Below are 70,490 nucleotides of genomic sequence, written 5' to 3'. Positions count from 1 at the left end.
GGTAGGTAACACCAGAAAAACAGGTAATTGTAACCCCGCAAGTTATGTTAGAACTTGCGAAAGAAAAACATGCACAGACACATTGGGGTGTAGATGCTATGGTCTCGAGCCTAAAATCATCTGTGGTGTGTGTAGGGATGACAGGAGTAATTAAATCCATAGTAACGAAGTGTCCAATTTGTCTCAAAAATAATTCTTTAAATCGGAAAAGGGCACCCCTAGGAGTAACAAAACAGGGTAACATTCCAGGAGATCACTGGCAAGTTGATTTTTCTGAACTCCCCAGGCAGAATGGATTCAGGTATCTATTAGTATTCATTGATACTTTTTCTGGATGGCCGGAAGCCTTTCCTTGTTGCACCAGCAAAGCGAGAGAAGTAGTTAAAATATTGTTGAAAGAAATCATACCAAGGTTTGGGGTACCAATTGGCATGTCTTCCGATAGGGGACCACATTTTGTAGCAGAAACAGTTCAGCAAGTAAGTAAAATTTTAGGGATAAATTGGGATTTACATACCCCCTGGAGGCCACAATCAAGTGGGAGAATTGAAAGAATGAACCAAACATTAAAGCGACAAATAAGTAAAATTTGTCAAGAGGTGTCTTTGAAATGGCCACAAGCTTTACCATTAGCACTTCTGAGAGTCAGAGTTCAACCTAGATCTAAAGATGGTGTAAGTCCATACGAAATTCTGTATGGCAAACCTTATCAGACTCCTTTAATCCCAGGGGATACGAAAATAACAGGGGAAACAGATTTAAAGATGTATTTGATTTCTTTAGGAAAAACACTTGAAGCACTCCGAAAATACGTTGTGCTGACCAGGTCGCTTGCTTTGGATACACCTGTGCATCAATATCCACCAGGTGATTTCGTGTGCATAAAGACTTGGAACTCTGAACCACTGCAGGTGAAGTGGAAAGGACCTTTTCAGGTACTGTTAACAACTTACACTGCAATCAAAGTAGAAGGGGTGGAACCGTGGATACACTACACCCGAGTGAAGAAGGCCCCTTCGTGGAGAGTCATCAATAGAGATCCAGAGACTGCAAAACTGACTTTGAAATATATCTAAAAAGAGTAGCTATTGCTGTAAAATGTGGGGAGACTGTATCTCGATCTGGAAACTGATGATAATAGGAGCACTGTTCAGTGTATTGGAAGTAAGAACAAAAGACATTACTACGCTGCCAATAAAAGCAGAACAATTAATATACCTCCCAAGGAGGACTCCAGAAGAAAATTTGATGATCGGGCTTATAAAAGAATTTGCAAATTTACAAAACGTGACCCAAATAACTGCGTGTCTTCCAATCGCAAGGGCAGTAGGAGAATCAGTTCCGTGGGGAATCTTGACAACAAATCGAAGTAACAAAGAACCCAACAAGAACGGTACTCATTGTGAACAAGTTCCCGTTGCTGAGTGGCAGGAACGAATAGATTATGTTAGAAAACAATGGAAAACCCCTGGAAGTAAAGCAAATTGTGAGAAGTTACTAAATTATGTTTTTGTCCAAATAGTTTTTCCCAATATAGGTTGGTGTGCTTATGATGAACCCGTTAAGAAAAATGTTACTCGAACAATCATGAAATGGGAATGCAAAGAGCCCAATCAAACTAAACAAGAGATAACTTTGTGGGATTCAGTATGGTCAATGGCCATCACATCTCAGTTCCAGTACATGGCTAGTGCCCCCTGGTGTTTCACCTGGGATGGGATGATTTTTGCAGCTTTCCCATCGGTCGATGACAAAGGAAGTACTTCCCGGGAAAAGGAAATTGTAGTACCCTGGTGGAATTGTACAAAAATGTATCATTGCAGTACAGTTAGTAAAGCAATCCAAAGTGTTCCACCTTTAGCAGCTGCCTTGAAATATGGATGCCAGTGTAGGGGACTTAGAAATGATTTACAGTTGACTGATACCTATAAGCCCCAAAGAGGAACATTCTTTAGTTGTAGAAAATCTACAATTCAAAGTCCAGGACACTTAGTTTGGGCAATGAGTGATGGAACCTGGTCCACTCACCTACCGGTTGATGGTAAGGTAAAACAAATTACTTTAGGAATGCCAACATTATGTCCAATTTGGAAAAAGACTCCCTTTAAGGGGAACTCTGAGAATTTGAAATTATTACGAATAAAAAGATCAGAAGTTGAAGAAGATGAAAACTGGAATGAGCCTTCAACAGGAGATAAAATCGGATGGGCCTTAGAATCTTTATTGACTCCCTTATCGACTTACAGGAATAAAGCCTGGTTATATAAACTAACTGGTCAAGTAGAAAAATTAGCAAATGTAACAAGGAGAGGATTCAGACAGTTAAACCTACAGTTGCAAGCAACCTCAAGAATGACGCTGCAAAATAAAATGGCCTTAGACATGCTCCTGTTAAAAGAACATGGAGTATGTGAGTACCTAAAAGGTAGGAGAGATCATTGCTGTCTACATATCCCCAACGTCACTCAGGATGTTGAACATGACTTAAACTTACTAAAACAAATAGAAAAAGACACTCAGGAAATCCAACAGGACATGCAAGAAAATTGGCTTGATAAAATTTTTAACGGATTAGGGTGGAATATTAGTTCTCGGGTCAAATCTTTAATCGGTACCGGACTGCTTTTACTGGTAGTAGTTTTAATAATACTGCTCATATATTATTGTCTGAAAAAGGAACTCACCAGCAGAACAGCTTTTAATCGAATGATTATTCAGGCTATTGCAAGAAGACAAAACCTTAGTGAGTCGGTTGTTACACTTCCACCACCCTATAGCGAAACAAGTGGACTATAAGTGTAGTGTTGTGATTCTGAAAAAAATATTATAATAATATTTAATCATTATATGATTAAGAAAAATTTAATTATGGAAGTATTGAAAAGAGAATTATTTCAAAACTTCCAAAGGGGGGAAATGTAACCAAGGTGATGGAATCAGTTAATCATAAAACACGAACAATGCTGCTATATCCCTTGTACAGCCCTGCCCATCTGGACATTAGGTCTGGGAACAGAGGGTTTAGTCCCTAGGTAGTCATTAATGTTAAACAATAATGGTGAAGGGGATTTTTAATAGAAATAGTGTTATTAAATGATTGCAGGTGTATTTGTGGTACCTATCTATTGTGTGAATTAATTGAAGCAAAAAGTCATACATCTCCCCCCAAAGAAGTTAGTTTCAATTAAAACCAGCAGGTGCCTAGAACTGGTCAAGACGACCCGTGCCGCAGGGACAAGGGCCAGAAGAGGACTGAGTTTGCGCAGAAACTGTGACGAAGAGGATAAGCCTTCATCTTGGGACCCCCGACGACCACCACTAGGAGGCACTGCGCAAGCGCGGGTGGGAGGAGTGTATGAAAATGGACTGATTTGACTATGAAAGAAAGGGCTTATGTAATCAGATGAATATGTATATTTTGATCTGTATAAACTGCACGAAAAGGGTATGGGGTATGCACGCTTGGTGGAATTATCCCCCGTGCATCCAGCGCTGCAATAAAGAATGCTGCCTTTTAACACTACATTGGTGTTATGAGGTGTTATTCCCGGATTTTCAGTGACACCCTCATCATCTTCGTAACCCTTCACTGGACTCTCCAGTAGTTCCTCATCTTTCTTGAACTGGGGAACCCAGACCTTGAACACAGCACTCAAGATGGGGCCTCCCCAGGGCAGAGCAGAGGAGGAGGATAATCTCCCTCAACCTCCTGGCCACACTTCTCTTGATGCACCCCAGGATCCCCTTGGCTTTCTTGGCAGCCAGGGCACGCTGCTGGCTCATGGTCAGCCTGTCGTCCACCAGGACACCCAGGTCCCTCTCCCAGAGTTGCTCTCCAGCACGGCTGCCCCAGCCTGTACTGGTGCCTGGGGTTGTTCCTCCCCAGGTGCAGGACCCTGCATTTGCCTTTGTTGAACCAGCAGGGGGGAAAGAAAAGAAATAATTAAAACAATCACCGCACCAGACACCAAGTGCAGGGAAACTTCATCTCTCCTTACTGCCCATTTCCCAGGCAAACCTCCAAACCCTGGGGCCAGCCAAGACAAAGGCGGCTTTGGGAAGCGGCATCTCCCCTCAGGCTCTGGCCACAAGCTCTCTGACCAAGGCAATGCCTTCTGCAGGAGCACTTGAGGAGCACTGCAGAGCTCTCCGGCCTCCACCCCTGCACAGCCAGGGCCAGCAGCCGTAAGAAATCGCAGGCAGACATCTTGCAAATGATCCCCGCACTTTGGAGCTCCCACTGGGTTTTCCTCCTCGGTGCTAGGTGACACTGCTGACAGTTGTTTCTTCTCAAAGGCTGAAAGGAAAGAAGAATTTAGAAGGAGAAAAGGAATTCTAATCTAGGTGGGGCAATGTTTTCAGAGCTTTTTTGGATGCTGCAATGAAAACTGATGTGAAAAAAATTCATTACAAAAAAAGAAAAAACAGAGAGAAACCACAATCCTGAAAGTTTTCCTTTTCTTCTTCAGAGCACAGCCTTTGTGCATCAGTCATTCACCAGCTCTCCTCTTCCTGGCAAAGGTTCATATTTTCTCTAACCAGACGAGGCAGGCACCCGCCTCGCCACTCGACGCAGGGTACTGACGACGCTCTGGGGCTCTCCCTTTCCTTTCCCACGCTCCAAGGGATTTTTTTTTTTGTAAGCTAAACTGAGGACTGCATCAGCCTGCTCCTGGCTAGACGTGCACACCCTGTCAATGTCTGTGAGCATCTGCTCTGAAAGAGATGCAGAACAATACAATGAATCCCGTTCACACTGGTAACCTTTGTGAGATGTGTCCTTGTGAGTACTTTGGAGCTGAAAACTCCCTGGCGTTTCAGGCAAATAACAGCCTCATCCTTATTTGATTCATCGGGAGGGAAGGGAAAAGGAAGGGTGGAGAGTGGAAGGGAAATCACAAGATTCTTTGACCAATTCTGGTGTTAGTGAAATGGAGGGGAGGGGAAGGGAGGGAAGGAAAAGGTGAAAAGGGGAACGGACAAAGGGGAAGGAGACACAGAAGAAGAGAAAAGAAAAAAGGAATTGTTAAAGCAAGAAGACAGTCAAGTACCACCCATACTTCCAAAAAAATCATCCATCTCCATTGGCTAAAAAGAAAGGAGATGGCCTAGTGGGTGTCTACTACTGATCGCCCAGCTGCAAAGGAAGCACCCACGAGTTCTTCCTTAGGCCACCAGGAGAAAGATCTAGACCTCATCCTTACGGGAGATTTCAACCTCCCACACATCAGCTGGCAACATCCCACTGCTCTGACGCCACCAGCGCTGCTCCTCAGGGCTCAGCTCCAGGGCCAGCTCCGTCATGTTTCGTTACCAGCCATCTGGAAGCAGGGGTTCAACGCACCAGGAGCCACCTTGCTGACGGTACCAAACTGGGAGGTGCTGTTGACTCTCTGGGGGGACAAGAGGCCTTGCTGAGGGATCGAGACAGATGGCAGCGCTGGGCTAGGATTAATGGGATGGCGCTGAGAGACTCCAAATGCCGCATTCTGCGCCTCGGACGGAGCCCTGCCAGGCACAAGTCTGAACTGGGAGACGAGTGGCTGGAGAGCAGCCCTGCAGAAAGGCATCTGGGGCTGCTGCGCGACACCAGGCTCAGCGTCACTCAGCAGTGTGCCCTGGCCGCAGAGAGGGCAAACCGCACCCGGGCTGCATCCAGCACAGCATCACCAGCCGCTCAAAAGCGGTGAGCATCCCGCGGGATGCAGCGCTCCTGCAGCCTCAGCAGGTCCAGTCAAGAAACAAACGACAACTGGCCTGAAGCAGCCATCGTCAGGGGTTTCTCTGCTTCCTACGTACCGGCTGACTTGTCACGGGAACCCTCTGCAGCGCGTCATCAAGTCCCACATGGCCTGAAATGGGCAGCAGAGCTCGGGGGTACTACTCACTCGATCGTGACCTTCATTCATCTGAAACAAATGACGAAAACTTCAGCAGTATTCCCAACAAAACTGCTTTTCTGGATACCTCTTTGCTACTGAGAAGAGGGGTGGCCTAAGGAGAAAGGGACAACAAACACAGCTCCCCATCATACGTACTTGCTCATGCTCTTGTCCATTCACGGCCAACACCGGGTTTCCTTGCAGCAGGCGTTTCTACACGCTCCTCAGGTTCTACACGACACCAGGGAATTCAGACCTGTCAGGGAAATTCCCTTCCCCAACTCTGCTCTCGGTCAGGCTGTACAGCAGGAAAGTCTCTTACCTTGGGAGACACCTCTCAGGTCCCATCACACCCTGCAAAGTAACGAGCTCGTGGAACTTCCCTGGCGACTCTGCTGTCGAGAGGCAGCGAGGTGGAAGCAGGCCGTCCTGAACACACCCAGGCAGGAGCAGGGCTGCTCTTCCCACCCAGTCCCTCTGCAGACAAGGGCAGCCCCACCTCAAAACTGCCCTTCTCCAGGCTTGGAGGAGAAAAAGGGGATCCATTTGCTCTCCCTCATCATGCAATGCGCATCACTCAGCACTGTATTCTTCCCACTGACTGCAGCCTTTGGTGCCTTTGCATTGACTGAAAAGGCCCTAAAAGCTGCTCTGACCAATTCCCCATCTCACCGGAGGTTCCGAGGGTGCCTCTGTATCACCCGCAAATTTGGCCTAACTCCTGCTCCCTTCGGACACGATCAGCAGCACCTGACACAACTTCCATCCCAGTCGGGCAGTCTGGAGCAGGTCTGCAGACACCCAGGGCCTGACTCCTTCCAGATGTGCCTTCAGCAAGCACTGCAACTCACAGCTGCAGTCTCCATCCAGCACAGCAGACTGGGGACATGTTCACAGGAGCCACTGGAGCACGTGACTCACCAGGGAGGAGCCTCCAGCTCTGGCCTCCAGCTCGGGCAGCCACACCGCTGGGGCAATGCAGGGACTGCAGAAAGGCAGACCCCATGCACAAAGGGACGTTCCTGAGCACGAGCAGCTCTGCGGTTGGTGACATGGGCCTGAGAGACACAGCAAACACAAAGACACTGCAAACTGCCTGAAGGCTGCCTCACTTTCTGCTTCTTCTCAGTAACGTAAATGAGGGCTGTCAGAAAACCAGAACAGAGAGTTCTCACGTTAACATGGAAGTCGCGCGGCAGAATAAAATACAAGGGTACGGAATAACAACTGCTCCATCCAGCTAGGAACTGTCACCCCGACGCATCTCTTCACCATCACTGCACCATCAGCTGGCCACCTCTGACACTCGGCGCTCAGCCTGCCTCCAAAACCTGCTTGCTGGTTTGTGTCTCACTGCTCACACACCTCTCCCTTCTCAGAAATATGCCAGGTTCCTGCTGCCTATTTTCCACCTTTCCTACAGCACAGTTTGGCAGGGAAGATGGCTTTTTCTTTAGCGTACAGCTTAACAACAACAAAAATCCATTGCTCTGCAAAGACAGACAGATGCCACCTGTCCTCGTTTAACCCATCGGCCAGCAACCAAGCACCAGGCAGCCGCTCGCTCACCCCTCTCCTTCCCTCACAGGGCGATGGGCAGGAGAAACGGACACCAGGGAAAGCTCCCGGGTTGAGACAAAGACACGTTAATACGACAACACTGGAAACACTCGTACCAATACTACTGCTGCTAACAACCAACACGCCAAACAAACGCTACACAAGACCGTTTTCTCACTGCCCGATGACTGACTCGCAGCCAGTTCCTGAGCAGCGACAGCGGAACCCGCGGGCTTCCCCGAGCTCACGAATTTCACCCATTTCCCCAAACTCACAAAATCCATAGAGTTTGCCAAACTCTGGGAAAATGACCAACCTCCCGGAAATGTTCAAACCCCCATGTTTTGGTTTCAGCTGCCGCTGGCAACAAAAGCGCCACGCGGCCGCCCCTCCCCCCGCCGGCGTGCGGAGGAGAATGGAAAGAAAGAGGCAGAAACTGGTGGGTCGGGATAAGGGCAGTTTAACAGAACAGCAAACAGAGGGAAAACAGGAACAACAACGATACAAATAAGGAGAAAACACAACCACGAACTGTACAACAGCCGCTCTCCCGAAACCGGACCGGCGCTGCGCCCGTCCAAGCCGTGAGTGCGTTCCCGCCGCGCCGCCCCCCCCCACCGGAACCCAGCGTGACGTCACATGGTATGGAATACCCGGCTCTGTATGGCCAGGTGGGGTCAGCCCCCACCCCCCGGCTGTGCCCCTTCCTGGAGTCCAGTGAAAATTAACCCTGTCCTGGCCAAACCCAGGACATTATCCACCCCTTATTCCATACCATCTACGTCATGCCCAGGTCCCCCATTGTCCGGTTGATCACCACCACTTCTCCTGTCTCCAGATATCATTCCTTTAATCTATGGATCATCACTCTAAAGTGTCCGTTGAGTTCATTTAATCCATGACTTCAGGCTCCATCTGTCGTAATGGTCTTCCATGGCGGGAGAGGTGATGTGTGGTGATGGGCGGTCACTTGCTGTATCCGGAGCTCACGGCTGATGTATCTGGTGCAGCCCGTGCCCACAGTCTGCAGGAGATGTTGATCTTGATGAAGTCGCTGGATGCCAGTTGTTGAAAACCAGGTCCAGATCCATCATCACCGTGCTCTGCTAGGTTTTCATTGAAAAAGTCCATCCTTCTTTAATCTGGACGATTCCTACTATGCTACTACTGGTACAACATATAACAATTATAACAGTGATAACAGACAGTGACAGGGTTATTTAACAACTAACTTTATACAATTTATTTATGGACTATTCTCGCCCAAAATTAAATCCCCATGAGGTACACATCGGACTTCCCCATCCTTCCGCATTACCCACCAGGTACACCCAGGTCCTTGAGCAAAGGCAATCCCGCGGACGGGCTTGCCTTTGCCCGAGGCAGGACTAACCCAAACCGTCTTCCCTAACATGTTCCGCATGTGCACTACAGGGACTTTATCCCCTTCTACTGGGCGCTGAGGTTTTGACTGGGCAGGACCAGCCCGGTTGGTGGACCCTCTGGTGTTAACCAACCAGGTGGCCTTTGCTAAATGGGTATCCCAATTTTTGAAAGTCCCACCCCCCATTGCCCTCAAAGTGGTTTTTAGCAGCCCATTGTAACGTTCAATCTTTCCAGAGGCTGGTGCATGGTAGGGGATGTGATACACCCACTCAATACCGTGTTCTTTGGCCCAGGTGTCTATGAGGCTGTTGCGAAAATGAGTCCCGTTGTCCGACTCAATTCTTTCAGGAGTGCCATGTCGCCACAGGACTTGTTTTTCCAGGCCCAGGATGGTATTCCGGGCAGTGGCATGGGGCACAGGGTAGGTTTCCAGCCACCCGGTGGTGGCCTCCACCATTGTGAGCACATAGCGCTTGCCTTGGCGGGTTTGTGGCAGTGTGATGTAGTCAATCTGCCAAGCCTCCCCGTATTTATATTTTAGCCATCGTCCTCCATACCACTGAGGCTTTACCCGCTTGGCTTGCTTGATTGCAGCGCATGTCTCACATTCATGGATAACCTGTGCGATAGTGTCCATGGTCAAGTCCACCCCTCGGTCACGAGCCCATCGGTATGTCGCGTCTCTTCCTTGGTGGCCCGAGGTGTCATGGGCCCACCGAGCTATAAAGAGTTCACCCTTATGTTGCCAGTCCAGATCCACCTGAGCCACTTCAATCTTAGCAGCCTGATCTACCTGGTGGTTGTTTTGATGTTCTTCAGTGGCCCGACTCTTAGGGACGTGGGCGTCCACGTGACGGACTTTTACAGCCAACTGCTCTAGCCGGGCAGCAATATCTTGCCACAATGGGGCAGCCCAGATAGGTTTGCCTCTGCGCTGCCAGTTGTTCTTCTTCCATTGCTGCAGCCACCCCCACAAGGCATTGGCCACCATCCAAGAGTCAGTGTAAAGATAGAGCACTGGCCACTTCTCTCGACTGGCAATGTCTAAAGCCAGCTGGATGGCTTTCACCTCTGCAAACTGGCTGGACTCACCTTCTCCCTCGGCAGTTTCCGCGACTTGTCGTGTAGGGCTCCATACAGCAGCCTTCCACCTCCGCTGCTTCCCCACAATGCGACAGGACCCATCCGTGAACAAGGCATACTGTTTCTTATTTTCTGGCAGCTGGTTATACAGTGGGGCCTCTTCAGCACGTGTCACCTCCTCCTCTGGCGATGCTCCAAAATCTTTGCCTTCTGGCCAGTCCATGATTACCTCCAGAATTCCTGGGCGACTGGGGTTTCCCATTCGGGCACGCTGGGTGATCAGAGCGACCCACTTACTCCACGTAGCATCGGTGGCATGATGCGTAGAGGGGACCCTCTCTTTGAACATCCAGCCCAGGACCGGCAATCGTGGTGCTAGGAGGAGCTGTGCTTCAGTGCCCACCACTTCTGAAGCAGCTCGAACGCCTTCATATGCTGCCAGAATCTCTTTTTCAGTGGGAGTATAGCGGGCCTCGGATCCTTTGTATCCCCGGCTCCAGAACCCCAGGGGTCGACCTCGAGTCTCCCCTGGTGCTTTCTGCCAGAGACTCCAGGTTGGGCCATTCTCCCCGGCTGCGGTGTAGAGCACGTTTTTAACATCTTGACCTGACCAGACTGGACCAAGGGCTACGGCATGAACTATCTCCCGTTTAATCTGTTCAAATGCCTGTCGTTGCTCAGGGCCCCATTCAAAATCATTCTTCTTCCGGGTCACGTGGTACAGAGGACTTACAATCTGGCTGTAATTTGGGATGTGCATCCTCCAAAAACCCACAACACCCAGGAAGGCCTGTGCTTCCTTTTTGCTGGTTGGTGGAGACATAGCTGCTATTTTGTTGATGACATCCATTGGGATTTGACGGCGCCCATACTGCCATTTTATTCCCAAAAACTGAATCTCTTGCGCAGGTCCCTTGACTTTACTTCGCTTAATGGCGAAACCGGCTTTCAGAAGGATTTGAACTATTTTCTCCCCTTTCTCAAAAACTTCCTCCGCTGTGTCGCCCCATATAATGATGTCATCGATGTACTGCAGATGTTCTGGGGCTTCACCCTTTTCCAGTGCAGTCTGGATTAGTCCATGGCAAATGGTGGGACTGTGTTTCCACCCCTGGGGCAGTCGATTCCAGGTGTACTGGATGCCCCTCCAGGTGAAAGCAAACTGTGGCCTGCACTCTGCTGCCAAAGGGATGGAGAAGAATGCATTAGCGATGTCAATTGTAGCATACCACTTGGCTGCCTTTGACTCCAGCTGATACTGAAGTTCTAGCATGTCTGGCACGGCAGCACTCAGTGGTGGTGTGACTTCATTCAGGCCACGGTAGTCTATTGTCAGTCTCCACTCTCCAGTAGATTTTCTCACTGGCCATATGGGACTATTAAAGGGTGAGTGAGTTTTGCTGATCACTCCTTGACTCTCCAGCTGGCGGACCAGCTGATGAATGGGGAGAAGGGAGTCTCGGTTGGTACGATACTGTCGCCGGTGCACCGTTGTGGTCGCGATGGGTACCTGTTGTTCTTCAACCCTCAGCAACCCCACAACGGAAGGATCCTCCGAGAGACCAGGCAAAATGCACAGCTGTTTAATTTCTTCCGTCTCCACAGCAGCTATGCCAAAAGCCCACCGATACCCCTTTGGGTCCTTGAAATAGCCTCTCCTAAGATAGTCTATCCCAAGGATGCACGGAGCCTCGGGGCCAGTTACAATGGGGTGCTTCTGCCAGTCCTGCCCAGTGAGGCTCACTTCAGCCTCCAGTACACTCAGTTCTTGGGACCCCCCTGTCACTCCCGAAATGCAAATGGGCTCTGACCCTTTGAACTCTGATGGCATTAAAGTACACTGTGCACCAGTGTCCACTAGAGCTTTATACTCTTGTGGATCTGACGTGCCAGGCCACCGAATCCACACCGTCCAATAGACACGGTTGTCCCTTTCCTCCACCTGGCTGGAGGCAGGGCCCCTCTAATCCTCGTCAGAGAAATTGCTGCTCACCTGCTGTAAAAATGACTTGGAGGTCCCCTCCAGAGGATCGGAATCAAGGTCAAACTGTCTACCTGGTCTGGAGAGCTGGCTTTTAGAAACTGGAGCGGCATTTTTCCTAACAGAGTCCCCTTTTGTGATTGTTTTACCTCGCAACTCACGTACTCGTGCCTCTAGACTTGAGGTGGGTTTTCCATCCCACTTCCTCATGTCCTCTCCAGGTAGAGAGGTTCTCTGCAGGTAGAACCACAGGGTGCCCCGGGGTGTATAGCCTCTGTATTCCCTCTCCTGAGCAGAGAAACGCCTGCCCCTAATAGCTGAGACACTGGCCCGTACAGGTGGGGAGCAGGACATATTCCTGTCAAGTCGCTTGACCAGTTTCTCCACGGCTGAGACAAGGGAGGAAGAGAGACTTTCCTCATATTGGCGGAGTCTGACAGCCACCTCGTCTACTGTTGGTGCGTCTTCACCTTTCCAGTTTACAACTGCCAGTGAGTTGGCATGCGAGGAGGGTGCGCTCCGCACAAACTTCCTCCACATGGATTGTGAGCACTGGAGTTCATCTGGGTCTGTGGGTACCTGCTCATCGTCTGTGTCACAGTAAACCAGCTCCCGCACAGCTAATTCCCTCAAGTACTGAATACCCCTTTCCATATTGGTCCACTTGCCAGGATAGCATACAAAATCGTCACTGAAGGGGTACCTCTCCCTCACGCCCGACAGAAGTCTCCTCCAGAGGCTGAGGACTTGTTCCTTTTTCCCAATGGCCTTGTCAATGCCCCCATCCCTGGCCAGGGATCCCAGCTGCTTGGCTTCCTTGCCCTCTAATTCCAAGCTGCTGGCCCCATTATCCCAGCACCGCAGCAGCCAGGTGGCAATGTGCTCGCCTGGGTGGCGGCTGAAATCTTTCCGCATGTCTCGCAGCTCACCCAGGGACAGGGACCGGGTGATGATCTCTGTCTCTATCTCCCGTGATGACCCTGGCTCATCGTCATCCCTCCCGGAGCGATCTGCTCTCTTTGCGTCTTTCTTTAGTTTTACAGGGGCGACTGCTACGGGCACAGATTGGTCACTGGGCTCAGCCACGCTGCCTGCAGCTGGAGCTGGGGCTGGAGCAGCTGCTGTTCCTGCCAGGGAAACCGAGGCAGACCCTGCAGCTGTGGCAGCGGCGGTGCCAGTCGGGGGGGCTGTGACTGCCTGCTGGGCTGGAGGGGCTGCAGGGCCGGCTGGGGGGGCAGTGCCAGTCGCAGCGCCTGCCGCTTTGCTTCCCCCCCTTTCCCCTTTAAGGCACTGAACAGTGTTGAACAGGGCTCGGTAGGCATGGGCCAGACCCCAGCACATTGTGGTGATCTGTGTCTCTCTGGAATTCCCAGGGTGGCAGCACACTTTTTTCAGATATTTTACCAGATTGTCCGGATTCTGTATTTGTTCAGGGGTGAGTTTAAAACACACCGCAGGTGCCCACTGCTCTAGACATCTGCCCATGCTGTCCCACACACCCAGCCACTCACAGCTATCCAGCCCCGGGGCAGGTCTCTGCACGATGTTCTTAACGACTTGCTTAACCCTAAACAAAACCTGCAACCCATTCAGGAGGCAGAACAAAAGGAGAGTGCTGCCCTGAGCATCCCACGGGTACTCGAAATTCTCAAAAGCAGTTAGGACCAGCCTGAGGGAGAGGGGGGGGGCGAAAGAGTGGGGGAAGGTATCCCCTTCGGCTTTCCCCACAGACTGGGTTTGATTATTAACAAAATCTAAGACATAGGATCCGAGGTACGGAAATGACCGCAGTGCCGCATGCAAATACAAGACTAATTTCATGCACAGTGATGTTATCATATCATAAGTCGATATCGTACAGTACAGCAAAATCATCATCCTGATCTTTTTTCCCGAGGTAACAAACAGCACGGCCACAAACACATACAGGAAGTAAGGATTTACGTAGCAGAGATATTTGATCAAAGTCAGAAACATTTTTGCCGGCGACTTTAACTAACACAGTAAATGCGTATAACAAAATTTAAGCAAATCTAAGAAAACAGTTTTAACACCCGCTGCTCAGCCCTGCCGTTATCCCCGCCCCACATTTGGGCGCCAATTTAATGTTTTGGTTTCGGCTGCCGCCGGCAACAAAAGCGCCACGCGGCCGCCCCTCCCCCCGCCGGCGTGCGGAGGAGAATGGAAAGAAAGAGGCAGAAACTGGTGGGTCGGGATAAGGGCAGTTTAACAGAACAGCAAACAGAGGGAAAACAGGAACAACAACGATACAAATAAGGAGAAAACACAACCACGAACCGTACAACAGCCGCTCTCCTGAAACCGGACCGGCGCTGCGCCCGCCCCAAGCCGCGAGTGCGTTCCCGCCGCGCCGCTCCCCCCACCGGAACCCAGCGTGACGTCACATGGTATGGAATACCGGGCTCTGTTTGGCCAGGTGGGGTCAGCCCCCACCCCCCGGCTGTGCCCCTTCCTGGTGTCTGGTGAAAATTAACCCTGTCCTGGCCAAACCCAGGACACAGCTCTACTTGGCTACAGCAGAAATAACTACTCCATAGCACTGCCCATGGCCGACAGCAGCCTGCTGCAAACTCCTTCCCGTAATTCCGCCCACTGAATGCAGCCGTGTGTGCACACAGACAGGACCCAGGAAGGAGTGGCACAGCCGGGAACGGGATTTTTGCCAAACTTGACAAAGACACCCTGTGAAAATGACAGCCCTTCTGTCTGAAAGAGCAACAGCAGCTTTAGTAGCGGGGTGGGGAGGAGGGGAAGCTGAAAGAGGTTCTGTAGCATTTTTCAGTACTTTCCCTTGGAACAGCTTGAATGAAATCAAGGTGCAATCATGCCTTGTGACTTTGGCCAATGAAATCCACTAAAACTTTGAGGAAATAGTTTATACTCTAAAAAAAAGCAACAACCAAACCAAACACCACAGTTGCATTTCTAGCAATTACTGGAACTCTGCTGACATAAATGTTGCACATTGCAAAGCTAAAGCACAGCCACACAGAGCTGTTTGGTGGTTGGAATAACCACCAAATAACACAAGAAGAGGAGAATATTTTGCAGCTTCCAGCACTACAGCTGATTTTGATGGAGTCAAGAACTAAAGCAGCCACAACAGATGAAGGACATCATGTAACATCCATCATGTAACACATGCAAAAACTTTAGTTACTGCGACGCTGGTTCAAAACCGGGTGCAGGCATGACACATCCCTCCATTGCTGCTGAAACCAGAGCTCCATCACTGCTCCAGGGTTTCCACCGTGTTCCTACACACGTGCTCCTGCACCTACCCAGCTGATAAACGATCCAGGACCATAAACCCAAACAGAACGAACAAAGAAAAGCGTGAATTTTAGTGGAAGATTTCTGATTTCTCTTTCAGCTGAACATCAGATGCTTCTGAAAAGGAAACGCTGGGGCAGACAGCCCTGTCACAAGAAACTCACCTCCACAAGCAGGAACAGTGACGGCTGCTGGCAAGCTTCCGTCGGATGAGTCGCATCAGACTGGCGATTACTGGAGGAAACCTGGAACAGGGAGAGGGGGGAAAAACACCTCTGGGTTACTCCGACATCATCCTCTGAAGGAATTGTGTCACACGGGACGCACTCGTTAACTGTCACAGCACATGTCACTAGCAGTCACATGCCAGCTCCTCGTTTTATTTCATGTTCCTGATTTCTGCGCTGCGTTCCTGTGCACTGCGCGGTGTGCAGCGTGTGCTGCGCTGTGGGATTCACTGCCCTGTCTGCTCTCTGTCGCGTTCCCTGTGCTGTGCTGCTGCGTTCTGTGGTACCGACTGCCCTGTGCCCACGGTCTGTGTGACACTGTCGGTGCTGTGCTGGCTGCTGTGCTGTGTGGGGCCCAGGGGGCGGGCCCCCAGCCCCGGGCCCAGGCCGCGGATTGGCTGAGCCAGCACTGGGTGGAGCCACCAATGGGAACCGCCCACAGCGGGCGGAGCCACCAACGCCCACCAATGGCTACCAGCGGGCACTGGCCACACCCGTCGGCACGGCGATGCCCAGGGACGCGGCAGCGCAGGCGCCGGCAGCGGGCGGAACGCGGCGTCCTCGGCTTCCCCGGGGCTGCCTGCGCCCGGCAGAGCCCCCGCAGCCGCCCGGCCCCAGCGCCTGTCCCCGCAGGCAACCGCCCGCCCGGGGTCCGGCAGAGGGGTGCGCGGGGCTGTTCCCGGAGGGGTGACAGCCAGCCGGCCAGCCGGGGTGCCACAGGCAGACGCAGGGCTCTGCCCGGGGGCCGAGCTGCGGGAGGGGGTGGGCAGGCGGAGGGGTGTCCGGGAGGGACCCCAAGCCACGGAGCTGGGCTCTGCCGTCTGCGGCATGCACAGCCCAGCTCGGCGTGGGCACGGCCAGCGCGGAAGGGCCAGGGGCCGTCTGTGTGCCGGGAGCAAGGCTCAGGGGAGGGCTGGGCAGGGGCGGCAGCAGGGCACTGCTCGGGGCTGTCGGCGGAACCCTCCTCACCCTCCCAGGGACCTCGGTGGGATCGGGAGGAGGCCGCGGGCGTGTGGGTACGGCCCTGGTCAGCCGGCGGGACGGACGGAGAGGGCTTTAAGTGGGAATGGAGGGGTCGGAGGACACCCACGGGAGAGCTGGAGGTGAGCTCAGGGCTGCCACGGCGCTGTTTGGGACGGTGTGTGTTGTGTCCTGTCTTCTGTGGTGTGCGCTGTACCCTCTGCTGCGTGTTGGGTCTGCTGCATGGTGTGGAGTTTAGTGCATGATAAGGTATTTGTGGTGTGGATGGCATTTTGGATGGTGTGGATGGCATTTTGAACGGTACAGGACGCTATAGGATGGTAAGCCTTGTATGGTGCAGTGTGTGCTCCATGGCATGTATTGTGTGGTATGTATCATGTGTTATTGTATTTTGTATGGTATGGTTTCGTATCTGGTATAGTACGGTTTTTTATTTGGTATGGTAGGGTACTTTGTCTGGTAGGGACGGTATGGTCTGTACTGTAAGAATTGTATTCAGTTTTGTACTGCCCGTGTGGCACAGCGCTGGGCATGGTATGGGGTATGGTGCTGTGCTGTCTGCGTTACATTCTGTGTGGCATCAGATTTTGCATTGCGTTCAATGTATGCACGGAGTGCTGTGTACGGCGTTTCTGTGCTGTGTATTTTGTACAGTGTGGTGTATTTTGTGGTTTTGGTATTGGGGGTATGGTCTTGGGGATGTGGCATTGGGGTGTATGGTGTTTGGCATGAACAGTGTGCTATATATCGAAAGGCAAGTTTTGTTATGGTGTCGTATTGTCTGTGCTGTGTGGTGTGTATCTATTGTACTGTATGTGTTGTATATGTTGTGTGGTATGTATTGTGTCATAGAGTGTGTATCGTATTGTGTGCATTGTACTGTACCGTATTTATTTTATTTTTTGTATTACATCCTATCATGTATTTTCTGCTGTATTGTTTATTGTTTTGTGTAGTGTATTGTGTGTATTGTGTGGTATGGTAGGCATGGTACGGTACTGTGGGTATTGTTTTGTGTTTTGTGTATTGTAGGGCATTGTCTGCATCATGTTGTATGTTTCTAATTTGTATTTTATTTTTCTATTGCAATTGCACTGTATTTATTGTGTAGTATGCTGTTGTGCTCTATGCAGTGTGTTGTCTAACTGTTTCTATTGTATTTATTTTGGATGCTGTGCTTCGTTTTGCATTGTATTTCATATTGTATTATATGTATGGTGTGTAGAATACAGAATGGTACGGAATGTATGGTATGCGGTGTATTACACTGGGTTTTGTGTTGTACTGGGTTTGGTCTGTTCTGTGTGTTGTGTTGTGTGTATTGTGTGGGGTTTGATTCTCTTTTGTATTGCATTGTACTGTTTGTATTGTAAGTCTGGTGTTCTATTTTATGGTATGGCATTTATTTTATTATATGCAATGTATTGTAAGGTGTGGTATTTATTTTTTGTAAGTATTGTCTGTATTGTATGGTTTGTTTTTTATTGTATTTTATGTATTTTTTTGTATTATATTGTAACATACGGTATGTAATGTATGGTATGGTAGTGTATGGTATGGTAATTTATGGTCTGGCATTGTATGGTATGGCATTGTACTGTATTTTGCATTGAATTTTATGTATTTGATGTACTATACTGTATTTTATGTGTTTTCTTTAATGTATGTTACGGTATTTATTTTATTGTATGTATTCTATGTATTATTTTGGGTGTAGTACATGGCATGGTATTTATTGTATTGTATTTTCTAGTCCAGTGGGAATTGTGTTGTATGGTACGCATTGTATGGTATGGTATGTATGGTATGGTGTGCATTGTATTTTATGTTGTGCATTGTATCGATTGTATTCTATTTTATGGTATGTATTGTATTTTGCCTGCTGTAGGTGACCCTGCTTCGGCAGGTGGGTTGGACTAGATGACCCACAGAGGTCCCTTCCAACCCCTACTATTCTGTGATTCTGTGATTCTGTGATTGTATAGGTTGTACAGCCTGTAGGTACTGTATGTACTGTATGTTGTGTACACATTGTATTGCATTGCGCGGTGTGTATTGTCTTCTCTCTGTTGTGTGTTTTGTGCTGTAGGTACTGTAATTTCTTTTCTACTGTATTTTGTATTGTATTGTGTGCATTTGATAGTATGTAACATATATAGTGTGTGCTATAGTAGGTGTTGTGTTGCTTGTGTTGTATTTTCTATTGAATGTATGTGCTCTGTGGTTTTTGCGTTGCGTTGCATTGCATGTACTGTACGTCATGCTATGGCATCATTGTAATGCACGTGTTCCATGGTGTGCATTGTGTGTGTGGTGTTGTATGGTATGTACTGTAGGGCATGGTGTTGTATTTATTGCATTGTGCGTACTGTATTTTGAATTGTATTGAATTCTGTATTGTATTGTGGGGGTTTTGTATCGTATTTTATATACTGTATTCTACTGTACGATATTTATTGTATTGTACGTATTGTAATGCATTTTGCGTTGCAATGTATTTTGCAGTGTGTTTTATGTGTGGCGTGGCTTGTACCGTACAGCCTGTAGTGTATGGCTTGCACTGGACTTTGGTTTGTGTTGTATGGCCCTGCAGTATTGCAGGCTGTCTTGTACAAGAGTGCACACAACGTGTGCTGTATTCCATCACAGATCCACTGGGATAAGCGAGACACGGCGGAATGAGTCCCACAGCTGGAGTTCTGAGATGGAGGGCTATAGGCTCCATTGTACGTGTTCTATTTTGTATTGTATCGTATTTTTTTGTATCGTCGTGTTTCTATTGCATTGTGTGTAGCGTGTTTCATACAGTATTTTGTGTTATTCTGTATGGTATGGCATTTACAGTGTTGCATTTTGTAATGTGCTGTATTTTGTACAGTGAGGGTAGGTAGGATTGTCTGGTATGCACTGCATGTGTGGTGCGGTTTCCGTGGCACGGTTTGTAGGTATGGTAGGCATGGTCTGGTACTGTATGTTCTACTGTTTGTCTGGTACATACGGTATGGTATGGTATTTTGGTTGTGGGTATGGTATGGCATTGGGTACGGTACGGTATTGTTTTGAACGTCTTGCGTTACATTTTGCATTGTATTCCATTCTGCGTTGCATTTGTTGTATGTGTGAGGCATGGTATGGTACATACAGTGTTTTGTTTTGTAAGGTGTGGTGTCTTTTGTACTATGCAGTGGGTACGGTGTGATGCTGTGGGTATGGTATGGTACGGTATGCCATTGTATGGTCCTCAGGGTAAGCTACGGCATTGAGGTGTCTATGGTATGTATGGCTTTGTTTGGCGTGTATGGTATTGTATGCATGGTAGGTATGGTATTGACACAGGAGAAGAGTCAGAGATCACTCAGATCTGAGCTAGCAGTTAATTCATTCAGTTCTAATCACTACATTTCGGTATGCAAAATATTTAATAAAATACAGAAGGACTGGTGGTCAATACTCTGCTATCATCTGCTACACTGGAAGTCAGTACGGGAAACAACGACTATTGCGTAAGCTTACTAAGTGTATCTTAAATGTCACATGCATGCACAAAATGTCACTTACCAAGCCACCGGTGTGTGGGGTCAGGTCAGGGACCTCTCAGCCCCGAGGGGTGACCTTGGGAGATCCAGGGGAGGTCACGGCCATGCAGCCAGCTGCTGTGGAGGGAGAGCTCAGCGGACCCTGATGACTGCAGATACTTAACAGCATAAAGTGGTTGATTTGTGGTCAGATTTTCTGCTGCGTTCATGCAGTTTCGGTCCCTTCTCAGGCAAGTCTCCAGCCAAACCACTTTTTTTGGTTTGGGTGCTGAGCTCCCACTGACCGCTCACACAACAGGAGTAACTTTGGCCAGGCCGACTTGCTGAGCATCTGCGTGGACCAGAGTTCAGTTAGGTCAGACAGGAGGAGGGCATCCGTCACAGGTAGGGATGGTGTGGTCTGGTGTGGTGTGGTAGGGTACGGTATGGCACTGTATGGTACAGCATGGAAATGTATGGTACAGCATGGTATGGTACAATATGGCATGGCACTGTATGGTATTTTGCTTTGTGTTATACGCATTGCATTATAGTTTGCATTGGGTTGTATGTATTGTATGATATTTTGCACTGTATGGTACGGTATTAATTGTATTTCATGCATTGTGTGTGTTGTGTTGTACACACTGTATTGTATGGTGTGGCAGTTATTGTTTTGTATTGTGTTCTGTGGCATATTGAATGTCTTTGTGTTGTATTTTGTACCGTATGGTACGTATTCTACAGAGTGTATTGCACTGTGTATCGTATGTATCATATGACGTTATCGTATTTATTGTATGTATTGTATTGTATTGCACTGTTTGTGCTCTTGGATTGTATCTACTGTACTGTATGCGTTGTATTTTATGAACCGTGTGGTATTGTAGGGTATGGTATGTACGTAGCTTACTCTATGCAGTGAATTGTATGTACTGCACTGCATTGTCCTGTATGGTATGTATTTCATGATATGTATTGTATGGTACGGAATGTTGTGCTATGTACCGTGTGCTACATATGGTATGGTGTGTCTTGTATGGCATGTATGGTACGTATAGTGTTCTGTATTGTATGTAATGCATTTTGTGTTGTTTGCACTGCACTGTATATTTTGTGTTGTTTAGTGAATGACATGGAATGTATGGTATGTGTTGTGTTGTAAGGGATGGTATTTATTGTACCGTATCTGTGCATTTTCATGTCCTGTGTGGTATTTTGTTATTTTACGTATTGTATTATCATACAGTATTTTTTAAATTTGATGTATTCCACTGTGCATTCTATAGTATTCTGTGCATTGTATTTTGCATTGCTTTGGTATTGTATTGAAAAAACGGTACTGTGTTTTGTATTGTTTTGTATTGTCTTGTATGTACTGTATACCATATTGTAGGTATTGTATTGCATGTATTGTATTTTTTCTTGCATTGCCTTGTGTGTATTGTATGTGTCCTGTCCTAATGTATGGTATAGTATTTATAACAGTTTATTCATTCTAGAGTATTTAGTTTTCTAAGGTATTTTGTTTTATAATATGTTGCATGTAGTTTACTCTATGTAGAGTATGCATTGCACTGTACAGTATGTATTGTATAGTATTTATTGTTTTGCAGCTATTGTGGGTATTGTGGGTATGGTAGGTATGGGACTGCGCTATACAGTTTATTATTGTCTGTATTGTATTGTACCCTGAACGGGATGAACCTTTTCCAGAACCACCCAACGCTCCTGCAGACCCTGCAGCCCTGGGTCCATCAGGAGCTGGAGCAGATCTTTGACAACAGGGGGTTGGAGGCAGCCATGGTGGAAGACACCATCATGGCCACGTTGACCAAGATGCCCCCGGCCCCGCTGCCTCCTGAGGAGGGTCTCTGCCTCCCCCGGCAGCCCTGCGATATCCGGCACAGACGAGCTCCTCGGCACCTCATCCACCGCTGTTGGTGGGCACCCGCCAGCCACCCCGCTGCTCCTGCTGCCATCCCCACGGAGCAAGAAGAGCCCCAGGAGGAGTCCAGGGAGGCTGTGCCCAGGCTCTCCACTTCCAACCGGGACAGGGAACTCTCCTGGGGGGCCACGGCCACCCTGAAAGATGAGCACCAGCAGCTCTGAGGACTCTCCAGCCAACAAGAGGCCAGCACCACACCAGGGACACTGGAGGGGCCCTCACCAGACGACCAAACCGGGACTGGGCCATCAGCTGCGGCACGCGCTGGCCCTCAAGGGCTCCCAGCCCCCCAGATGCAATTATCCGAATAAAAAAATTTCATTAAAACGACAGAAAAAGCCTCAGTGTTACCAACAGTGCAGATGGCATTGCTGTCTTCACCCTTTTTAGCTTTCTTTTACAGGGAGGGGTGGGATGTGAATACTGAGGGGTCCTTCTCTGTGTGCCAGGCAGTGTTTTGTTGTTCTCCCCCAAGGCAAATGCTGCCCAGCTCCGGGCCTGCAGCTCTCGGCTGGTCCCTGGGCCAGTGTCTCCAGCCCAGGGGTCTCCAGGGCCAGCCTGTGCCTCATCGCTCACCACCCAGCCCATCCCCCTCTTCCCCACACCCTCTGCCCCCACATCTCGGGGCACTGCTCCCCAACCAGCCTGCACTGCTGGGTGCAGCCTCGCGACGGTGGCACCCAAACCCCAGCTCCTGCACGGAGTCATGACGTGGTGCTGCTCTCTGCACCAGCCCAGGGTCACACCCTGCCCCAACAGAGCCCCAACAAGTGCAGCCCAGGAAGCGCAGAGTCCTGCCCCTGGGGAGGGACAACACCAGGCACCAGCACACGCAGCAGGCTGCCCGGTGGGGAAAAGCCAGGGAGAGGTGCCCGTGCTGCTGCCCTCCAGCCAGCCTTGGTGCCACCAGCATTGCTTCTCCTCTGTGGAGAAAGGGCCCGGCATGGGCAGATGCTCGGCAGATGGATGCTGGGCAGCTGAGTGCACTGCAATAGTCTGGTTTGGAGAAAAAGAGCCTGAGGGGCCACCTCACCACTCTCCACAGCTTCCCGAGGAGAGGATGTGCAGAGGGAGGTGCTGAGCTCTTCTCCTGGGGATCCAGCGACAGGATGCGTGGGAATGAGACGGAGGAAGAGGAAGGCAGAGGAGGAGGGAAGAGGAACAGGAGAAAAAGGAGGAATGAGAGAAAGAGGAGGAAAAACAAGGCAAAGAAGAACAGGAGAAGTAGCAGGATGTGGAAGAACAGGAGAAAGAGGAAGAGGATGATGAAGAACCAGAGGAGGAGGAGCAGGAGGAGGAAAAGCAGAAGGAAGAACAGAGAAGAGAAAGAGGAGGAGAAGGAGGTCAAAACATCTTCAGATTCACTCTAGAGTGGCAGCACATCAAAATCCTTGGAGGAAACACATTCTGCATTTGTTTGTCCATGGGCATTCGCTAACCCCAAGCCTACTGGGGAAGCCATTACTCACGGGAGTCATTCAGCGCCATGGCCATCGCTCCTCTGGGCACAGACAGGAAAGCTCTGGGTGACAAAGGCTCTCAGGTCGCGCTCCAGAAACAGCAGAGCAGCACCAGAAGATCCCCAGCACCTGATCACACAGACACAATTCCAACTCAGTGACACCATTACTGAAAACAAAACACCCAGAGCAGCACCTGCCATTACAACTCCTTCAGGGCAGCTTCAGCTGCTGCAGAGCTGCAGGCTGACGACCTTCCCACCGCTGCCACAGGCCCCCACAGCAATAACGACCAGCAAAAAGCACCTCTGCCCGCGGCCCACACCCACCCGGCCTCCAGCGGCAGCACAGCTCAGCCCGCAGCTCTGAGGCACCGACCAGCCTGTGCTCACAGCCCGTGCCACCCACGGGACGGTGTGTGCAGAGTCAGCTCACCATGGCCTGTGAGGGGGGGGGGGGGGGGGGGGGGCGGGGGAGAAAACTCTGGGGAAAAGGGAAGGTGTGGGCAGGAAACCAGAAATCCCTGACAGGGCTGGGAGGAGAGGCCCGGGCCGCCTGTGCCTGCCCACTGGCCACAGCTGAGCCAATCAGCGGAGCTGTGAGGACAGGCCCGGACTGCCTGTGCCCGCCCACTAGCCATGGCTGAGCCAATCAGCGGAGCTGTGAGGACAGGCCTGGGGCTGCCTTTGCCCGCCCACTGGCCATGGCTGAGCCAATCAGCGGAGCTGTGAGGAGAGGCCTGGGCTGTCTGTGCCCGCCCACCAGCCACAGCTGAGCCAATCAGTGGAGCCGGAGGCGGTCTGTCAGTCCCAGCCGGGCTGGGGCAGGGCCGGGGGGGGGGGGCAGAGGCCGAGGGGCCTGAGGAGAAAGAGGTGAGAGATGGGGGGGGCAGCCGGGGCAAGGGAGAGCAGGGCTGGGGCAGGGCCGGGCTGGGGGAGCAGCAGCAGCAGCAGCAGCAGCAGCAGCAGCAGGGATCTCCCCGTGCGGAGGGGCCGGGGGAGGGAGCTGGAGCCCTTCTCCCCCCAGGCCCGGCCATGGCCCCGTTCCCAGCCCTGCGCCCCAGGGCTCAGCTGGTGGTGACAGACCGGGGCCTCTGCTGTCCCCAGGCTGTCGTGTGGGGCTCGTGCTCGTGGAGCACCCCTCTCTGCTGACAGCCTGTCATAAACGGGGATTTCCAGACATGGGAGTGGTTTCTCCCTCCTGGTGGGAGCACGCCCCAGGGCTGAGCTGTCAGAGAAGCCAGTGGGGAGCGCTCCTGGCTGGATGCGGCTCCCTTGGCAGATGTTTGTGCCTGAGTCTCGGCCCCGAGGTCTGATTTGTGCCTTTCCCCCCACCCAAGCTGTGCTGCCGGCTCTTGGGAAATGGGGGTACCGAGGGTGGGTGGATTTATAACAGCCGGGATGCTCCAGTCAGCCTGTCAGGGATTTTTTACTTCCTGGTTCCTGCAATAACAGTGAGATTTCACCCAGGAAAGTACGGTGTTTAGCTTTGGTTACTCCTTGTGTGGATTGTGTCAGTCCTCAGCCAGGTGCACAGTGGCTGTCAGAGGAGGAATGAGACTGTTCCAGGGTGAAATGAGCAATGGGGATCTCAAGCCTGTTTTGTTTAAGGCAATCAGGTGAAAAACTGCGGTTAGAGCTGTCTGCGTTGCTTACCCTTCTGATTGCAGTGCTGCCCTCTACTTCTCTGTAATACTCACTTCTACTACTCAGTTCCGTCAAGTTTAAATTTCTGTAAATTGGTACTACACTTTGCCATTGCTTCTACTTGATTCATCATCCATTTGAAAATTCCCTGTTCAGGTCTCTCTGCTTTCTTCTCTCGCCTGTCCCCCAGAACGGTATTTGACTGCAGGGCCTGCAGAGTCTGTGTTTCCTCCTCATGGTGAGGAAAATATGGACATGAAAAACAAAGAGGTAGTGATTGTGAGAAGACGCCTGCCTTTGTGCTCATTTTCACATTCAAGTCCCTGTTGTGTGTTCTTAAATGATGTGGGTTACTCTAAGTGTTAGCAGCCCCTTGTCTGCATCCCTGTGCTCAGGAGGTGCATCAGAAGCTCTGTCTGGGCATTGCTGGTGTCAGACAAGTAACCGTAGCCCTTTCTGAAAAATAGCTGCTGGGTGAGTTATTTCCTAGGCCGTAACAGAAGGGTTTCTGGTTACATCTGCAGGAACTCAGGAGCAAACCCTGCTGACAGAAACCCTCAGAAGAAAGGGAAGACAGGAGAGAGAAGAGCAGGTCAGTAGAGTTGCGCTGCTTTACCCCAGATGGTGTCACACCTGCTGGCACAGTGACTGTGGGTATGGGTGCTCTCAGGGTGTTTTCTGATCTTTTCCAGTGTTCACCACCAGAGAGGACCTATGGCCCTAGGGGAAGGACGGCTCCCCCTTCTTTGTGCACCCCAGGATCTCATTGTGATGCATAACCTCCTGTGCAAACAGAAGTGGCCGATAGTCGAGTTCTTTAGGGAGGCTGTTGTGGGCAGGAGGAAGATCCCGGGAGCAGACTTCATTCAAGTGGTCAAAGGGGTATGGAGGGAGCAGAACGGGAGTGAACTGCTGCCACTGCCCGATGTCCTTGTGTGCAGACCTGGGGTGGTTCCAGTGGGGGAAATGGTGGCGGTTCAGCAAGGGGCACTTTCTCTTGTCTTACCCTTAGAGGACAACTCCCACAGTCTGGAAAGCTGGAGGGGAAAGGGAGAGCAGGGATATGAGAAGTGGGATGTCATTGAGGGCCAGTTGTGGGAGTGAGGGTCCCCATTGCCTTATGGTCTCCAAAGAGAGTCACTGCTAAGTTCTGCAGCTGCCTGGATCCTGCTGCAGACACTGAACTGGCATCATGTTTCCCAGTGTCGATACTCGACCTTTTCCCCACCAATCTCATATATATATTCCCATTGTGCTGCCATCAGCCCGTATCTGTGCAGCACTGTTTACTCTGAGCCTCCCTTCCCACAGGGTGCAGGGGACAGAGCTGTGAGGAGCACACTCAGGTCAGCGAGGGTTCAGCAGTGCAGGTGTTAACTGATAGCCTAGTCCAAGCCAAAACAAGCCATCTCACATCCTAGGGGGCTGGGAAGTTTGGCGTGTTAACAGCCAAGAGGTCTGCAGAAGGCAGCAGAAGCCTGTTAAAGCCCAGTAAAGTTGTAAATGCTTAAACCTCACCAGGTTTCTTTGTGCTGTGCTTCCCTGCAGAACACCAGAAAATCTCACCCTGCCTACCTCTGGGGCAAGCCTTGATGCTTTTGTGATCACACTGCCATTTTCTGTATTGGCTGTCCGACTGAAGTTCCCATGAGAGACAAGGACCTGGAGAATGTGGTCATTTTGTTGACTTCCTTGAAGCGAGGGACTGTTATGAGCAGTGTGAATCTGAGGGAAGGTCAGAACCTGTGGCAGGAGATCAGAAACGGACAATGCAGAGAGACCAGAAGAGGTGAGAAGAGCACAGTGTGCTGGGAGAGCATCTCAGTAACGTTCTTGATGGGAGATGCCAGAGTGGGTCCTGAATATGGGTCCCTGAGACCCTATGGCAGCCTGTAGCAGAGTGGCCAGGAGGGGACTGCTGGGGAAGAGCTTGAGAAGCCAGGGCATGTGCAATGCTGCAGTCAGCCCGATGGCCAGAGACAGGTCACTCAGTCCTTCAGGCTGGGCTCAGAGTCTGCAGCCTGAGGTGTAATGTCCTCTTCTGGAGTTTGGCAGTGAGCATCGATCCTCCAGCTGATCAGCACCAGACCCTTTCTGCAGCTGTTGGCAGCAGCTGGAAAACAGAGGTGCAGAAGACTTTGCTTTTTAAAACCTGACTCAGACCAGAAGACTGGTCATGGTACCTGTGCTGTCTTTACCTGCACTTTTCACATCTTGGAGAGAAGAGGCGTTTGGCTGCCCGTTTGTAGTGTTGTTTTGCAGGTTAAACATACTCTGTTAGCGTGGAAGAGAACTGGGCGTAGACAACCAAAAGCTTCAGGCAACTGCAAAGTTGAGATGGGGGCAGTCTGTGATATTTCTGTCCGGATCAAAAGCTCAGGGGTGTTTCCATTCAAACAGTGGAGTCTGCTGGGAGCTCCAGTCTCCTGACTTCCAAACCCTGTGTCGTAAACAGTGACCAGCCACGATGTTTCTTTCTGCCACTCTCTAACGCAGTGTCTCTGGGCTTTTCCTTTGGTTGGTTTTTAATCTCTGGTAGGTGTACAAGCTCAGTTCTATCCAACCTCTTGCAGACCTGCAGCCTGCCTGCCTTCTGCTGGGGGCCAAGCCAAAGGGGTGAAGTCTCGTGCTCGTACCAAGTCCGAAGCAAAGTTCAAGCACTGAGAAGTTCCCCAGTCAGCCCTGAGCCAGAGTGCAGCTACCTGAGCTGCGACGGGATGGAAGAGCCTGGAAAACAATTCATCTGCGCGAGGCGATGGAAGAAGGTGCGGTGAATGTGGCACTTGGGATGAAGTGACACGCTGGGGTTCGTGTCTGGGTTAGTACTGTACCTGCACACTGACTAAGGCCTTGGTGTCTCGAGTTTGGGTATGGACTCTTGCAGAGTACCAAGTTAATCTGTCTGTGAATAACCACGTTGTCTCAGGGTCGGCAGGGCCTGATAAACTCCATCCAGGAAGAAATCGACGGCGAGATGGCTTATCACAATAGGTTTTGTGTAAGGGCTTCTGGAGCATCTCCCTTCCACGTTCAGTGGATCTGGGGCATAGCAAGGTTTTGGAAAAATCTGTGGAGGAGTACCCGTTGCCGTTAGGCGTAGGAACAGATCTGTGGAACATGCCAGGCATAAGATTCCCCTTTTCATCTGTGTGCTCCTAAGACCAGAACTGTACCTTTCCATCCATTCTATTAATTTTAAGGGTCTGTTGGCATTTGCAATTCGCAGCCCTGCAGAGCGGGTAAGCTGGTCCATAGGTTGGCTCTCCAGGCAAATGCAGGTGTCTCCTTTCAGACTACAGACAAACCCCTCCTGGCATAAGGACGGTATGCTTGCTTTCTTCAGTGAAGATTCGTAATGCAGTACCTGTCCTGGTCCCACTGAGACTTTAAGGGGACAGATAGCAAGGAGAGGTGGTTTCTGGTAGAGGGTGGGCTTTGGTGCATATCCAACAGCCAGGCTTGTTTGCCTCTGCTGCTGGAGTTTGGACTGTGGCTATGGCCGACTTCTGGAATGAATACGTATAATCCGTATTCCGCCACAGGCTTATAAGCCAGGCTACCATGTGAAAACCTAGGCTTCCAAATCCCCATTAACAGGAGAAACAAACAGACACAAAGAGCAAAAACCTCTATCCCTTGGTTAAAGAGGAAATGCGGAGGGTTTCCGGACTCTGGCAGCCCAAAAGGCATTGAAAGATGTAAACCCAGCAGTCGTGGAAGCTCCCTCGTTAGCCCTGCCAGACTACAACAAGCCTTTTTTATTATATTTAGGTAATATGGCTCTCAGAGGTGTTAGGAGGAAGAGGGCGGGACTCCCCGCCCGCGTGACGGGGCCTTTTGTCACAATGTGCTGGGTCACATGAGGCGCGGGGGGGTGGTTGCCGTGTGCCATTGTGTGCACAGTGACGTGCTTGCGGCTGTCGGCCGGGAAACCCCTCACTGGAACCCTGAGGCAGGGGTTCTGTTGGTGCCGTCGCCAGCGGTCGTGCCTGGCAGCGCTGGGTGCACGAGAGGGAGCCAAGGCTGAGCCGGGGCCGCGGAGGCCTCTCCCCATCGTCCTCCCGCCCACCAGCAGACGCCGTCGCGGAGCAGGCACCGCCTGGCCCCAGCCATGCCTGGCGTGCACTACAAGTTCTCTGCCAAACTGGACTTTGATACCATCAGCTTCCACGGCCTCCACATCTCCCTGCATGACCTCAAGTGCCAGATCATGGGCCGCGAGCAGCTGAAGGCATCCAACTGCGACCTGCAGATCACCGACGCCCAGAGCAAAGAAGGTGAGTGGGGCGGCGGGCACGGGGCCTCGGGGACCGCCCGGCTGGTGGAGTTGCAGACCACCGCATGGGGCTGCAGCCTGCGGGAGCCCCGCTCTGCTCTTTGCAGCTCAACTCAGCGTAGCGTGAGTCAGCCTGGGGCTCGTCCCGCCAGCGTGCGGGGGATCAGGAGGGCCAGCGGCACCGGGGATACGCGGGGTGGGCAGCGGTAATGCCATTCAGCCACGACCGGTAGCTGTGACTTGTGTTGAGGCCTCACAGAGCTGTTTGTTTGGGGCTGCTGTTCTGACGACGGCCTTCGGATCCGTGCTTTAGAGCAGAGCTAGGCATGGAGGAATATGTAGTTGATGGGCGACATTTAGCGCTCACAGAAGCTTTGGTGTCCTGGAATTCTTCTAGGTAAAATGCTAAAAAGGTTTGGGAGGATATCTGTGGGGATAGTCAGGACCTGTTTTAAAAAGGGGGGTGTGGGGGGGTGGCGTGCCCTCTTCCCTGCTTCCTATAGACGCGTGTTCTGTAAAGGCAGAATTCCCTTCCAAAAGCCTGTTCTCAGGAATGATGCATTTTAACTTGCCTCTATTAAATTTGATGTGAATTTCATGACCTGTCTTTTATAACAGATGTTTTCACATTATTGTGGAAGAACTGCAAACTCCGTGACTCAGGTTTCTGTAACATTCTGACTCAGAACACTTGGAGAATGTGCTGTTCTGCTTATCAGGCAAAATCAACAAACTGTAACACCAAAATGGGCGTCTGAACTGGCCTTAGATGAATAGTTTTAGGGAAGAACAGTGCTCTTGGCAGACTGTCTCTTGAAGTCAGCCGTTGCTGGAGTTCAGTGTTGCAGCACGCACTTGAGAGCTGTAGTAGTGCCACGATGTGATGTCTTCAGAAAACCTCAGGCTAACTCTGAGTGAAACCATTTGGCCTCACAGCTGCTGTCTTCAAGACTGCGCAAACTGAGCATTTCAGAGCAGACACTTCAGCAGCTTTTAAGGCTTGCCCTTCCCCGTGCCGTTTTGTTGATGTGCTAGTGTGGGGGATTTCTTTGGTTACGCCTCAGCGTGCAATTAATTCCTGGGCTGCCAGGCAGCATTGCTGTGTGGAGCCTTCCTAAAGGGTTTGGAGTTCCCCGCTTCCCTGGGTGAGTGGAGCCCATGCAAGGTCTGTCTGGGAAGGAGCTGCTCGGGCTCTGTCCCCAGCAGGGCTGGGACCTCTCGGGGCTGTGCGGTCAGCGAGGTCAGTGTCCCTTGGCCAGGGGCTTAGGGCAGGTGTCTTTTAGTTCATTACCACAGGGTGTCCAGCTCGGCTTTCGCTTTCCCAGTCACACGCTGAAGTGGCAAGCCGTGCCAATAAGGCATTAAGGCATCAGGCAGTCTGTGTAATCAGATTAATGACTGAAAGTATGTTAGATTTTATTGACTCATCCTTTCAAAGCGATGCAGGTGCTCTTTTGGAGCACAGTACTGTATAATCATAATGCAAATCAAAGTTCCATGAAGCATCTGGCCTACTGCACTAGCTAATTCAAGCAAGGATGAGATACCAACTGTGGTTGGGATCCTCTTTTGGTGGAAGCTGAAAATGCAGAAATAGCAGTCCAGTCTATTAATCAGGATGTTTCGAGGCAGTGCCAGCGACACAGAGGACTGGTTTGTCACAAAGTGTGCAAGTGGTGCTGATTAGAACAGAGTTGAAAAATGAGATGAGGAGAAAGCATATTTTTAAGCAGCAGGGAGAAAATGTGTTCTTGGGAAGTACCCTGTTTTCTGGTCGAGGCAGTCTGGCATGTCAGCAGTCATTTTGATCTCTTACTCTGCAGATCGCTTCCCCAGTCACGTAACAGCTGGTGAGCAAGACATCCAAGCCTAATAAAGGCTTTTCTTTGTCGTTTCGCATGTAGGCTTGCCTTCTGATGACTTCTGCTGAGCTTCTGTCCTTTATCGGAGTGAAAATACTTCTCTAGACAGTGCTCAGAGAGATGCCTTTGCAATGCTGTCAGCATCAAAATGGTGGATTAAAGCAGGCCATAAAAGAAAGTAGGAACTTTTTTCAGTAACCTGTTTATACCGTATATATGACCCAAATTATTAAAACTAGCAGATTTTTAGAATTATAGGTGAATTGAAAAATGGAATTTTTAAGTGGTGCATTAAATGTGAAGCAGTATAAATTTCAGAGCGTGGCTTGAGTTGTTTGTACTTTTTTGCAGGAAGAAGGTTGTGGATACTAATGCAGTTGTTAATTTAAGCTTTCTAAGTCATCATGAGGCAGCAGTCAAAGTAGCTGTTAACTTGCCTGCCTCCACTCGTTCCTTGAAATACTTCTTTCCTGACTGTTCTGTCTCTTCTGCTCCTGACTTTACTATAACATCCAAATCTTCCTTTGCTTTTGCAAGCTTGCTGAATTAATTGAATCCTTAGTTTTAATCTCAGGTCAGATTGACAAAAGCCCAGTAGCCACTCACTGTCCGTCACTGGCAGTAAAACAAGTTTTGTGCTCAAAGGGAGTAGGAATCACCCATGTTGTTACCTCCAGCTTGCTGAGTATTTCTGTTGGAGCTCTGCTTGGACACGTGTGAAAAGTCGCCTTGTTGCGCAGGAGGTCACTGCTCACTTTGCAGAGGTTGAGGTGTGTGGTGAGGCCGAGGGACGCTACTTTGTAGGTCCTGGGAGTTGCCAAGTCTCTGCCAGGGGATGCTGCTGCCCTCGGGGAACAGGTTCCTGCTGGGAGATGCCAGTAGGCAGATTACAAGGAATGGCTGCTGACAGTGCTTTAAAATATTTAGTCATATCCAGCTATCCTCATATATTCAGTCTCTTTCTCGGAGAGGTGCTACCCTTTGTAGTCATCCGCAGAACAACCACCATCCTCAGTCCGGCACAGGCACAGCAAACTCCTGTCTTTTTGTGGAGCTGCTGTTGCTTATCCTCCGTCTCTGGAATCTCAGTCCAGTGGTTTGTGGTGTGGACCAAAAGGAGTGCTCTGTGTGACTCCGTTCAGCAGGTAGAAGCAGCTGCTTTGGGCTTTGAGAACTGCAGCTGGCACTATCTCCTGGCAGTGGTTTGTCTGGGCCCGACAGCTGTTTGAGCTCCTGCTCCATCACACAGCCCCAGGGCAGGCCTTTCTTGACAGTGGCTGTGTGGTGGTGAGATTTTCCTTTTGAGAAGAGCTCCAGCTGTTGGCTTCAGGCTAGCACTTCTGTAAAAGCTTCTGTTTTTGTCATTAGTAGTCCTTTCTCCTATGATTTGAAACTGCTCCAAAGTCCCGAGGAAGCTTGCTGTTCGGCTCCGTAGGGGTTAAGATCGGAAATTAGTTTTGTCTCAAAGATTTCCCAGTTTTCTGAAGAAGGATTCCATCATTTGGAAATAGAAGTAAAATTTTCATTTCGTTGTTGAAATACTGTCTTCTGATAGGTATGTTTTGGTCTGAGAGAGGTTCCTGCCTGTAGGAATAATATGCTGAAAAATGGAGTGTAAATTGTGAAATATTCCTGTTCTGTGTGTGATCACTGAGTAAAACCACCCTGACGGAGCTTGACTAGACATACATCATCTTTGGTTTTCAGAGTATCGTTCCGATTCGTCTGTCAAGGTAAGGGCTTTTGATATTGAAGACCGTCGGCAGATTACAGGGAATGGCTGCTGACAGTGCTTTAGAAGATTTAATCTTATCCAGCTTGTGTAAGAACAAGATAAACACTGTTCTCGTGGAGAGGCCTTTGCATTTTAAGCTTATTCAGTCGAAGTGTCACAGGTAGTGTTTTTTTTTGTTTGGGCTTTATATAAAAGGTCACAAGGCTTCCCTCCTCTGCAGAAGACTAGCGTGGTGAAAGCCAAGGCAAAGCATGGAGAGCTTCAGGCACACTCTGTTTTCGAAAGGCTGTTAAAGCCTGTCTTTGTAAGTGATTTAGTTTGAGTGTCTCTGCTCTGCGAAAAGTGAATCGAAAGAATTCACATCCCTTTGGTTAATTCAAACTAGACGATTAGCTTAAGAGGGGAGAGACAGCTTTACTTTGAGCCAATTCTGCCTTCCTTGTGAAAGCAAGCTGAAAAAAGCCCCAACATTTCTGTGATTCAAATCCTAGCACTGCAGTTTCATTACTGTCCTGGTTTTAGCTTGGATAGAGTTAATCTTCCTCCCAGTAGCTGCTGTGCTTTGGATTTAGTAGGAGAACAGTGCTGACAATGCGGATGTTTTCAGTCATTGCTATGAAGTCAGGGACTTTTCCAGTCTCCCATGCTCAGCTGACGAGCAGGTGCGCAGGAGCTGGGAGGGAGCACAGCCAGCCCAAGCTGGGCAGCGGAAATATTCCATGCCAGGGATGGCACGCTCAATTTGTAAGGGTGGCTAGCAGGGGGGTAGGCATCCTTTTTCTTTAATTCGCTTTTCTATGAGTTGGCATTCTCTCCTGTCTGGGAGTTCGAACTTTTGCAGGAGTTTGGTCTTCAGCAGGAATTTTGCAAAATTCATGAAATCTGCAAGTTCCAGGTTCTGTGATCGCTGCTGGGGAACTGGCTGGGAATCGGTCATTAGGTGGTGGGAACATTGTATTGTATAGAGTTTGTTTTGCATATTCAGTAGCAGTAGTAGCTGTAGTATTTCCTTTGTTGTCTTATTAAACTGTCTTTATCTCAGCCCCTGAGTTTCCCCTTCTGTCCATTTCTGCTCCCCATCACACTGGGGGGGAAGGGGAGGAGTGAGCGAGCGGCTGTCGGGACCTCGTTGCTGGCTGCTGCGTTAAACCCCAACAGTTTCCGCTGAAATGTGAAGCACTGCCCAGCTGATAAGTGTGGCTGTTGACGGATTAAGCTCGCAGAAGCAGAGTTGGCAGGCTCTCCTCTCTGTTCTGTCAGTCCTGAGCACTGGCAGCAGAAGGAAATCACTTTTAGTGAACACCTTGGAAGGCAATGGCACAGAGCTTCATGCTTTAGCCAAGCGCCTGTTTTGTTGCAGGGCAAGCCAGTCAGATGTTACAATCTGGTTTCTGCAGGGGAGACCTTGTTTTTCTCCAAAGATCTACTGGTTTTGTAGCCTACCAGAAGCAAAAGCAACTGAATCTCCATCAGGAAAGAACTTCATGCATTAGCAGACTCTCTTTTTGTGACCTCTGAGACCCTTTTGTTGTTGGCATTGAAACTACTTTTAAAAAAAAGAAAAAGATTTTGCTGCTTGTGTTTGATGATCAAACCCAAAGATTACTTGAAATGTACTGTTAGTGTGTTTGAGACAACAAAAGCGTGATGTTACATATAAAATGTTGCTTTCATAGCTGTAAAGGTATTCTCTGAAGTGCTATGTAATTACATACGAATATACATTCCTATGAATTCACAAAGGTTTTTTTTCTGAATTCATGTTTTTTTCAGAATACACTGACGATAATGCCCTGATTCCGAAGAACTCATCAGTTATTGTCAGAAGAATCCCTGCCAGAGGACTCAGAGCTATCAGCAAAACACATGCTGCGTAGGTATCTGTAAAGCATTGCCTGCTCGGTTAGGGGTTTCAGGGTGTTAACTTGGTTTATGGACGTCAGTTCACAGAGGCGTTCAGGTTGTACCTCTCCTGCTAAAGCTGCTGTTAGGTTTTGGTGGAATGAGGTGGATTTTAACCTGTGTCCACCAAAGCAGACAGACATTTTTAGGCCTGCTGGGACATGGGGTTCAAACTCCAACAATGGTAACTTTTAAGATGATGCTGTTGGGTTTGTTCTTGGGCTTGATTGTTCTGAGACCCAAGCTGTAGATCCCGTTTCCTCTGTGTGGAGAGATTCCTTATTCTCTGTGTTTGCTTTTACTGCTTTTGTAGTAGAGAGAGAGAGGCATTTGCATTGTAGTGTAAACTTACCATCTGCTCCATCCTCCAAAGAGTCTGATTCTCAGTGTTTGACTAGTTCTTGCATTTGGGGGAGGGGGGTGGGATATGGCAAGTGTTCTTACGCCCCAAATCTGGGTATTTTTGCACACGAGCCTATAGAGGAAAGACCAAGGCTTGCCAGCTGGTGACCCGTGCAAACAAGAAGTTTAGAACTCTTAGAGTAATTTGTGATGAAGTAGACATGTGACTTAGGGGTTTTGTTTTAGTTGCGCTGCATGTCCCAAGAGAGACCAGTTTCTGGATACAAATACATTTCGACATTCACTAGACTATCAGAACACATTGTTTTGGTTTTCAGGTTCTGTAATCTGCTTTCACTGCTTTAAGCTGGGTACAAGTGCTTTATTTTAACTTCTGATCACCTTTATTTCTTCTTCCAGAAGTCGAACTGAGCCAGGGAGTGGAACATCAAAAGCAGTACGTAAAAAACCAATCTCACACTTTTTTTCTGTAAAACTGCATTTAATTCTAAACGGTGTAGCCTTGTGCTAATTTTCCACACATTGCCTTAAAACATGGTATATGCTGTAAATGCACTGTATTCGATTCAGCATAGTAAAAGCTGAGGAATGCCATCACTGGCACAGTTCTAATGTGAATATTGGTATTTGTGCCTACTGATGCATTGTATTTCATATTGAATATGCTGGAATACTTCCTGTATGATTTTGTGTTGCACAGATAATGCAGGATCGTTTTTAGATCACATAGGTTCGAGGTTTGCACAGCTGAGCGTGGTGCCATGTTCTACACCTGTCTGTCTGTAGCTGGTTAAATGAACGCTTGCATAGCTTGTTGTGTGCTTTTTGTTTCTTGCAAGAAGAATTGTTTGGAGTGTATTTTTTTCCATTTTCACGTTGTATCACTTAGCTTTTGTTTTTAAATACTTTTTTTTTGCCTAATGTTTTTTGACAATGTTATCAAAAACCATGGAGAACCTATTATTGTTAAACCTGGTGTCCTGTTTCTTACTTCTACCTTGGGGGTTCAAACAAATACAAACCCCAACTTACCTGATATGTTTTGAGGCCAGTTCTTGCAGCTAAATGATTTCTTTTCACGTCCTTAAAAAGTGGGTATTTGTTCTTAAGCCTGTGTAATTGAAATGATATTGTTTGGGCCCCGCTGAGTACATCAATGTCTTTCATAGATTGGCGTGAATGTAAATGGGATTATCACGTTCTGCATCTAATCTTTCCACTTTATCTGATGAAGCAGTTTAGTTTCACAGTTTGCCTGCAAATGAAAGCATATAAAGCAGAATGTACAAATTCTGGCAGCAGGTTAGAGCCTGGTGCTTTTGTGGGTAAGAGCCCTGTCCTTTTTCCTAACTTCTGCCTGCTGTCCGTTTTTGGGTGTGGGTGACTTCAGGGTTGGACGCTGCTTTAATTTCCCAAAGGTTCAGCCTTTCTTTAGTATGCCACCGCTTTGAAGATATATTTGGAAAAGGGGCAGCATTGCTCTTCAGGTTTCAAAGCACTGTCGTTCTGCTGCTGAAATAGAAACAAGTAACACAAGGAAATATCGAACTGGTAATGGTCTAGACCTTGATTTGCCATTTGGCTCGACGACTATGTGTAACTATGCATGTCAAAACAGCCCTTATGGTAAAAAACTTACTATGTGGTGATTTGTATTTTTCATCTTTATTTGAAGTATGACTGCTTTTTCTTCACTAGAATCATGTGAGGCATTACACTAACCCTGGATCACTGGATCTGATCACTTGATTAGCTGTTAGGATAATTTAAATCAGAAACTCATGAACTCTGGGTCTATGTTCTCTGAAGAATACAGCCTCTGATTTCCTTGCAATGGTATGCAATCAACTTCATATGGAAAACTTTTTGTATGTAGGTCTAAAAACACCAAGTCTAAACCTGACTTCTGCAATTCTACCACTGGTGGGTTCAAATTCCTTTTTGGACATCAGTGCCTCTCTATTGTGACTTTGAGTAAGTTGAACTGGCCCTCGTAGTTAATTTCATGCATTTACATAAACCACGTTTATGGTATTTGATATAATTCAGATGGGGTTTTATTTCTTGAAAACAGTATTTTTCTCTTTGTTTACTGCCATGCCTATAAAGACAAGTCCCAAGCTCATAAATAAAGTTCACATTCTTTTAGCCTCGCGTGTTCCCTGGCATGTCCGTATTACCTTTCCAAGGAGCATTTTCCCATAAGCTAACAGAGACGTCTCAGAAAAAAACAACAAAAAAACAACCAAACAATCCTGGAGCGGGAGAGAAGACTTAGTGTGAGATAGAACTAATGAAAGGTAGTGAAGGACAAAGCAAAACCATGCCCTTCTTGTTCGCTCTGACTGTCCCTGATTTGGGTTGTCAAGCCAAGGTGCAAGCCGTGCGTCTCTCTTTACAAGTCCCCTCTCCCTCTTGCACTGTAAAAGCGCTGCAGCCTCAGGTGCTGCTAGTGCTGGAGACACAACTAGCTTTATTCTTAAAGTTAGCTCAGGTCTTAGTCTAAAGTGTGGGGTTTGGGGTTTTTGTTTGTTTGTTTGTTTTTAATACACATATTTCTGTACACATTTCCAAGGAGAACCTGCATCTTAGTGTGGTAGGAAGAAGTCACTGGACAGCTTGTCAATTACTGTAGAACAGTAAAGCAGCAAAATTAAAAGGAGTTACGATGTTTTTTAGAAGAGCATGCACAAGAACTTATACTTTGAACATTTCTTCCTTGTCTTGCTCTTCTGTTAGCTATCATTCTACACTTCCAAATGTGCGCTGCTGTCCCACTGTTACTACAGCCAGAGCGAGGAAGTGGATACTTGTTGATTTAGTGTTCCTATTTCAGACTGCGAGGATCTCGAGGTGGTATTTGTCCTCAGAGGCTGCAGAAATGCAGAGAGTCCTGGCCATTGTCTGAGCGCTTGTCAAGCACAACGGTGATCCTTCCTGGCTGAAGTTTGAGTGCAGTCAGGCTATCAGGTTTTAGGAAAGCACTGTAATCTAAATGTAGCCCTCCAGCAGTGAGGTTAGCCTTTTCCTCCTATTTTCTGTGCCCCTTCCCACTCGCTTTATGTCAGTTCCTTTTTAGCCTTCTGTTGGAAATGGGAGTTAATATATTGACTGTTGATTTTGGGTGTTTGGGTTTTTTTTCAAATTCTTCTGCAGTATTTTCTTAAGGTTGTATACAGCTTTCGCAGAGATGTTTTTTCTACTTGACTGATTGGAGGAACTGGCAGGAAATACTATAGTAGAAATTTCAAGGGAAAAAAGGCACAAGATTGTGGGATCATTGGAAGATGGCTGTTGGACAAACACAGTAAATAGTACCCAAGTTACCTATTTTCTGATTTTGAGAACTGTTTAGTAGAAAGGAGTGCTATTACCTCCTTTAAGAAATTAGACCATATCCTGCAGGCCACATAACAACTGCTTCCTGGCAAAAAACGCAAACTAGGTAATAGTTTATGAACAGCTGTGTTTCAATTACTGGTCAAGAGGAGACTGTTCAATGCTAGACTCCAACAGAGAGCTTTCCTAATTTCTTGTTTGCTTCTGAAAAACCACAGAATTATAATGGTTGTGCTTCCGTGAGAGAACATAGGCCTGTCTTTCCACATGTAAAAAGCAGTGTCATGTGGAGCGTGAAGCTTCAAAATACACGATCCGGCTTCCTTTTTAACAGAACTAGGTACGAAATGTTCTGAAGAGAAGGGAAGTCGAATCCTCTGGTCAGTCTTGAGATGGAAAGACGGTCTCTTTTTGCCGTTCTGCATGTGATTTGAGTGTCTTTCTGGCATCATTTTACCAGTGTAAGCTGTACTGCTGCTGGTGGCATAATGGAATTCAATATCCTGGAAAAACAACCAGATAAGTGTTACCCTTGGAAAAACTGCACTTTGATGTTAGTTCTCAATAAACACCGCAGCCCTCAAGCGGCCTGAGGACTTCATTCCTGCAGCTGCTCCAGTAGGTATCTGGGAGAGAGGAGTGTGGTTGCAATGGAGAGAAAAATTCCAGGATTGTGCTCTGAATCCATGCTTTCATCATCATTAAAAACTGGTTTTGGTCTGACAGCAAGGAGAATAAGATTAAATTCTCCCACTTTCCAAACCAATTTGGGCAGTATGGCCCGTGGTCTAATAAAATACAGGAAATCAGTTTTCTCAGTTTTTATAGGCTACTCTGTCATGGGAAACACATTTATTTCAACACTTCGAGCAGTTTGTTTTTTTCTAGACAAAGTGGTGGGTTACTTTTATGGCTAATGTTTCGGATTGGTGCTTTTATTGGGGTTTTGTGGGGTACGGTGAGTTTGGCATTTTTACACTTACTGGCAGGAGGGGCAGCGTTCATGTCTCAGGGCTGATATGCCTGGACTTTGTTTTGACAGGCAGCTACTGTGTGCTTAGAAGCCTAACCTTGTGCATTTATGAATGATGAGACATTAACCGATTCATTTAAAAACTACACTGAAAAAAAGTTTCCTGAAGTGACGCTTCCTTCTCAAATAAACTTAATTTTTTTAAAATCCCTTTTAGCTGAATATTGACAGCTGCCTTACTCCTTTGACTTTTAAGCAGTGTTGAGCATTTGGCAAGGGTCTCTCTCCGAGATATTCTGGAGGAATGAGTAGATCTCAAGTGGCTTTGGTTGTTTTAGTTTCTTCTCCTTCATCACATCGGCACTCTCAGGCTGTCAAAGGTTTGGACTTTGTTTGGAACAAGTACAAATCACACCAAGTTGGAAATGCCTCTTTCAGTGACGCTCAGAGGATATAGTGCAGACTTTCAGACTACAGCAGAGGTTAACTATTGTTGTGTTTTGGTTGTAGAACTTCAAAATGTGTTTCATTTTTTGTGAACAGGTTGATGACTCTTCTGCATCTCTTCCTCTGGCCCAGCTTATTAAGGTACATATATATTCTTGTCAAATCCTTAAAAATCAAAAGAGTTTCCTTCATATTTTTAAATCTTATACTGTGATCTATAGCTGGATCACTGTTTCAATCTGAACACAACATTACTTTCATTTATAATAGTTTAAAATATTTATTTGAATCTTAAAATATGAGTATCTTTTGACACTGTCCTTTAAAGAGAAGCTCCCACTTTGGGAAGGTAGCAGGTGAGCACCTTGTCAGACTCAACGTGATGTGGCACTATTACTCATCTTCAAGACACAAAGAAGAAGAACCTCAGATGCCGTTTACCGTTTCTAACACTTTTCATTATTTTGCATTGGAAACTACCACAATTCTCAGCGAAGAATTCAATTCCTGTAAGTTGTGGACATTTCGGTGGGGTTTGCAAGAACCAAAACAGAGGCGTTTCTGTAACATGGACAACAGCGCTGTCGCGAAACCTGTCTGTGGTTCTGTAAACTCCTGTGAAGTTTGGCTCTAAAATGTGAAACACTGCCCAAGTGGTGTACACATTTCAGCTTTCTGGAAAATGCAAATATTTCCAAAAAGTGCAGGAACATAAGATAAAGCAGCTCAAAACTGTTACGTACTTGACCTCTTCAGTGCAGACCGGCTTAGCATGGAGGCAGTGTGTTACAGTCAAAAGTTTTCTGGTTTATTATTACTGTGTATTAAAGGGCATACTTGAATTGTGGTCTATTCCTAGAAATATTTTGTGGGTTTTGGATGTCTTCTGGAAACTCTTTGGGTTCCAACAAATTAGTCAGGTATCCATAAAGTTTTCTGTAAGAGTTCATGGAAATGATTTCAAAGATGTTGGTCTGGATTATGTTACTGTTCAGAAAAAATTGTGTGTATGAAACAACCATTTAATACAACGCTGAAACGAGTGGGCACTTTTCTGAATGAACGCGTATAAAACCAAACCCACGAGTGACTGATCTCAGTGATAGGTGCTTGAAGGTCCAGACCATTTACAGTCGCTCCCTTAGAGCCTGCTTGTATCTGGAATCACAGAATCACAGAAGAGTAGGGGTTGGAAGGGACCTCTGTGGTTCATCTCGTCCAACCCTCCTGCCGAAGCAGGGTCACCCAGAGAAGGCTGCACAGGATCTTGTCCAGGCGGGTCTTGAATATCTCCAGAGAAGGAGACTCCACAACCTCCCTGGGCAGCCTGTTCCAGGGCTCCGTCACCCTCAGAGGGAAGAAGTTCTTCCTCATGTTCAGATGGAACTTCCTGTGCCTCAGTTTGTGCCCATTGCCCCTTGTCCTGTCACTGGGCACCACTGAAAAGAGCTTGGCCCCATCCTCCTGACACCCACCCTTCAGATATTTGAACAAAGAGGACTTTAAAACAAATCAGCTGGCTTCACTGATTTGAAGATCTAGTTCTGCATAAGGCTCTATTACAATTTGTCTATTAAAAGGGCACAATCAACTGGAAGAAAGTGCAGGTTTTTCTTACAGTAGTTCAAGAAGTTAGCAGGGGGGGAGCTTGGTCAAATTTCTACTGAAAAGAATCTTTTGTCTTGCTGAGTGACTTTAAAAAACTTGATTGTTTTTAATGCTTCCGTGTCTGAAGCTGAATTTCATCAAGCAGAAACAACTGCCCCGACTCTTCAGCTGGGTGTCCTTTCAATGCCATAAAATCGAAATAAGGATGCTTGCATACGTCTTTCTCAGTGAAATGTGCAGTGGATGTCTTCTCCTTCAAATAGTCTGGGGCTTAAAAACCGGTTTAAAAACACTGAATACTACAGGTTTTTCTACACACAGGTTCAGTCCACTCGGAATAGAATTGGATTGGTTACACAAGCCCTTCTGTAAGGCCCGAACAGAGCCTAAGGACTGGAGTGCCCAAGAATGCTCCTGTCAAGTAGATTGACAGGTACACAAAGACCATGCTGTGGCGTGAGGACTCCCCAGAACATCTCCAGGACAACTCTCTTTTGTAGAAGCAGCTGTCTTCATGCCCCCCACCTAGCGCTGTGCTGTTCTTTGCAGGACGGGATGAGTGATGTTGTCTTTGCTGTGTGGGCTGAAATGTGTTTCCAGTGTGTGTGCCAATAACTGTCTGCTCAACAGACTGCCAACCTGGCTGCGGCCAATGCTTCCGAAGAGGATAAAATAAAGGCCATGATGGTGCAGTCTTGCCAGGAGTACGATCCCATCAAGTAAGTGTTGAGAATGCCAAATCTTTTCTTTGGAGATTATGGAAAGGTTGTAGAGATGTTTGTTTTAGCAAGAGAGACATAGCATATCTTTTTCTTTTTTTCCCCAAAAATCTCCAGTTACATGAAAAGACCCGTGGGTCCACCTCCATCATCGTTCCCTTGCCGTTACTACGGAAAACCAGGCCACTATAGAAGGAACTGCCCGACAAGTGGGGTAAGGTGGTGGGGGACTGTTGCGGTGGGAACGAGGACTCGATCAATATGATCCATAACAGTCACCTTTATTAGCAGAGAATCTTTATTATATGGACAGCACTCGGTACAGCACTCGGTTGTGACTGGTCACTATTCATAGAGCGTCTATTAATAGAACACCCGGATTATATAGGCAGAACTTGACTATGATTGGTTACTATTCATAGAACGTCTGTTTACCCGCAGCTGGCCTTGGGGCATCTGTTTATCCACAGCCGGCCTCTCGATGGCCTTGAGGCCTGTGCTGCTGCAGAGAGATCAAGTCCATATTCAGAGTGTCTGGGCTGCTCACAATATGTCCCTGTTCTTCCAGAAATCCCACAGGGGACCTCTGGTGTTGCTCGGGTTTTCATATTTTCACCTTGGCAGTCACAGGGCAAATGCACGAAGACTCCTGTTAAGAATTGTTTCTCTTGGGGTGAAGTACAGAGGTTCTAGGGCAGTGTTGCAAAGCTCCTCAAAATTCAAGGGAAACCTGGAATGATAAAAGCAAAATTTTCTTTCTTCTGGATCATAGACATTAAAGATGAGCACAGATCTTTCTTGGTTAATTTTCATGTCTATTTTTATCTATTTCACTATTACTGTAAATTTTTCTGGTTTGAGCTCTTTTTAATGACAGTTCATGGTTTCCAGTGTTCCGTATAAAACCAAGATGATTCTGTTGACCCCATCCACTGAATATTTGCGTGTTTTAATTACACAAGTCTCTGCTTGAGTTTTCATGCCACTGAACGTTAGTCACTGACTGTACACGCGTGAGGTGTGAATCCAGCCCTCGTATAGGGACGGAGAACAGAAGTTTCTCCGGTGACCGATTCAGGGCACGGAATTGAGCTCTGGCTCTGAGCTGCGCTTTGGAGGAGGAGCGGGTTTGTGTCTCTCCCCTGCGTGGATGGTGAGCTCAGGGATATTTCACGCTTAAGGAACCTGAAGTTAAGCCAAAGAGTGTCGACTGAGTGCAAACCACTGCTCAAGCCTTTGGAACATCCTGGCTATATTCATTTAGGAAAAGAAGTATTTTAGCTGAGCAACCCCTACGCTAGGTGAAAGGAGAGGATTACAGGCTTTTGCTGCTTCAAATCAACATTGAATGGTCATTTGAAGTGTGGGCCTTAAGATGAGATATGTCTGCATTTCTTTTCTGAACAGGACAAAAATTTTGTGCCTGCTCCCAGAATGAGAAGGAGCACAGGAATTCCGAGGAGTTTCCTGATTGAGCTGAAAGATCCCAACACAAAGGGCGCGATGCTGACAAAGACGGGAAAATACGCAATACCAATTATTAATGCGTACGTATGGCCTTAAGTGGACTGACCAAAAGGAGAAAAACCACGCGTAGATGTCTGAGTGGTAATGCAACCATGTTGGCAAGCATCTGTGATTACGAGGGAGGAAGCATTGTCGTCGTATCTTCACCTTAAAATCTGTGATACTTTCTAGTATTAAAATCGCGGGATCCTGCCCCTGGAACTTGGGTCAGCTTATGGCATTTCTGTATTTCTGCAAAACATTTCAGTAGTGTTGACAGTGGGAGTCGTTCTCTTGGAAAGCTCATTTTGCTTCTGGTTTATGTTTCAAAGGCTTCTTGCAAAATTTAACAAGTGGCTGTTGCACTGAGGTTTCCGCCCCCTCTGACTTTGAGCAAATCCCACATGTGAAAGAGACAAAAGTTCTCCTCTTGCTCTAAACTAAGAAAATACTACTACTGTGTACTGACAGGAGTGGCTGTTTTAAAAAGCACTTGGTAGCACTTCTGCTTTTCTGTCGTGGATCTCCTTGGGTGGAAGCTGTAACACAGACTTCCTTTGTTTATAAAATGTAATTACTCGGAGACTAACTTTATTGTGAGCCTGCATTTACTCTTACCCCCTGGAAAAAGAGAGGTGGGATTCATTTCACCTGCTCTCTAGCTGTCAAAAAATCATTTTTCTTGTCTGAGCTAATTTCTTAGTGGATCCAACAAATGGGAGAGTTCTGCAGAAGGAAAATTGTTCCCCCTCCCCCTTCTAGTCTTGTGGCTATAGAAAAGTAGTTGAAACTGAATGCCTACATTTCAGAAGGCTGATGTGGAGTGAGAAGAATTCCATCTATTACCTTCCTTTGATAAAATCCACAGCTTGGAGAAGTTTTCCTTTACCCGCCTTTAACTTTTTTCCTGTTTCCTTACCCCCTGCCCCCCCCCACCCTCCCCTTCCCGCAGGGAAGCTTACGCCCGAGGCAAGAAGGAGAAGCCTCCCTTTGTGCCAGAGGAGCTGCCCTGCTCCTCCTCCTCCTCCGATGCCCTTCCGGATGAGCTGCTGTGCCTCATCTGCAAAGACGCAATGACTGATGCAGCCGTTACTCCCTGCTGCGGCAGCAGTTACTGTGACGAGTGTGAATGTTACTGCCTTGTTTGTTAGCTCAGTGCATCGCGTCTGATCTTCTGAAGCGGAAAGAGGAGATAACAAAACTACTTGGTTACCCGTTCTGTTTGATACTTAGGGATACCCTGAGTCGGGAAGGACTCTTCTTGTACAAAGGGGGAAAAAAGACAGAAAGCTTCTTCCCCTTTTCACCTGTCCAGTTGAATCCTCTTCACGCGCGGAGGGACGGCTATGAGAAGAGTGCACACCTGTGCAGGTGCTGACAGCGTTAGATACCCAATGCATTTAGTCTGTCCGCAGCCCTTTCTCTCGTGGAACGTTACATAGCCAGCTCTGGTGACTTTCTGCAGCCTGCAGCAAACGGATCACTGGGCATTTAATGACCATTCTGCTCCACGGGAAAGCTAGCTAAACCCTTCAGAATGCAAAGCTCCTCATGGTCTTTTGAGATGTGTTTTCTTCATTAACCTTGAGGAGGGTGACTTCTCACTGTACGAGACAAGGGAAAACAGACCAGTCAAAACATCAAGGCACAGCCTGCTCTGCATCTTCAGATGTGACAACAGTGAAATACCAAAACTGTACAGTTCTTTGCTGCGTACTAGAAATCTTCTGCACTCTGGAACCTTTATAGCTTCATGCTCTGAACTGAAGACCATAGTAACTCATTAACTGTATGGTGTTTTTACAGCTGATTAGAACCCCCAGCATTTCCTTAGCTTTGCTAAAAACTATTTGGATGATTCTAATTTTTCACAGGTATTAGAACAGCATTGCTGGCATCTGAGGAACATACGTGCCCAGCGTGTCACCAGGCAGGCGTTTCTCCTGATGATTTAGCTGCCAACAAGTTCCTACGCCAGGTAACATGATGACTTTTAAATAAACTGTTTGTAAGCAAAGCCTGTCTGCAAAAAGCTGAAAGGGAAGAAAACATTAATTGACAGCTCCTTCAGCAAGGCTAAATTGAATAAAGCTAAATGTTCTTTTCAAATGCATCGTTTGTTGTTACAGCAGCTCACAACTCTTCAGAGATGCTCTGGCAAATTGAGGTCAGGCTTTTGGTTAACAGGATTGCCTCCCTTTCAGCTCGGTATTAACACTGAAGTACTGAAATGCAGACACTCGCGGTTACCAGCGATTAACATCAGTGTTTAGTGGGATGCGTTCCTCTATCTGTCTGTTGATGTATTTTAGGATTGATAGCATTTACAGGAATACACAAGGAATTTTACTCTCTGGAGGCTTTTGTCCGTCTATGTACTCAAGTTTTCTGTTACCTTTTTGTAAATGTTCTTCTGCCTCCAGGCTGTCAACAACTTCAAAACCGGAGCTGGCTACACCACAAGGTTCCTTCAGAAGATTCAGCAGCAGCAGCAGCAGCCACCACCACTGCTGCCTGTCGCACCTCCTGGACCCTTTCAGTAAGTAAATCTGTAGATCAACCTGAACAGAAAAGACACCAAAACGCTGCAGTTAGAGTCTTCTTCTTGAGCTCCCCCGCTAGCAGTTTGTGTGTCACTAGTGCCAGTCCAGATAATTGTGGGAGTTCTGGCTGCCGCTTCTGCTCGGAGAGAGGACACTTTGAGATGCTGGACGTGTGCCTCATGCAAGAATTTTCTTAGCAGTGTTGCTTGTGTGGTGCCCTTCTCAGTCCTTCAGTGCAGGTTTACCCTGAAGGAGGAACTTTTTCCACCTGATGTCTGGAATGCAAATAGCCGCTCTGTCCAAAGCCTGTCAGGCTCCTCTGTGCCGTTGAACGCAAAGGATCGCAATCCAAAAGAAGCTCTGAGGCAGCCCCTGAACTAGCACACAAACCTTTCCTCGGAAAGCTGCTGTTATCGCATCTTCCAAAACGGAGATGCAGCGTGGGGGCTTTACATATTCTAATGCTTTCATGCGCAACTGGCTTAAGAAAATATCTGGTGTAGATTTTTTTTTTTTTTCAGTTTACAGTAGTCAGGCTTTTCACACCTTGGACTTTATATTTCAAGTAGCTCTTCAAAACCCTGTGTGAATCATAAAAATTTGGTTGTTTGTTTGTTTTTTTTGTAGTGCTGCCAATACCGCTGTATCTTCTCCTGCTCTGGTGACTGCCACCGAACGTTCTGAATCTTCCTCTCTGTCAGTGAGCCGTTTGTTGGAAGAGGAGGTAAGTTGATTTCAAGAGATGCAGGGATTCCTCTATTGTAGTGGAGCTTATTTTCCACCCCTTTGCATTTTTTCACAAGGGCTATCAGGTTGCTGTCCTAAGACAAGCAGCGTTACCGAGTCTCCTGGGCCCCCAAAGGCAATCAATCCCCACCACTGGTAAGTCAGTATTACTTTAGAATTTCTTTTATCAATGATCTTCAGGTAAAGTGAATGGGATTTTGTTCTGTTTCCTCTCCCCGCTCCCAAAGGTCATCCCACGAGAGCCGGTACAATTCGCCCAGCAGGTGCCAGACCAGGCTGGGAACTGTGAGTATGGACAGAAATTCGGTGTATTACTACTTGTAACCTGTGAAATGAGGCTGTAACACGTAACTGATGCAACAGCAGATTTATAGTGACAGAAGTGTGCACAGATAGTTGTGGAGAATACAGATGGTAATTAATTTTTAAATGGCTTAACTGGAATTGGCTTTAACAAAGGGGATCTGTGCTTGCAGTAAGATTATTTCAAGGAAATCTTTTTGAGGATCTCTTGAATTGGTGAAGGACTTTGACAGGAGGCGTGATGCTAATGAGCATACGCAGAATAATGGGAAATGATTCTTTAAAAAATCAGAACAGAAAAACTTGTGAAGAAAAAACTCAGGGTAGCTGACGTTTTCTACCCCCAAAAATCGCTGGGGCAGGAGTCTGGCTAGCTCTCTGCTGGCGATGCTGTCAGTCTCTTTCCGAGAGCAGTGGCACTGAGTCCTGGTACGAGAGGCCGAGTTGAGAAGCTTTTTGATACGACTCTTGTTGAAATGCGGTCACTGTCCCTGGGTAGAGCTAGCGGTGTGTGCAGCATTTTGCTAGGACAGCTGGCTGGAAGTGTTGGTTAAGTAGTCCTGTCTGTAGGAGCGCAGTGCAAGTATTTTACGTCCCGCACAGACTGCCAAAGAAGTAGTGAAGTTCAGCAGACTGAGCTGGCATTTTAAAATGGAGCTTTACTGATTTCAGGCTAAATGCTGTTTTCCTGATGTTTGATACTGCACTGTAGCCATTCAGAGTTGCTCTTTCTGCATCTCACTGCAACAAAAACGATTTGCACTGCGAGTAGTGGTGGAGTCGTTAAAAATGTGCGTGCTCACGTACCAGTAAGGCCAGTATACACCACCTTGAATCAATCAGTGGCTGTGGTAGTTCATGCGCCAGAGGGGAGTGGAAAAGACTGACCCTTCCTGCATGTTTTCACACTAACAAGCAGCAGCTGTTCTGTCTGGTGAGCAGAACCTTTCCCACGTCATCAGGTTCTGCAATTTGCAGTAGCATTATGTCGGCAGCTGCGTGAATCTTTGACGTGAGCATATAGACAGGAAAAATAAACCCCAACTGAATCTGGGAGGAAAAAAACTGTCGAGAGTGACTGTTTTGAATGAACTTCTATTTTTTTTTTCTTTTTTTTTAAGGTCCAAGTCTCCGTATAATACTTCACCTTGCTGCAGAAGATCACATACCTACTCCAAGTTGAGATCTGCCCGCTCGTGCTCCTCCTCTCGATCATTAAGGCGTTCCCACTCTCGTTCCCGCTCACCATCGCCGCCGTATCCAAGAAGAGGCAAAGGGAAGAGTCTAAAGCATCGCTCTCGGTCAAGGTCACACAGGTCTCAACATTCAAGGTCACGCTCACGCCCATGCAGAGGACAGCTTTCACAGTCAAGGTCTCCAGGGTTTAGAGGCCAGTGTCCCGCCAAATGGACTGCAGCTCGAAGGGGAGGAGAGAGGGAGCGTTTTAACAGAGGCACAGAAGGTCCATCCTGCGATCTGAAGGCTTACTGTGGCACTGAAAGCAGTACTGTTATTTCCAGTTTGACTGACTTTAGAATGGCCTTACTCTTAGTAATGGAATGACTTCAGATGGTGATAGCAAGTAACTTATTTCTTTTGCCTTTAATAAAAATATTAAGACATGATTTCAAATAATAAACAACATACAACAGAAAGAAACTTGATTTGATATGTTTTTAATTAGATGTGTTGCATATTACAAGCCATGTCAGGTCACTGGTAATCAGCCTTGACTTTGCTGTTCAAAAACAACAGGGCTAAACTTGATCAGTTCCCTGAAATCATTAATTAAAATAATAAAAGTCCCTGGGAAAAAAAATAGCAAAGAGTCATTCACAGCTCCAACAGATACCGGAGCAGGCCATCTGCACAGATTCAGTACAGCTGTATTTTTCAGCCCTTTGGTGACATTTGTATTGCATATGCACACCCCCAGCTCGTCCAGAACATCACACCGCAGGCAGAGTCAGGAGAGAGAAAACGTCCTTTTACTGTGGACACCGAGTGCGGGAGCCTGGCAGTCACAGGGGCTCCTCCAGGAGCAGGAAATCAGCACCTGCAGCGACACGGTCAGAGAGCACGGATCAACGCGCAGAGGCAGCAGCAGCCGCGGCTCGGTTCCCCTGTCTCTGGGAACACAGCGCACAGGGAGCTGTCGACAGCCCAGCAGACAGAGCTGCTGCCGGCAGTGGCTGCGCGGTGGCTCTGGCACCTTGTCCCCACGGGCGATGCCCTCGCAGAGCTGTGCGTGCGCAGAGAGGCCCCGTGCCCCTGTGCCAGGCAGCGGGGCTCCGTCGGGAGCCCCCGGGAGCTGCCGTGGGGTCCTTCCCAAACCCTGCGCAGCACCAGCCCGAGCTGCACTGCCTCAGAGCAGCGCTCAGAGCTGGGAAAGACGGGCAAATGAGCGCGGCACACACCTGGGCTTCTGCACTCGCTGGACCCTCCTGCTTTTTTCCACTCCCCGTCTTTTTCTCTCTTGCATATTTTCTTCTCTTGCTGGCATTCCCTCTCCTCTGCCCACACCTCTTTTCTCTTTCTTTTTCTTCAGTGTTCATGTTCCTGGGGGGAGCCTGCAAACCTTTCCATCCCACAGTGGGATTAGATAGGGGAAACCAGGACCCACTGGAATCAGTTCTGCATTTCACCAGAGCTGACTCCTTTTACCTGCTTTCGTCCAAAGGCTCTTTGGTCCTTCCGCGCATACCGGGGAGTCGAGCGGTGTCCCTGGGCTGGCAGGAGGCGAAGTGACAGGTGCCTACACCAGAAATGGCGGCGTCAGCAGGTGGCAAGGGGCGCCCAGGAGTCGTCAGTGACCGTTTGGCAAACAGGCTTTGCTTGGGAAATAGGTCTTGCTGTAGAAAATTTGGAGGTATTTCCTTTGATTAAGCACACGCCTAACACATTTGAGGAACAACCTTTCCAGTTTCACCTACAATGTATCACCCCAAAGAAAAAAAAACACCAAACCCACAGAAACCCAGCAGGGATGGAACGCCAGGAAGAGGCCCAGCAGCCACTTGGACTCATCAGGAACCGCCCTCCCACACCAGACACATTGTCCCAGTGGTGGTGGAGCTGCCGTACCTCTGCCGTTTCCGATCCCACCACCGCTGTGGATGTGCCCATGGGCGCGGGCGACTGCTCAGCTGGGGGACCAGAGAGGTCAGCCACCTCCTCCCCAAAGATTTCTCCGCAGTTCTCGGTCATAAACTCCACCAGTGTCTTCACCTGCACACAGCAAAGCCTTGCTCTCAGCGCAGGGGCAGGCAGGCAGCCTCTCCCACTCCTGACCCTTGCTTCGACGCAGCAGGCTGTTGCTGTGGGGCTGCTCTTCCAGGCAGCCACCCCACCAGCGTCTGCTGGAGAGAGGGGGCAGCCAGGGACCTCTCCACAGCCCAGCTCTGATCACCATCCGGCTGCAGCCGTCCCGCTTCAAGAAAGCGTACCTTCTCCGTCACCTCCAGCATGGCCTCCAGCGGCAGCAGCTCCTCGTTGGGTGGGCTCAGCAGGTTTGGCCCAACGCGGATGGCCAGGCTGATGACGCTCATCCTGCTGCTGGCTGCGTGCTGGCCGATGTGCTGGAGGAGGGACAGCAGCCGCTTCAGGAGGACAAGATTTGCTGCAGGCAATCTGCCGGCCACCCTGAGGGAACAGGAACACCACGATGACAAAGCAGCTGTTGCCCCAGCCCTCCTCCAAGCTTGCCAGAGGCAGCTGGGAGCCAGTGGCTGTGTTGCGCAGCTCTCCAGGGGCTCTCACAAAATCACAGAATCACAGAATGGTAGGGGTTGGAAGGGACCTCTGTGGGTCACCCAGCTCAACCCCCTGCCCAAGCAGGGTCACCCAGAGCAGGCTGCACAGCACCGCGTCCAGGCGGGGCTGGAATATCTCCAGAGAAGGAGACTCCACAACCTCCCTGGGCAGCCTGGGCCAGGGCTCCGTCACCCTCAGAGGGAAGAAGTTCTTCCTCACCACGCAGTGCACAGGAACACAGTGCAGAAATCAGGAACATGAAATAAAACGAGGAGCTGGCATGTGACTGCTAGTGACATGTGCTGTGACAGTTAACGAGTGCGTCCCGTGTGACACAATTCCTTCAGAGGATGATGTCGGAGTAACCCAGAGGTGTTTTTCTCCCCTCTCCCTGTTCCAGGTTTCCTCCAGTAATCGCCAGTCTGATGCGACTCATCCGACGGAAGCTTGCCAGCAGCTGTCACTGTTCCTGCTTGTGGAGGTGAGTTTCTTGTGACAGGGCTGTCTGCCCCAGCGTTTCCTTTTCGGAAGCATCTGATGTTCAGCTGAAAGAGAAATCAGAAATCTTCCACTAAAATTCACGCTTTTCTTTGTTCGTTCTGTTTGGGTTTATGGTCCTGGATCGTTTATCAGCTGGGTAGGTGCAGGAGCGCGTGTGTAGGAACACGGTGGAAACCCTGGAGCAGTGATGGAGCTCTGGTTTCAGCAGCAATGGAGGGATGTGTCATGCCTGCACCCGGTTTTGAACCAGCGTCGCAGTAACTAAAGTTTTTGCATGTGTTACGTGATGGATGTTACATGATGTCCTTCATCTGTTGTGGCTGCTTTAGTTCTTGACTCCATCAAAATCAGCTGTAGTGCTGGAAGCTGCAAAATGTTCTCCTCTTCTTGTGTTATTTGGTGGTTATTCCAACCACCAAACAGCTCTGTGTGGCTGTGCTTTAGCTTTGCAATGTGCAACATTTATGTCAGCAGAGTTCCAGTAATTGCTAGAAATGCAACTGTGGTGTTTGGTTTGGTTGTTGCTTTTTTTTTAAAGTATAAACTATTTCCTCAAAGTTTTAGTGGATTTCATTGGCCAAAGTCACAAGGCATGATTGCACCTTGATTTCATTCAAGCTGTTCCAAGGGAAAGTACTGAAAAATGCTACAGAACCTCTTTCAGCTTCCCCTCCTCCCCACCCCGCTACTAAAGCTGCTGTTGCTCTTTCAGACAGAAGGGCTGTCATTTTCACAGGGTGTCTTTGTCAAGTTTGGCAAAAATCCCGTTCCCGGCTGTGCCACTCCTTACTGGGTCCTGTCTGTGTGCACACACGGCTGCATTCAGTGGGCGGAATTACAGGAAGGAGTTTGCAGCAGGCTGCTGTCGGCCATGGGCAGTGCTATGGAGTAGTTATTTCTGCAGTAGCCAAGTAGAGCTGTGAGGAACTGGGAAGCGTGCTGAGGTCTGACGTGCCTGGAGACGTTTGGTGATGTAGACGTAGCATGGGGTTCTTTCTTCCTTACAGCCTCTCATCTGTCTGTCTGTCTGCCCCAAGGGCTGGAGGCGTCAGTTAAACCCAGTGGCTTTCCACCACAGATGGTGAAAATCTCAGGAGTACGACTTTGGTGGGTCCTGTCGGCACGCGGGCAAGGGCACTGGTCTGCCAAGATGATGTGACATCCTCAGAAGAGTTTGGTGTCTTTTCTCACTTTTGGAGTGTTGCCAAGTTACACTCTGGGCTTTCTCATTCTGCTCTGATCTTGCAGAAGCTCGGTCCTTCTTTGTCCCTCTCCTGGGTACCTTTCTGGAAAGCCATTCCAGAGGCCCGTGGTGTCTGAGCAGGGGCTGTGTCCCTTCGCGCGGTGGCTGTTGGCGAGCTGCCAGCTCACAGGGGCTGGTGGCTGTCACCCTCCTTGCTGTGTGAGGGACAGGGAGCAGATGGGACCCCGTGCTCTCCTGGCCTGCCTGGATGTGTGCTTGGCAGATGTGAGCAGATGGAGATGGCTGCTTTGTTGAGAAGAAACAAGAGTACCTCTGAGATTTAGTCAGTTAAATGCTCAGCTGTTAGGAAAGAAAGAAAAGGCTTCCAGAGGGTGGAAGGCAGGGTGTGGGGGGGCGCCCCGGGGCATGCTGGGAGCTGTAGTCCTGGGGCCTGCCCTGGGGCAGGGGCTGCTGCTGGCCATGTTGGTTCCCAGGGCATGCTGGGAGCTGTAGGCCCGGGGCACGGGCTGCTGGGTGGCCATGTTGGTTCCCGGGGCATGCTGGGAGCTGCAGGCCCGGGGCAGGGGCTGCTGGGTGGCCATGTTGGTTCCCGGGGCATGCTGGGAGCTGCAGGCCCGGGGCAGGGGCTGCTGGGTGGCCATGTTGGTTCCCGGGGCATGCTGGGAGCTGCAGGCCCGGGGCAGGGGCTGCTGGGTGGCCATGTTGGTGTGGCAGGGACAGGATCCACTCCAGGCCCCGGCTGAGGTGAGGGCTGGGGCTGCCCGTGAGGGGAGCGGGGCCGTGGGGCGGGCACTGGGGGCTGTGCTGCCTGCTGGCCACGCGAGGGGGGCGGGGGGGAGCTCCCCGCTGGAGCTGGGCCCGGCCGGGGCAGCCCCGGGGGGGAGCCCAGAGCTGGGGAGGGGCAGGGGACGGAGACGGAGCCCCTGGGCACAGGCACCAGCGGGCTGTGGGCTGAGCAAGGGAAGGCAGAGCTGCTTCTCTGTGTGTTGCCTTTCCCTCTGCTCCCTTCTCCCCTCCCTGTGTGTTGCCTTTCTCTCTGCTCCCTTCTCCCCTCCCTGTCCCTCGGTGAGGCTGGTGTCCTTCCCTGGTGAGGTGAGCTCCCAGCCCGGGCTGAGGGAGAGAGAAAAGGGGTGAGGGGGGAAGGGTCGCAGCCCTGAGTGTGCAAGTTTCATACAGACGCCCGGTTCTGAAGATACAGCGTGTGTGTGGGTCAGCGTTCCTGAAGAGTTTTTTTCCTGGTTGATTTGATGCAGCGTGGTACATTTTGGTGGGAACACGGGGATGATGTATCCGAAGTTGCTGAAAATGAGGTGATCCTGGTCATAGGTATTATTTCTTTGCCTGTTCTGGGAGCATCATTCTGCATGTATTGCTAAATGTATGTCTTCATTTCATTGAAACTGCAGTGTAAAACTGGAAATATTGTACCTGCAAAAGAATGGGAACAGCTGTCCTTGTTCGCCAAGGTGAGCAGAGAAGCAGTGGGGAGCAGTTTGCAGGATCAGAACTTCAGCCTGCTCTGGGTGATAGACCCTCAGGTGGGTAAAGAGAAACCTCGCTTTTTGAAATACAACTCTTCCTATCATGGTATTTCTTTTGTTCGGTTGTGTTGGCAGTCAGACTCTAAACATGTGATTAAACTGTTAAAAATCAAGCTATTTAAGGATTCTTTACTGTCTTAAATCTCATTACAAGCAGTGCACTGTGTTGCCCTGTGGATACTGCATTCTCATGAGTGACCTGACTGGAAGTTTTCCTTTTCTTTCTAGTACAGGGATGCATTTATGAAGGCAAATCCAGGGTACAAGTGGTACCCCACAACAAACCACCATGTGACGGCTCAGACATCCCCTGTTGCAAACAGGAGAAATCCATGGGCTTTGCCTCAGACTCTGGGAGAGATTCACTAAGCCTGAGGAAAGAGACTACAAGGTGAAGAAATACCCCAGCGTCACTTCAGCGTGGCAGGTGAGATTTCCACCCATGTTGCTCAAACACAGCAGCTTCAGTTTGTTTGAGGATGCGGTGTTGGAATTGAACTGCAAGAGCAGTTTTCTCTACTGCACGTAGTACTGTAGTGCTGATACCTTTCATGTCCCAAATGCGGTTGCCAAGACTCGAGTTAAAACTCTGCATAACAACCTAAAATTTTCCTTAGTGCATGATTGTTTTGAAGAGTCAAGTCCCGATCTGTGGCATATCATAATGCACACCCTGTATTGGGTCCAGATTTGACTGAAGCTTATTTCAGGGCTATCTGCTGTTGAAGATTTTCATTTTCTAGTCAAAAGGGAAAACGCTGGTTAGAGTGATTCACAGATCCGGTAATAACCTAACAGCACAATGTATGCTGTTAACCAGGTGTCCTTTATTACGGCGCTGGGCACAGGGGGGATCTCTCCTCCAAACGTGTGCGCCAAACACCCTTTAATTTCAGGTTAAATAGAACTACAATATGCATATTAATCGTTATATTTCCGAGAGCGTATGAATCTATTCCAGTTCTCCTTTAGCAGGTGTATTAGAGCTCCTGGGTGGTCTCTGGTGGTCTTAGGTCGTTACTTCATCTCTTTTGGTAGTCTTCCTCACTTGCCCATGAGTTACATCCGGGGCGCTGCGCATGCTCGGTTCGTTCTATCTCGTTGCAAAACTGCAAAGCTGCTTTTCGCTGGTTCTTGGTCGCAGCTCCTGCTCTTGTCACAGTCTTGTCCTTGCTAAGTTTGCTAATCTATAAGGAGAGCTTGCAACTTCCACACAGGTGCTTTGTTAAAACTAAAACTAGAAAATACCACTGCAGCTAGTTTGGTAAAGTGTCATGTTTCTTATTATTCCTTCTATCAAGAGGTGTTAAAGTTCTTGTGGATGAATGTACCACAGGCGAAAACTTTTTGTATTTAAATCAGTAGAACTGCTATTTAACTTCACTTAAAGAGTGCCCTGTTGTCTATTACATCTTGGAGAGGAAAACATAAAAAAAAAATCAGATCTGTGACTAAGTGTAGGTGCAGTGCCTGAACGAATGAAAAGCAGGTCATCTCTCACTGGTGTCCACAGACAGCAGAACTGTTGCAGTCCTGACCTTGAAATACAGAGACATTGACATTAAATACTGGCACCTTAAGAACCTTGGCTTTTACATTGTCTTTCTATATCTCATTTTAGTTTGCTGCCACTCTTTTGTTTCGTTTGTCCCTTGACTTCCTTCATCCTCCTCCCTACTTAGATCTTGTAGAAGGCTAAGTTTTTGAAATCATTTCCTGTATTTGTGGGTATTGCTTGTTTTGCTGTAGATCTCTAGCTTTTTGCATAGCCTTGCTATGTCTGTGTTCGTGTGCTGCCCTCAGGTTTTTAGGTTTTGCCTTGACTTCCTTAATCTTCCTCCCTAATTAAGTTTTCTTTCTAAGTCGAAGGGTTTCCAGAGTGCCCTTGCTTTCTACATTGTGTTACTGCAGCGGATTTAGTTTGCTGCCATGGGTTATTAGATTTGCCCTTCCTTAATCTTCCTCCCAATTTCAGTGTTCATATGAACTCTGAGGATTTCACATGTTGTTGTCTTCAAGAGTTTTGTGTCATTCCTTAGTGCTTACCTTTATTGTTCTATTATTTTTTTCGTTTTTCTTTTAATCTCTGTCGGTTTTTCACTTTTTGACATTCATTTCTTGGTCTTCCTTTCTGCTGTAGTCATTCTGTCTTGGTTTGTGTCTTTATGCTGGCTTTTTGCATTGTCTTTCCACAGCTGTTTCAGTCTGCTGCCACTCTTTTGTTTCGTTTGTCCCTTGACTTCCTTCATCCTCCTCCCTATTGAGATCTTATTGAAGGCTAAGTTTTTGAAATCATTGTGTGTATTTGTAGGTATTGCTAGTTTTGGTGTAGATCTTTATCTTTTTGCATATAGCCTTGCCATGTGTGCCTTAGTGTGCTGCCCTCGGTTTTTAGTTTTTGCCTTGACTTCCTTAATCTTCCTCCCTAGTTAAGTTTCTTTCAAAGTCGAAGGGTTTCCAGAGTGCCCTTGCTTTCTACATTGTGTTTCTGCAGCGGATTTACTTTGCTGCCATGGGTTATAAGTTTTGCCCTTTACTTCCTTAATCTTCTTCCTTATTTTAATGTTTGTGTGAAGTCTGAGGATTTCAAATCTGGTTTTCTTCAAGAGTCTGGTGTCATTCCTTAGTACTTACTTGTATTGTTCTATTTTTTTTTCCTTTGTTTCTTTAATCTCTGTGGGTTTTTCACTTTTTGACATTCTTTTCTTGGTCTTCCTTTCTGCTGTAGTCATTCTGTCTTTGTTTGTGTCTTTATGCTGGCTTTTTACATTGCCTTTCCACAGCTGTTTCAGTCTGCTGCCACTCTTTTGTTTAGTATTTCCCTTGACTTCCTTCATCCTCGTCCCTATTGAGATCTTATTGAAGGCTAAGTTTTTGAAATCATTGCCTGTATTTGTAGGTATTGCTTGTTTTGCTGTATATCTCTAGCTTTTTGCATAGCCTTGCCATGTGTGCCTTAGTGTGCTGCCCTCGGTTTTTAGTTTTTGCCTTGGTTTCCTGAATCTTCCTCCCTATTTCACGGTTCATTTGAAGTGTAACGTTTTGAAATCGCTGTCTTCAAGAGTTTTGTGTCATTCCTTAGGTCGTTAGTATTACAGATTTTCTTTCGAAATCTCTCTTTTAGTTTGTGGTCCTTGTATTTCCCTATAGTTTTTCTTTTGTTCCCTAATCTCTGTTGGTATTTCACTTGTTGACATTCATGTCTTCGTCTTCCATTCTGTTCTAGTCACCTTTTTGTTGTTTTTCCAGAACACCTTGGCTTTGTACATTGTCTTTCTACATCTCATTTTAGTTTGCTGCCACTCTTTTGTTTCGTTTGTCCCTTCACTTCCTTCATCCTCCTCCCTACTGAGATCTTATTGAAGGCTAAGTTTTTGAAATCATTGCCTATATTTGTAGGTATTGCTTGTTTTGCTTTAGGTCTCTAGATTTTTGCATTGTCTTTCTATGTCTGTTTTAGTGTGCTGCCCTCAGGTTTTTAGGTTTTGCCTTCACTTCCTTAATCTTCCTCCCTAGTTAAGTTGCTTTCTAAGTCGAAGGGTTTCCAGAGTGCCCTTGCTTTCTACATTGCGTTTCTGCAGCGGATTTACTTTGCTGCCATGGGTTATAAGTTTTGCCCTTTACTTCCTTAATCTCCTTCCTTATTTTAATGTTTGTGTGAAGTGTGAGGATTTCAAATCTGGTTTTCTTCAAGAGTTTTGTGTCATTCCTTAGTACTTACTTGTATTGTTCTATATTTTTCCTTTGTTTCTTTAATCTCTGTCGGTTTTTCACTTTTTGACATTCACTTTTTGGTCTTCCTTTCTGTTGTAGACATTCTGTCTTGGTTTGTGAAACTCCCCCAGGCACCAGTACAGGCTGGGGCGGCTCTGCTGTAGAGCAGCTCTGCGGAGAGGGACCTGGGTGTCTTGGTGGACGACAGGCTGACCATGAGCCAGCAGCGTGCCCTGGCTGCCAAGAAGGCCAATGGCATCCTGGGGTGCATTAGCAGGAGTGTGGCCAGCAGGACGAGGGAGGTTCTCCTTCCCCTCTACACCCTAGTTAGGCCTCATCTGGAGTGATCTGTTCAGTTCTGGGCTCCCCAGTTCAAGAAAGATGAGGAGCTACTGGAGAGAGTCCAGAGGAGGGTTAGGAGGATGATGAGGGGACTGCAGCATCTCTCCTACGAGGAAAGGCTGAGGGAGCTGGGCTTGTTCAGCCTGGAGAAGAGAAGGCTGAGAGGGGACCTTAGAAATGCCTCTAAATATCTGCAGGGTGGGGGTCAGGAGGACAGGGCCCAACTCCGTTCAGTGGTGCCCAGCGATAGGACAAGGGGCAACGGGCACAAACTGGAGCAGAGGAAGCTCCAGCTGAACACGAGGAAGAACTTCTTGCCTCTGAGGGTGACAGAGCCCTGGCCCAGGCTGCCCAGGGAGGTTGTGGAGTCTCCTTCTCTGGAGATATTCCAGACCCGCCTGGACGTGATGCTGAGCAGCTTGCTCTGGGTGACCCTGCTTGGGCAGGGGGTTGGACTGGGTGACCCACAGAGGTCCCTTCCAACCCCGAACATTCCGTGATTCCGTGACCCACAGAGGTCCCTTCCAACCCCGAACATTCCGTGATTCTGTGACCCACAGAGGTCCCTTCCAACCCCCAAACATTCCGTGATTCCGTGACCCACAGAGGTCCCTTCCAACCCCGAACATTCCGTGATTCCGTGACTCACAGAGCGCCGTGGCAACCCCCAAACATTCCGTGGTTCCGTGGTTCAGTTGAGTGTGCAGGGAGCGTGCAGGGAGTGTGCAGAGAGGCCAGGCGTGCACAGGGAGCAAGTCGTGAGCGTGGAGCGTGAGCAGTGACCATGCAAGGAGCATGCGGTAAGTGTGCATTAAGCGTGCAGTGAGTGTGCAGACAGGCCAGGAGCGTGCAGGGAGCTTTCTACGATGGCACGACTGGCTGGGTAGAGGAGGGGAGAGCCGTGGGTGATGTCTGCCTCGACTTCAGCAAGGCTTTCGACACGGTCTCCCATCACATCCTCCTAGGGAAGCTCAGGCAGTGTGGGCTGGACGAGTGGTCGGTGAGGTGGATTGAGAACTGGCTGAATGGCAGAGTTCAGGGGGTTGTCATCAGCGGCGCTGAGTCTGGTTGGAGGCCGGTAACTAGCGGTGTGCCCCAGGGGTCAGCACTGGGCCCAGCCTTGTTTAACTTCTTCATCAGTGACCCGGATGAAGAGTTAGAGTGTACCCTCAGCAAGTTTGCTGATGACACCAAACTGGGAGGAGTGGTGGGTACACCAGCAGGCTGTGCTGCCATTCAGCGTGACCTGGACAGGCTGGAGAGGTGGGCAGAGAGGAACCTGATGAGGTTCAACAAAGGCAAATGCAGGGTCCTGCCCCTGGGGAGGAACAGCCCCAGGCACCAGTACAGGCTGGGGCGGCCCTGCTGGAGAGCAGCTCTGCGGAGAGGGACCTGGGTGTCCTGGTGGACGACAGGCTGACCATGAGCCAGCAGCGTGCCCTGGCTGCCAAGAAGGCCAGTGGCATCCTGGGGTGCATTAGCAGGAGTGTAGCTAATTGGGGCGCCCTCGTTAGCAGCGCTAATGTAGAGCAGGGCGCTGATTGCCCCGGCTGCGAGGGGCGCGGGATTTGGGGGGGCTTGGGGGGTCCCGACCCCCCCGCTCTGGCCCCACCGGCACTTTGGGGGGGGGGGCACACCCGAACTGCGGGGAGGGGGGCGGAGCGTGACGCGGTGCCCGGGAGGGGCGGGGCATGGGGGGGCGGGGCGATGGCGGCTCGGGAGGGGGCGAGCAGCCAATAGGCAGTGCAGGCGGTGACGTCATGCGCAGCCATTGGCCGAGGCGCCGCCGCTCGGCGCGTGCGTTCTGAGCCCGGGTCGGCGTCAAGCGATACGTGGGGTGGGGGGGAGGGGAGGGGGGGACACCCGCGCCGTGACAGGCTCCCACGGTGCCACCCAGCCGGGGTGGGGCCGTGGTGGGGGGGGCTGTGCTGTGACCCCCTGCCGCGCGCAGGCCTCGCGGCTGAGCACCGCCCCGCTCGTGACATGTGTGGGCTGTGGGGGGGGGGAACCCGGGGGGTGTCCGTGGGGCTCCCCGCACCCCGCCCGGTGCAGCCAGGGGGGGGGCTGTGGGGGTCCCCGCCCCTGGGCGCAGCGTGGGGGGTGGGGTGGGGGTGTGTCCCCGCGGGGGGGCGGTGTCACACAGCAGGGGCGGGGTGGGGGGGCGGAGCCGCCGCCATAAAGCTGCGGGGGGGGGGGCGGGGGCACGTCCCCTCCCGGCGGTGCGGAGCGATGCGGAGCGGAGCGGGCTGCGGTACCCCCGGCAGCGGCGGCTCTGCGGGGCCGGTGAGCGCCGGGGGGGTTTTGGGACCAGGGGGGCTCCGTGCGGGCCCCGTGCGGGCCACAGCCCCCTGACACCCGCCCCCCCGGGCTCCTCTCTCCACAGGTCTCGGCCTACCCTCGGCCCCCCCCCGATGGCTCTGCCCACCCCTCTGCATCCCTCCCCCCCCTCCCGGTTTATTTTCCTGTTTTTGTTGGTTGGTTGGTTGGGCTTTTTCCTACCCCGCACCCCTCCCTTGTTTCTCCCTTCCCCCTGCCCGCAGCAAGGTGGTGCAGAAGGAATCTGAGATCCCCGGTTTCCACCGCTCCTTCAAGGTAAGGGGGTGCTCCCCGCCCCCGTGATGCTCCGGAGGGGGTAGGGGGTTGGGGTGCTCCGGGGGGGGATGGGAGAGTGCGGGGTTGGGGTGCGGGTCTGCGGCGGCTGGATCCCCTGCCCGGAGTGGGGGGGGGGGGCACGGACACACATCAGCGACCTCCCCCTTCCCCCCCCCCCCGAGGAGGGAGGGGAGCGCTCAGGGTGCTGCCACCCAACCCGGGCCGCAGGACCCCCATGTCCCGCCGGCCCGGTGGTCGGGGTGCTCCCCGAGGGGAGGTCAGACACCCCCCACACACCCCCCCCCCCCACAGCAAGGCTTTGCTCACCCCGCTGCAGCTCCCACGGGTGTCCCCCGTGGGGTGGGTCAGCGGGTGAGCTGCATGTTCCCCCCCCCCCCCAGCTGCACTCATTCACCGCACGTCTGCGAGCAGGGGGTGGGGGGCTGCCGGGCCCAGCCCGGGACCTGTTGTGCGAGGGCCAGATCCTGGCAGGGGGGCTGTGGCCGGGGCACCAGGACCCCCGTCCCTCCCGGCCGCTGTCACGCGAGGGGGGTGCGAGGGGGGGGTCTGGGTCCCCCAAACGCTCTCGTCAGCCGGGCACCTTCGTGGGAGCTTTGTTTAGTTTGGCTCCCGGGGTGCGAGGGATGCTGGGACCTCACCCGAAACCTGCCCGGCTTATTTTAGCTGACACCTAATCCTGCTTTGAGGACTTCTGGTTGGGGTTTGGGCCCCCCCTCCATCCCCCCCTCCATCCCCCCCTACGTTCCCCCACCCCGGGTGGTTGGGGACCAGGATGGGGGGGACACGGGGGACACCTCGGATGCGCTGCCGGAGCCGCCACGCAGCGTCTGCCCTGTGTGTCCCATCCCCCAAACCTTTTGTGCGCCGGTGCTGCAGCAGCGGGCAGGGCCCCCTGTCCCCCGTGTACACCCCTGGTGCCCCCCCCCCGGGAGGCCTCATCCTGCCCGTGGTGCAGGGACTTGGGCCCGAGCCGCTCATCCCCGCCATGACATGGGAGCCTTGGGGGGGGCTGGAGGGTGACACCGCACTCCGCAAACCCTGATACTGTCTTTATTTAGGGGGGTGGGGGGGGAATCTGGCCAAACGCTGCGCAGGAGCGTTTTCAGGCATCAGGAGTGGTGCTTGGTTGGGGGGAGATGCTCGTGGCATCCCCGCACCGCGATGGGGACCCCCCGGCCCCTCGAGAGCCGCCCCGGCAGCAAACAGGCGCTCTCGGGCTGTTTCTGGCGGCGGTGGCCGGGGCTGGCTGCTCCCGCGCCGCGCTGGGGCTGGCAGCCGGCCCGGGCACCGGGGCACCGGGGCGGGTTGGGGAACGCCGCCGGGAGCTGCTGCCTCCACCCAAACAGATTTCGTAACCCCGCGGAGGACAGGGCCCTTTCGCCTCGCGGCCGGGTGCCCCCGGCACTGCCCCGTCCCGCGGTGGGGTGGCTCGGGGGGGGCTGAAGTTCCCCATGTCCCCTTTGGGGTGCTGGGGGCGGAGGCGCTGGGTTTGGGGTGGGGGAGGCAGTGGTTCCCACACCCATCACCCATGCGGGGTGCAGGGAGGGTTGGGAGCGGGGCCCGATCCTGCCAGGTCACAGGCATCACGCAGCCACGGGCACGGCGCTCACCGGAGCGGCGCTGAGTGGGCTCCGGCCCCCCGTGACCTTGCGGGGAGGCGGGAGGACGCGGTGCGGTGGCTCCGGAGCCCGTCCTGCCCTGTGGCTCTTCTTCCTCCCCCCCTCGCTGTAGTTCAGGTCAGGGTGGATGTTCGGGGCTGGGTTGGTACGCGCAGCCCCAGTCCCTCTCATCATCGCCCGCGTGCCGGCCTGGGGCTGCTGGCGCAGAGGCATGACCCCGCGGCAACATCCCCGGCAGGAGACGTGGTCAAACCCTTCCTCCTCCTTCTCCTCCTCTTCCTCCGGCTCTGCTGCATCCCTCTGGCAGCAGCGCCGTGAGCCGGTGCCCTGCACGAGCAGAGCGTGTGCCAAGGCCAGCGGCGTGCCTGGACCGGGTGGGCGGCGGCGGCTGGTCCAGCGGCTGCCGTCTCACTCGTGTTCTTGGCCCTTGCAGGAACAAAACCCCTTCAAGCTGGCGTTTGACCTGGAGCCCGTCTTCGAGTGCCCTGGACCTCGGGATGTCGGCCCTCTGCATTCCCCCGAAGGCGTTGAGGGGCTGCCCCAGGGGTGGCGATGCTGGGCGGAGCGCAGGGTGGCTGGGGGTGACTCAGGCCAGTGGCTTTGCTCCGGTGCAGATGTGCCTTTGAGTCAGCCCATCGACATCCCCAGCACCAAGAAAAGGAACAAGAAGCAGCACTGCAGAGCCACCGACAGCTTCTCCGGCAGGTTCGAAGGTGAGCGGGGCTGCCCAGGGACCCCAGGGGTCCCCCCCGGGCTGCGGCAGGGCTGGGGCCCTCCTGGTGTCCCCAGGCTCGGGGACAGCTGTGGTGTCCCGTGCCGCGGTGGGGCCGGCAGCTCAGGTGCCCTCTCTCCTGCCAGATGTTTACTGGCTGCACGACGAGGTGCTGGGAGAAGGGGCCCAAGGCAGAGTCCAGTCCTGCGTTAACCTCGTCACCAACAAGGAGTACGCAGTGAAGGTAAAGCTCTGCGGCTTGGGGCTGCAGAGCCGGCTCCTGCCCACCCCCTGTCTCAGTTTCCCCTTCTGCCCTCCACATCCTGGGCTCCTGGCTCTCCTGGCTGTGCGGAGCTGGCACAGGACGACGGTTTCACGGGGTAGAGGGGATGGAGAGGGGCAGGAGCGGGGCAGGGCCAGGCCACGCAGGTGGCACGCTGTCCTCTGCCACCGCCCAGCTGCAGGACCTTGGTCAACCCCCTTAGCCACGCTCCTATCCCTGTAAATTAGGGCAGACGCGAGATTAAATTAACGCTTGCGCCGCGTCTAGGGACTTGGGGCAAGCAGGGGCATGTGGTGCGGCAGGGTGGCCAGCCCCCGCTCGCCCCAGGGAGGTCTTCGTGCCCCCGCGAACACTAGAGGGGTCAGGGTGAGCCAGCTGCTTTTTGGGGCTGGGGATGGTGGTGCCGTGTCCCTGCACCCCACAGGCTCCCAGTCACGGCGTGGGGGGGCTGGGACAGGCCCTGTGTCCAAACGCAAGGGGCACTTGGCTTCCCCTGTTGCCCCGGGGTGCTTTTGGGTGCCCAATGAGGGAAACTGAGGCAGGGGGAGGGCTGCATGGTGGTTGGGTGTTCAGGGTGCCCCAAAGGGCTGGGGGTCAGTGAGACCACCCAGCTCTCCCCCGCGGGTGGAGACCCCCTGCTCACCCCATGGCACGTCCACCAGGCACCCACTGTGCCAGCGCCCGGCGGGGCGAAGGGCCGTGCTCCGCTGCTGGGGCGGCTGCGCCGGGGCTCGGCCGCAGAGCTCGCCTTGGCTGCGGGCCCCGGGAGGGAGCGGCTTGGCCCCGCTGCCGGGAACAGCCTGTTCTGCTGCCTTAACCTCTTCGGGCACCCCCCGCCTGCCTCTGCCCGGCCCCGGGGGTCCCCAGCGCCGGGTGGGTTGGGGCGCGGTGGTTGCCGGCCCCGGTCCCTCCCCAGCAGCGGTGCCTCTCCCTGAGTCTCGCCCGCTTTGCCTTGCAGATCATCGAGAAGCGCCAGGGCGACGTCTGCAGCGGGGTCTTACGGGAGGTGGCGATGCTGAATCTGTGCCAGGGACACAGGTACCGCAGGGCAGCCGCCGTCCCCATCCCCCACCGTGGCACAGGGCGCGGGCTGAGACCGGGCTGACGCTCGAGACACCCATGGGCGGCAGGCAGGCCGTCCTCCTGCGCGGCTCTCCCTCCGCGTGGCCTCGCCGGGAGCATCCCGAGGCGACGTGGAGCCGCTTGCCATGACGACGGGGCCGCAGCGGCCGAGTTGGAGCGGTGCCGAGGGGCGAGCCGAGCTGCCGCCGCGGCGTTCGCCGTCCCGCCGCGGAGAGCTGCTGAGCGGGGCTGTTTCTGGAGCGGGGCGAGCGAGCCAGGAGGGTCTGCGAGCAATTAGGGAGCGGGGCCTGGCGCTGGAAGCCCCTCTCCCCACTGGAATGTGGCCGGGGGCCCCAGCCGCGTGGTTTCAGTCGCTGGAAACCCGATTTTCTCCTCCGTTGGCCCTGCCCCGGGGAGCCGTGTGGGGTGGGGGGCTGCGGGGAGGGGGGGACCCTGCGATCTTTTTGGGGGGATGCCAGGCTGACACCGCTGTCCCCGCAGGAACATCCTGCAGCTGATCGAGTTCTTCGAGGAGGAGGAGAGGTTTTACCTGGTGCTTGAGAAGATGAGGGGAGGTGAGTGCGGTGCCGGGGCGGGGGGAGCGGGGGCGGCAGGAGCCCCCCCAACACCCACGAGCCCCCACTCCGCTCTCGCCCGGCCGCAGGCTCCATCCTGACCCACATCCAACAGAGAAGCCGCTTGAACGAGCTGGAGGCCAGCACGGTGGTGCGGGACATCGCCAGCGCCCTGCACTTTTTGCACAGCAGAGGTGAGCCGAGCCACCCCGGGGTGCAGCCGTGCCCCCCCCAGCCGGGGGGTGCTGCCCCCCCCTCCTGCCCGGGGAGCAGGGGCCGGTGCAGGCCGCGGGCGCGCAGGGTCAGGCCCGGCTGCGTCGTGTTGTCGCGGTGCGGAGCCTGCTCCTCCGGTTTGGCCGGGACTCGGGGCCAGCAGCAATTTGTGCCCTTCGCCATGACGCGGGCGGTGATTTGGGGTGGGGAGGGAGGGGTCCCTGCGCCGCCCCCAGACCTTCTGCTGTGGAAATCTTGGGGGGGGGGGGGGGGGGGCAGGCTTTTCCACTCATCGCCTCTTCTCCCCCCTCCCAGGAATTGCTCACAGGGATCTAAAACCGGGAAATATTCTGTGCGAGCGCCTGGACCAGGTGAGCGGGGAGCAGGGGGTGGTGCCGGGGCTGGGGGGGCCCTGGTTCCCCGCGGGGGATGCTGCTGCGGCAGCTGGGGCGCGAACGCGGGGCTGAGGGTACCCGGGGGCTGCTGGGGGGGGTCACTGACCGCTGCTCCCCCCCTCCCCAGGTCTCCCCGGTGAAGATCTGTGACTTCGGCCTGGCAAGTGGCATCAAACTGAAGGGGAATTGCTCCCCCATTTCCACCCCGGAGCTGCTCTCGCCGGTAAGCGTGCAGACCATGGGGCAGGGGGGGTATAATGTCGATGGGGGGTGTCCTGGGGGAGGGGTGGGTGTTGTGGAATGTCCATGGAGGGGGGAATGTCCCTGGTGGGGCTCCCCCAGGCTTTGGGGCTGCGTGCAGCCCCCCGCTGCTCGTCACTCCCGTCACTGCAGGAGCCCCCTCGGCAGCGGCAGGCGAGATGCGGTTCTGTAACGCGGGGGGGCCGGGCAGCGCAGGGGGGGCTGGTGCAGAGCCCGGGCTGCCGTGAGCCTTAGCAACTGCCGGCCCCGGCGGAGGCAGCTGCACGGAGGCTGCGCTTTCGGGGAGAAGTGGGTCAGGCGAGGGGCTGGGGGGGCCACTGTGATCCCCCCCACTCCGGTTGTGGGTGAGAGGGGGCTGGGGCTGCTTGCGTGCGGTGCAGCCCCTGCAGGGTGGGCACCCGGAAAGCTTCTGGGGTGCCCCTGCGTTGCAAGGAGCTGTCTCACATTTGGGGGGGGGCACATACCAAGCCTGCCCCCCCTTGCAGAAAGCCCTGCTCCCCTTATCACCAGCAGCAGGGCCCCCCCCCATGCAGGTGTTGCCCTGTGCCCCGCTGTTTTCGGGGTGCTCACGGTGTTTCCAGGGTGCTCACGTGCTGGGGGGGGGCAGACCCTGGCCCACGCGGGGTGCCCAACAGCAGAAGGGGGGGCCAAAACACCCCCCCCTCCTCGTTCCTCCGCGTTTCCCCTCCGCCAGGGGGAGGACCTGAATTTCTGAGGTGTCCCGAGTTTCCCGTTCTCAGCAGCGGGGGCAGAGGGGGGTGGGTGCTGTGGTCCCTGCCGGGTGGAAGCCCATGCAGGGTGCTGCGGGTTGGGCTTGCGTGGGTGTTTTTCTTCTTCTTGCGGTGGCATCAGCTGCCGAGGCCGGCGAGGCGTCTCGTTTGGAGGCCTCTCGTTATGTTACGGGGTGATTATCTGCTGGCTGCAGCTCTGCTCTCCCCTGGTCACGAGGTGGTGCGGGCTGCGGGTCGGGTCACGTGCGCTGGAAAGCCCCAGAGCCCCGGGAGCTGTGGGGGAACCATGGGGGAACGGGACCGCTGGCTCTCGCCTCGCGCCAGCGTTAACTCCTCCGGCACCGGATCCGGCGCCCGCTGCGGCGGCCCTGCCCGCGTCAGGCGGGGGAACAGGCAGAGCCGGCTCCGTCCCCGCCGCCCGCCCGCCATGTCCCGGGCGATGGGACGGACGCTGCCCCGCTGAGCCGGCCCGGTGGCGGCAGTGCTGGGGGTGGTCCGGGGGGGTGTTGCACCCCTTTAGGGTTTTATTTTTTTCGGGGTGGCAGGGCTGTGACATCCCCCGCGTGGCGATGGGAAACCTGGCTGGGATGATCTGCCCTGCCAGGACCAAACCCGGGAAGCGGCCTTGTCTGCACCCTCATTTTGGAGGGGGTAGACCCTTAGTTCTGGCAGACACCCCCCGCCCTGCCTCTCAGCTCTGCCCCATCGCTCCCCTGTCCTTTGGGGCTCACCCCCGCCTCTCCCCGCAGTGCGGCACCCCCGAGTACATGGCCCCGGAGGTGGTGGAAACTTTATACGGTTACGAGGAGACGCCCACCTACGACAAGCGCTGCGACCTGTGGAGCCTGGGCGTCGTCCTGTACTTCATGCTGAGCGGGTACCCCCCCTTCGTGGGCCGCTGCGGCTCCGACTGCGACTGGGACAGCGGCAAGTCGTGCTACACCTGCGAGGTGCGTGGCGGACCCCGGCAGTGCCGAAACCTGCGGCTGGTTTGGCAGCACCCCTCCCAGCTCAGCCGCTTTTTTATTTACCCCCCCACCCAGGTGATGCTCTTGGAGAGCATCCAGGAAGGGAAGTACGAGTTTCCCGACAAGGACTGGGCGCACATCTCCTCTGGGGCCAAAGATCTCATTTCCAGGCTGCTGGTGACAGATGCCAAGAAGCGGCTCAGTGCGGCCCAGGTCCTGGAGCACCCCTGGGTGCAGGGGGTGAGTGCTGCTGCCCCCCCGCCCCCTCCACTCCCCAATGCCGGGGTGGGGGGACACCCCATTGCGGGGTGCTCGGCTCTGACCTGGCTGCGTTTCGTTGCAGTGTGCCCTGGATAACACCCTGCTGACCCCCATCATCTTGCAGAGGTGAGCGTGGGTGGCCCTGGGGTGGGGGTGGGGGACACATTCCAGCCCCCCAAATCCTGGCTCCTCTCCCCAGTGAGCTGCTCTCAGCTCTGCTTGGCTGCAGCTCTCGCCATCTGGGCAGCGGTTGCAGCACGTGATTCGGGCTGGAGCCGTGTTTTTGGTGCCTGACCCATCTGGCGTGGCATGCGCGTGAGGGGACACCCCGATATTTGCCCCCCAACCTCCCTCCAGCCCCCCGCATCCCACCCTGAGCTGCTTTCTCCCCGCAGGAAGAGCAGTGCCAAAGAGCTCACCTCCTTCGCCGCAGAGGCCGTCGCCGTCAGCCGCCAGCTGACATGGTGCGACAAGGATGAGGAAGAGGAGGCGGAGGAGGAAGCACGGCCCGTCACCATCAGTGCTACCTCATGGGCCATGCAGCTCTACCCCCTCCTGAGTCCAAGCTGGTGGTCAAGCAGCGGCAGAAGTGCAACCTGGTCAAGGCGGTGGCTGCTGGGCAGCACCTGGTAGCCCCCGTGGTCCTGGTGGCTGACCAAGCGTGAGCTGCACCCCTCGGACCTGCTGTACCCCACGTCCCCCCCATCCTCCTTCTTTCTTCCCTCCCCCCCCAGCCCCCACCATTTCTGGCTAGTGACAAGATCAGGACTCGTCCCTGTGGCTGGTTTCCAGGGTTTTGCTGATCTTGTAGGTCTGGGGTTGGGAGGGTTTCTTGAAGATCTGTTTTTTAAGGTATTAAATCATTAAGGTTGCTTCACCCAGGACATCTGACTGACACACGGACTTTTGTTTCCCCGACTCTTGGTTTCTCCTCTGAGATTTTTTCCTCCCTCCCTGACACCAAAGGACTCTTTGTATCCGCGGCCGCTTTGCCGAGTTCAGCTCATTTCATGCTGTGAACAAAAGGCCCTCGGTCGCGTTTTCGACAACGGGAGTTGCGTTTTAACCTCGTCCCTCCCTTCGGAGCTGCGGGTCTTTCTCCGATGTTGGGGTCGATCCCACAAACCCCCCCTCCCGGGGGTCTGGGAGGCATCTCCCGGGCGCAGGGACCCCCGCCGTCCCGTGCTCGGGGGCATCCCCGGCTGCGCTTCGAGGGGCTGCGGCGGGCAGGGAGCAGCTCGGGCCGGGGAGAGACAGTGCCAGCGAGGGAGCAGCTCCCCGTCCCACTGAGCCGCCCTCTCTCCTCGGCAGCCTGCTTTCAGAGTAATCTGTTCACCCCTTTTTTTTCTTTTTTTTTTTTCTTTTTTAATTGTTTTTAAACTGCTAGCTGTGCTTTTCTGCAGGGCATGGAGAAATGTCTTCCTTTCCCCCCGCGCTCCGGCCGGCGGCTCCCCGGGGGTAAGGTCAGAGCCGGGGGGATGCTCAGGCGCCTGGGGCCGTGCTCTTGCGCTGGGTCGGGCGTTGCACCCCTGTTTGTGGAGGGGGGGGCTCACCAGTGGCTGGTGGAGGTGCAGGGCAGGATGAGGTCTCCAGGGCGGCTGGAGCAGCCAGAAAATATTACCCCTGCGGGAATAGCGGGGTGCTCTGTGGGAAGGGAAGGACCCCCCTTTAAAGAGCACTGGGACTCGTTGCAGGGCAGTGTGACCTGGCGTGGCTTCGGGCTGTCCCCGAGGCTGCCGTGGCCGGAGGGTCTGGGGGTGCCGAGGGTGCCGAGTGCCCCAGGATGTGCCGGTGGGCGAGCGGCCGGGCTGGCGGCAGCACCCGAGGGCCACGGCACTGGGGAGCAGCTTGGGAAGGGCTTGGGATGCGGGGCCGGAGGGTTTGGGGTCGCGGCGGCAGTGCAGGGTGGGACGGGCGGCTGGGGAGAGCTGGGCATGCGTGTTCATGTGTGTGCATCTGTGTTCATGTGTGTTCATGCATGGAGTCACGCTTTCCTCGGAGCTTGCTTTGGGGAAGGGAGGGAATGCTCGCGGGGGAGGGCCTGGGGGTGCTGAACTGGGACGAGGCCCTTGGCTGGTTTCTGCGGAGCGGGGCCGGATCTGTCCGGGTGAGCCAGCAGCGCCCGTGCTGGGGGCCAGGCTGGCCTCCAGCTCGTCCGAACCCCCCCTGGCACCACGCCGGAGGGGCAAAGCCCCGCTGCCTGCCGCGCGTCGTGCCACCGAGCTGCGCCCGCCGCCGTCCCCGCGCCTCACCGGGAGGGAGGGTGCCCCTTCGTTAGCGATCTCCTCTCCCTTCCAGCTGAATGCTTTGAGCTGTATGCTCTGAAAAAGCAGCCTCGGCCCATGGCGTGCACAGGGGAAGGCTTTGGGAGCTTGCTGTGAGCCGGGGAAGAGACTCCCCCCAGGTCTTCAGCCGAGGGCAGTCACTGTCTCTGAAAGCAAAACAAAGTTCTCCTT

At 51.6% G+C, this 70,490-nt stretch overlaps 1 protein-coding gene across 1 annotated transcript; it reads left to right on the top strand.

Moving 5' to 3' along the window:
* The first annotated feature begins 29,074 nt into the window (after window positions 1-29,074).
* LOC142364634 (E3 ubiquitin-protein ligase RBBP6-like) lies at window positions 29,075-43,291 on the top strand. The gene is made up of 7 exons (XM_075444548.1): window positions 29,075-29,240; window positions 34,610-34,709; window positions 35,501-35,537; window positions 39,957-40,001; window positions 42,099-42,187; window positions 42,305-42,401; window positions 43,229-43,291. The coding sequence occupies exons 1-7, from the start codon at window positions 29,075-29,077 to the stop codon at window positions 43,289-43,291; spliced, it is 597 nt and encodes a 198-aa protein (XP_075300663.1).
* Window positions 43,292-70,490: the final 27,199 nt, after the last annotated feature.

This window comes from Opisthocomus hoazin, chromosome 28 (genome assembly GCF_030867145.1).
Source record: "Opisthocomus hoazin isolate bOpiHoa1 chromosome 28, bOpiHoa1.hap1, whole genome shotgun sequence".
Lineage (NCBI taxonomy): Eukaryota > Metazoa > Chordata > Aves > Opisthocomiformes > Opisthocomidae > Opisthocomus > Opisthocomus hoazin.
Note: the sequence above shows the minus strand (reverse complement) of the source record. Positions and strands in the feature narration are given on the sequence as shown.

Bases quoted from the DNA above. Each gene is read 5' to 3' on its own strand.
- LOC142364634 (XM_075444548.1), top strand. From the start codon at position 29,075: ATGCCTGGCGTGCACTACAAGTTCTCTGCCAAACTGGACTTTGATACC. The intron at 29,241-34,609 runs GTGAGTGGGGCG...TGTTTTTTTCAG, and splicing joins CGACGCCCAGAGCAAAGAAG to AATACACTGACGATAATGCC. The intron at 42,402-43,228 runs GTAAGGTGGTGG...GCCCTCGTATAG, and splicing joins GGAACTGCCCGACAAGTGGG to GGACGGAGAACAGAAGTTTC.